This window comes from Molossus molossus, unplaced genomic scaffold, assembly GCF_014108415.1.
Source record: "Molossus molossus isolate mMolMol1 unplaced genomic scaffold, mMolMol1.p scaffold_m16_p_2, whole genome shotgun sequence".
Lineage (NCBI taxonomy): Eukaryota > Metazoa > Chordata > Mammalia > Chiroptera > Molossidae > Molossus > Molossus molossus.
In genome coordinates, this window is record NW_023425355.1 from 48,922,274 (window position 1) to 48,994,362 (window position 72,089).

The 72,089-nt window shown below is 42.5% G+C and overlaps 1 protein-coding gene across 4 annotated transcripts; it reads left to right on the forward strand.

The window, feature by feature from the left end:
• Positions 1-12,852: 12,852 nt before the first annotated feature.
• Positions 12,853-53,014, forward strand: LONRF3 (LON peptidase N-terminal domain and ring finger 3). Of its 4 annotated transcripts, XM_036270319.1 has the most exons (12): positions 12,874-13,835; positions 16,483-16,601; positions 18,938-19,060; positions 22,961-23,116; positions 25,165-25,426; positions 26,196-26,286; positions 41,895-42,009; positions 44,650-44,771; positions 46,635-46,793; positions 47,441-47,603; positions 48,840-48,989; positions 52,115-53,014. In XM_036270319.1, the coding sequence occupies exons 1-12, from the start codon at positions 13,019-13,021 to the stop codon at positions 52,268-52,270; spliced, it is 2,433 nt and encodes an 810-aa protein (XP_036126212.1). In that variant the 5' UTR covers positions 12,874-13,018; the 3' UTR covers positions 52,271-53,014. The 4 variants fall into 4 exon arrangements, with proteins under 4 accessions (XP_036126216.1, XP_036126213.1, XP_036126212.1 ...); XM_036270320.1 differs by lacking the exon at positions 22,961-23,116 and having other exon boundaries at positions 12,857-13,835; XM_036270322.1 differs by lacking the exon at positions 46,635-46,793 and having other exon boundaries at positions 52,115-52,652.
• Positions 53,015-72,089: the final 19,075 nt, after the last annotated feature.

Sequence of the window (72,089 nt, forward strand, 5' to 3'; positions counted from 1 at the left end):
GGAGTCCCGGGTTCAGATCACACTGGGGGCACATACCTCGGTTGCAGTTTTTCCCCAGCCCTGATTGGGGTCATGTGGGTGGCGACCACTCGATGTGTTTCTCTCATGTCGATGTTTCTCTCTCTCTTCCTCCCTTTTTCCCTCCCACTCTGTCTAAAGATAAATGCAAAAATGTCCTCGGGTGAGGATAAAAAAAAAAAAAAGATAAATGTAAAAACACCCTCGGGTGAGGATTAAAAAAAAAAAGAAAGAAAGAAATCCTAGGGGTACATCTCCATGACTTCAGATTTGGCAAAGGAGTCTTATTTTTTACACCAAAAGGATGAGTAATGAAAGAAAAAAATAGATAAATTGGACCTCATCAAAATTAAAAACTTCTGTGCTTTAAAGGACACTTATGAAAGTACAGACAGCCCACAGAATGGGAGAAAATATTTTTCAATCATTAATATGATAAGGGAGTTGTATCTTGGTTACATAAAGAATTCTTACAACTCGGTAATAAAAATATAAATTAGCCAATTAAAAATGGGCAAAGGATATGAAAATATATTTTGTCAGGGGAGATACACAAATGGCCAATAAGCACATAAAAAGTTTCCCAACATCATCAAGGAAATGGAAATCAAAACAACAATGAATTTCATACCCCATCATACTTACTAGGATGGCTATAATAAAAACATCAGATAACAGTATTGGTGAGGATATGGATAAATTAGAATCTTTGTACATTGCTAATGGGTATGTAGAATGATGCAGCCAATTTGGAAAACAGTCAGGTAGTTCCTGAAAAGTTTAAACATAGAGTTACCATATGACCCAGCAATTCTCTTCCAGGGCATATACCCAAGAGAAAGGAAAATATGTATTCACAAAAACTTGTACATAAAAATATTATTCATAATAATCAAAAGGTGAAAACAACTCAAATGTTCATTAATTGATTAATGTATAAACAAAATGTGCTACATTCATACAACAGAATATTATTTGGCCATAAAAGGGAATGAAGTCTTTATTGAGACATGCTACAGCATGGATGAACCTTGAAAATATTATACTAAGTGAAAGAAGCCAGTTACAAAAGGCCACATATAATATGATTCCATTTATTTGAAATGTCCATAATAGGGACATCTATAGACAGTTGCTTAGGGCTGGAGGAAATAGGGAATAGATAGGTAAAGGGTATGGGACTTCTTTTTGAGGTGATAAAAATGTTCTAAAATTGGTAATGGAAGCACATCTCTGTGAATACACTAAAAACCATTAAATTGTACTCTTTAAATGGGTGAATTGTTTGGTATGTGAATCATATTTCAGTAAAACTGTTTAAAAATAATCTGGGGCATTCACAGGGCTCATCTTGTTTGTTTTCCATCTTTCTGGGATCACTGTCTTTGTTGCCTAGTATCTAGTGTCTTGAAAACTATTGATTCATATTGTCTCTCTTTTTTGTTGTTGTTTCATGCAGGAGGGTATATAGAAATCCTATTACCACTCCATCTTAGCCAGAAGTAGCAATTTCCCTATTTTTCAAATGGGGAAACTGAGGCCAAGAACAACTAACTGGTTTGCCAAAATTTGTGGTAGTGTCAGAGTCATTTCTAAAGTTGAGACAGGATTGCTTCTAGTCTGTCCAGCTTCTGAGGTAGCTTGATAGCAGGAGGTAAATTAAAGTCATAGACAAAGTAAATGTCTGTGACTTGAGTATCCCTGAAAGGTCCAGATCAGTTCTCCAGCTTCCCCTCATTCAGTAAGTATTTATTACACACTTTTGTGTAATGTCTTTTTGGGAGACATTCCTGGGGACAGGGAACCAGGTGCTACCATCTTTGGCAACAAGGGGCTCACCATTTATTTGTGAGAAAAGGCTGAATATGAAATATCTGTATTACTTAAGCATGTTTACCTGTAATACAATGAATGACTTACTCAATTGCGCAGCCCAAAGAGTCAGGAGGGATTATAGTATGTGGGTTTTTCTCAGGAAAGGCTTCTGAGGAGGGAGAATTGAGGCTTCAAAAGATGGCAGCATCCCCTGGCTGGGTGGGGCAGTAAAGGCAGGACATTCTGTCCACAGGGTGTGTGTTAAATGCACACAGGGCCTCAGAGCGTCCTTGACTGAAAGAAAATCCTGAGTCTTGCCGGGGGTGGGGTGGGGGTGGGGGGATGCTGTCCAGGCCAGAGGACAGACCTGGGGGATTTCATGAGAGTCCTAGAGTGAGGAGATAACTGTTAAGACAGCTACTTCATGCTGCAAAATAAAATGCTCCAAGGCAGACAATTTTTATAGGAAAGTAAATATCTTCCCAGGTTATGAAAAGTTGAGTTGGCAATTTGAAGTTACAGGATAAGTATTTCGGACTCTAGCCATTCAATCATTCACTGAACTGGGAGTTGTGTTAGAGGCTGGGGATTCACAGGTTCCTAAGACTCATTACTTGCTTTAGTTCTTGGTCTAGAGAGGAAGACACTTGGGCAGTGATAACAGATTTCCTTAGGGAAAGGTACTCTTCCCCACCCCACTCCCTTGGTTAGTTGACAGAAGTGGCCAAATACTTTCTTTTTGTAGACCTGTTATCAGGGTCAGGGTGGGACAGGGTAAAGGATGCAAGTCCACAACAACTTGAAGAGGGTTTTCATTTAATATCAGTGTGGTAGGGGACATTCCCTGAAGACTAATCCCGGACTTTCCTTTACAGCCTGACCCCCAACTCAACATCTCTGGGAAGCCGCCTTTTCTGTATCTGCTCCCTCCACCTCCAATGACCCTCCTGAATTAAAGTAATTTGTGTGGACATTGTTTAGCTCCCCTACAAAAACACAGGCCTTTGAGGTGTGACATCCAGACTTGAGTTTCTCTTCTGCCTGCTTAGGCCAGACTGTCTACAAAGAGCCTTTCCATCCCACCTTTCTTTCTCTCTTTGGATCCTCTGCATGGCCTCCCATGAGGTTTCTGCTCTTGTGAACTGTTGTGATGTTTGTGGTGCTGGGATGTCTGGGATGACGAAGGATTGTACTTCCTCCCCACCACCCTCACCCCTGTGAGACCCTACCCTGCTCTCCCACCACTGGGAGTGACTGGGCTTGTTGCTGGCTGGGCACTCCAAGAGAAGCACCCACACAGGGGTGCCATCTTCCTAAAGCCCTGGGGTAAAGTGCTCAAGGTCCTCAAGCTGAGCACCTCCTGCTGTTTGTGGAAGCAAAGGGAGGGGAAGGGAGTTGTCTCTCAGGACTTGACCTTACCTCCAACATCTCAAGTGACCTAAAACCCAGCCCTTAGAAGTGGGGTGCAATGTCAGGGCTCCATCCTTCCTATTGAGCAGGATATTTAACCTTGCTGGGCCTAGTCCTGAATGAGTTGACATCAACAAAGGCCCCTTTGCACTCAAAGGCTCACCTTGATCATTTATGAAGTTTGAAGCAAGAATAATATTGCTATATCATTTTCTGCTTTTTCAGGACCTTGACATTCACAGAGATATTTCTCCATCATCTCATTGATACTCCAGGATAGCCATATTAGGTGGGTTTTTCATAAACTAAATTCACTTTCTTCCTCCTTCATTTTTCTTCAGTGAATAGCAATCCCCCCACCAAAAAAAAAAAAAAAAAGAAGTCTTAGCAACACGAGTGTCTGAGAAAAAACAAACATACACCCATGTATCTTGGTTGGCAGTTTAAGTCTGATTAACACCATACTCAGCCATTACAGAGCAGGAACATACTCCCTTAGTGAGTCAATAGCAGTTTTCATGGAAAATCCCTAACATCTATGACTATATTATGTATTCAGAATTCAGAAACGCAGTTTACCAAACAGATTATGAAGGTATACTTATTTTAAAAGACATTTATAAAGTTACTGAATTTGAGTGAGTATGCATTTATTCAATTTTCCTGGGTTTTCAGATAGTTTATAAAAAGAAAGAAATTTGTTCTATCCCACAGCTAACTAGTGGCCAAGCCTAGGACTTGTGGCCACTTTTTCTGAGTCCTAGACTCATTATTTGAGCCTCCCTGTAATAGAACAGTTTGTGTCCAGGCTACTCCTTAAACAGTAAGTAAAATAGAAGGAAAAGAGTATCTTGAATATCAAAGGTGTGATACCATAGTATATTAACAACCAACTAAAAACTCAGATCAAGTACCTCAGAAATAATTATATGCTGCAAAGCAGTCGAAGGGGAAATAGAACTTTAGTTCCTTGAAAAGGGTTTACACATAAAGATCTAGGAAGTCATTTAACAGCATATTCTGGAGGAGTGAACAGGAGATGTCAGGGTAGAAAGCCAGACTCCTGGTTTGATTCTTTCTGGCTCTGGGACCTCACACAAATCATTTAACCTTCTTCAGCCTCCATTGCTCATCTTAAATAATAGAATGATGCCAATACCCGAGTTATTCCCAAAGAGTCAACTGAGATCATCCAATCACTCCCCACATCTGCTCTGTTTTATCTTAAATGTCTTTTGAACCCTCCACTTTCCTCTAGTCTCACTCTTCTTTTTTTAGTTCATCTTTCCTCCTGGTCTCCCCCAGGCTGCGTTCTTTTCATTCCACTCTTCACATTGCATCCAAAGAGATCTTTGATAAATCCGGTCACATCATAAATCTGCTTAAAACCCTTCAATAGCTTCTTATTACTCTCAGGATAAAATCTCAACTCCTTACTTTGGTCTACAAGGCCTATCATGGTTGGGCACCTGTCTGCCTCTCTAGGCTCATCTTCACACTGCTCCAGCCGTAATAAGCTAGTAGCCATTTCCCAGTGAGCCAATCTCTTTAGCCTCCAGCCTTTGCAGTAGCTTGTTTCTCTATTTAGAACACTCAGCCCCTTCCAACACCCCCTTCCCTCTCCCTAACCCTGTAACACTGCAGACTTCTGTGTTTATATTACCCACCTGGGGAGCCCTCTCCCAGTTTGAATTGCCCCTCTGTGCCCATCTCCCTTCAGCACCCTATACTTCTGTCTTCTTAGCACTCATCACCCTGATTGAAACTGCCTTCTCCATTGTTGGTTTCTCCTACTCAGTTTTGCAGGACTGTGTCTTACTTGTGTTGAATAAATTATGAATGTTTAAATGCTTTGTAAGCTGCAACTTGCTACACAAGTGTTAAGTATTATGTAATATTACTGTGTTCCAGTTGATTATTAAATATTGTTGGTCTACTCACCCATTTGATAATTAGCATCACATTTCAATTACATATTCTGGTTCCTTCTTAAGCCCAGGACTAATAAAGACTACCATTTAGTGAGCATTTGAACTGGGCTAGGTTCTGTGGTAGGATTTTTGTTTTGTTTTGTTTTTGTTTTTTGTTAATTCTCACCCAAGAATATTTTTTATTGATTTTTAGACAAAATGGAAGGGGGAGGGGGAAATAGAGAGAAAGAGAAACATCAATGTGAGAGATTGGTTGCCCCTCGCACAATCCCAACCAGGGCTGGGGATTGAACCTGCAACACGGGTATGTGCAACCCAGGTATGTGCCCTTGGCCAGGAATTGAACCTGTGACCCTTTGGTCCACAGGCAGAAGCTCTAACCACTAAGCAAAATCAGCCAGGGCACCTATGTTAAGATTTTAGGTGTATTATCTCATTTACTCATGGCAATCTTATGAGCTAGGTCATATTATAAACATCATCCCCGTTTTTCAGATGAAAAATTTAAGGCAGCCTCAAAGACATTACATAGTTTCTCCAACATCAAATAGCCAGATGTTGAATCCTTGAGTTCAAGATCCAAACTTTGATTCTAACCATCTCCCAGTTCTGCCAAAGTCTTCAGATAAGGGTACTATTGACTGAGTGAAGAGTAACTTCACAGAATGGGAGAAAATGTTTGCAAATCATATATCTAATAAGGGATTAATATCCAGCATATATAGAGAACTCTTAAAACTCAACAACAAAAACCCAAACAACCTGATTTTTAAAATGAGCAGAGGACTTAAATACACATTTCTCCAAAAGAAGATATACAGATGGCCAATATGCACATGAAAAGTTCAGTATCACTAATCGTTAGGGAACTGCAAGTCAAAACCACCTCATACCAATTAGAATGGCAATTATAAAAAGAAAACAACAGAAAATAACTAGTCTTGGCAATGGTATGGAGAAATTGGAACCCTTATGCATTTCTAGTAGGAATGCAAAATGGTGCAGCTGCTGGGGAAAACAGTATGGCAGTTTCTAAAAAAAAAATTAAAATTACAATTACAGTATAATCCAGCAATTCCACTTTTGGTTGTATACCCAAAAGAAGTGAAAGCAGGGTCTGGAAGAGTTATTTGTACTCATATTTACAGCAGTATTATTTACAATAGCCAAAATGTGGAAGCAACCCAAGTGTCCATTAATGGGTGAATGTATAAAAAAATGTTTATACATACTGTACAATAGAATATTATTCAGCCTCTTAAAGGAAGGAAATTCTGACACATGCTACAACATGAATGAACATTGAGGACATTATACTAAGTAAAATAAGTCAGTCACAAAAAGACAAATACTGTATAGTTCCACTTATTTGAAGTACCTAGAGTTGTCAAATTCACAGAGATAGAAAGTAAAATGGTGGTTTCCAGGTGCTGGAAGGAGGGAGAATGGGAGTTGTGTTGTATGGATACAGAAATTTTGTTTTGCAAGATAAAAGAAGTTCTGGAGATGAATGGAGGTAGTGGTTGCATAATAATATGAATGCACTTAATACTACTAAACAATATACCTAAAATGATTAAAATGGTAAATTTTATGTTTTGTGTATTTGTCACAATTTATTAAATATCCAAGATGTTAACCATTTCCCAGTCCTGCAAAAGTCTTCAGATAATTTCTTCTGATGAAAGTTTGCTGCTTTCCCTCCAGAAACCCTGTCTTTTATTTCTTTTTCCTACTAAGACCAGACTGCTCTTAGCCAGGATAGTTAGAGCCTTCACATTGGTCAGTGCCCCTGATGAGGGCATGACCCAGCCTCAGACTCTAGCTCACTCTCCTTTTGAGAAGAAAATGCCTCTACTACGACCACAGCCAGCACATATTTTACTCAAAATAGTTGGCAGATGGCTGTGGATCCCTTCTGTTCCCAGGAATCACATCGGGACTAATTGTACTGTGCATTTTCCATCACTCGTAGCTAATCTCAACAGTGATGCTAGGCATCATTATAGGCTAAAGAGACAAAAAGAGTGGAAGTGACTTGGGCTGAGAACACAGCAAAGTTAGAACTCAGCTCCCAGCCACTAACCTCACCTCAGGCTCTGTCCCATACATCTGGAAGCTTCCGAGACTTGCTGCTTTTTGTACTCTGTGCAACAAACTCTCTGGCTAATCAAGGGGGTCTGACTTGTCTTGCAGAGAAATAAAGCAAACATCTCCTTTGGAATGGTATCTTCTGATCTTTCTGTTTTTGTGGTTGTCAGGAAACCAGAGTCCCCACTTCTTGCTGAATGACCTTGAGCACATCATTGAAGTCTCTGGATCAGTTTTCCCTTCAGTAAAATGTGGACAAGAATTATTGATGCCCACCCCCAGAGAAACTGTGGATGAGCTTGGGAGAAAAGGATTGAGATACACTTATCTAAGTGTATTCCAACTATTCTGCATTATTCTTTACACGGGTGAACCCCAAACTTGGCAGAACATCATTATCACATGAGTAATCTTAAAAAATACAAATTCCTGGCCTTTGACCAGCCCAGCTTACTTGGACTCCTCCTACATTCTCCTGGCCACATGTCCGCCAATGTGAAGGGAATCCCTTTGAGTTGACAAGCAGGGTAGTCTTTAACTTTCCTATTTAAATCCTTTCCAACCTAGTTTAAAAGCACCTTCTCAACGAGATGGGAAGCATTGCACTCTGTCTTCTTTGAGCTCTCCCTTGGACTCACTGTTCCTCGATTTTGGCATTTCTTATATACTGCCTGTTATTTCTACTTAACTCTTTCAATTCTTTGCCTCTTGTGTCCTTAGCTAGCTACTGGAGGATAATAACTATGCCACACCTATTGCCCCCACAAATGCCAACTCCATTCGCATATAATATGCAGTATGTTTAATGAATATTTGTTGACTTGCAAATCTTGTGATTAGGAAATCTGGCATAATTTCTTGCTCATTAGGGGAGGTGTTCTGTGTCCTTTGGAAACTTTCTAATCACATGGAAAGAGCTTTAAATAAGGAGGCAGGAGCCTCAGCTTCCAATCCTGGCTGTGTCACCAACTCCCATTTTGACCAGCAGCAAATCACTTGCCTTCTCTTGCTGTCAATTTCCTCATTTGTGAAACCAGAATTGATTTGTAAAGCTTCTTTAGCTCTGTGTTTGGGCTACTCTAGATAGCAAGAGGCAGCCTTTTTCATGTCAGTGCTATTAATGGCTACAATGACTTTTTTCCCCTGTAAGGAATGCCTAATTGATGGGTCACCCTCAGTGTATAAAATTAAAAACTCAAGAGAAAGTAAGAGCTTTGGCCAAGTTTCCATGCCTAGAATTTGCGCATGTGTTTTTGGGGGAGGTGCTCACTCCTCACTCTAGACCCCTGGCTTTGACTGGATTTTTCCATCCCAGAGCTGTTTAGCAGCCCTTATCAAACACAGGATTGTCAACCCTTAATGATATGCATGTCCACTCTCTCCTCTGTGAATGACATAGGGCAAAGGTATGACATTCCAGCTGAGTTTCCTCTTGTCCCTCTGCACACTCCCATCCAGGGCCATAATGTTCACTGCCATGTTCAGTCAATCTGTTCAAATACTATCCTCTGAGAAGGAGAAGAAAGGCACAAGACATGAATCCTTGCCCTCATGGAATTTCTAATCTGCCTGGGAAGTGGAGATAAGAATATGTGGGAAAAAAATGTGCTATCATATGTAAGGAAGGATCTGGGAGTCGAGTGATGTTTTGATACATCTCCAATACCTAGAACAGTGCCTGATACATAGAAGATGCTCAAGAAATACATAAAATATAGGTGAAAATTGCCATGGTTTTCAAACTTTTTAGTTTAAAGAAGGGAAAGCCTTACTTCAATGAGACAGGTGCATGTAAGGTTGTCCTGGTAAGAGGAGCTAGGGTTGAGCCCTGCCTGCTCAGGTCTCCTCTGGGCACCAGAGAGGTTCCTCAGAGCCCCAGTCACTTACTGTAGTCAGTTGGAAAGTAGTCAAAGATCAACTTGCTGTTTTTCCTGGTTAACCTTAGCAAAAAAATGGAGGTTTGAAGAACCTAGCCATCCAAAGGGAATATTTGCCATCTGAAAAAGTGTTGTCAATCTTTCCTCTCCCCTCCTTTTAGGGAGCTCCAATTAGTAATGACAGAGGGGAGGAATTTTTGAGTGGGAGACTTCTAAGTTGGTCTACAACTATATATCAATGTAATGTTTGTTTACTTTAAATAAATAAAGAAAGAAAACCACTGTGGAAATGTTTTCCAGTATTCAATAGAAAGCCATTTGGTTTGTCTTCTAAGCAGTTCTGATTTGAAAATACAATGTAAAACTCTCATGAAGTCTCTTCAGTGAATAGATGGTGCTGCCTTTTGCCCAGTGTACCCTGCACCACCCTGGCAGCTACTAACATTCCTGACCAAGTTCATAGTCAGTCTTGGGCACATGCAGCTGCTAGAGATGAGAGAATCTCTACCCCATGCCTGCAGGATTGAGACCCACTACCCAGCTTGGCCTTCTCCTTGCCTATCCACCCCTGACCAGCAAGGGAGGAAAACCAACCCAGGGAAAGCATACTTGTTCAGATTATCCAGGGAGGAAGGAACATCCCAGACCTGCATCTGGAAAATAATTTTGGATAATGGATATCTATTTCTTTAAACTTATCAAATGGATAAAGCTCTTGAATTAAGAGGTTTTCATCATTATCCATCTCATGGCCCTTTCATATAAATTTCTTTACCTACACCACAGATTGTCCCTCTATACAGGTGCCAGAAAGGGCAGGCAGATAATGCTGGGGGTCTTGCTATAGACTGAATGTGTTCCCCCAAAATTCATAAATTGAAAGCTAATCCTCAATCTAATGGTATTTGGAGTTGGGACTTTTGGGAGGTGATTAGGTTATGAGGGCTACCTCACAGATGATTTTTGTGTCCTTATAAAATAGACCCCAGCAAGATTCCCTTGCCCCTTTCTGCCATGTGAGGTTATATATTTAAAAAAAGACAGCCATCTAGCCTGGCTGGTGTGGCTCAGTGGTTGGACGTAAACCCATGCACCAAGAGGTCGCTGGTTCAATTCCTAGTTCAATTCTCAGTCAGGGCACATGCCCAATCGATGTTCTCTCTCATAATACTTCTAGCTCTCTCTCCCTCTCCCTTCCTCTCTCTAAAATCAATAAAGAAAAAAAAAACTAAAAAAAAGACAGTCATCTATGAACCAGGAAGCAGATTCAGACCAGACACTGAATCGGCCAGAGCCATGATCTTGAACTTCCCAGCCTCCAGAAATAAATTTAACTGAGAAATAAATTTCTGTTTTGTTTTTTTATCCTCACCGGAGGACTTTTCTTAAAATTTTCATTTATCTTCAGATAGAGCGGGAGGGAGATAGGGAGGGAGAAAGAGAGAGAAACATTGATGCGAGAGAGACACATCCACTGGTTGCCACCCACACAACCCCAACTGGGTGGGGACAAACTGCAACCGAGGTATGTGACCTTAGCAAACCAAACCCGGGTGTCTCTGGTCCGCTGGCCGATGCTTTAATAGCTGAGCCAAACTGGCCAGGACTACATTTCTGTTTCTTACAATCATCCACTCTGTGGTATTTTGTTATAGCAGCCTGAATGGACCAAGACACCTCAGTCAACTGCAGGGGAAACTGCAGGGTGAATGGATCTCACTTTAGACAGCAAGTCACCAGGAGCCCCAGCTTCTCCCCTACTGCCCAGTTTAGCCATCTCTTGCACGTCTTGGCCAGTCCCATGACTTCCTTATTTTCAAAATCTAGCTCATGCCTGACAACAGTCTATCCACCCCTGCCCTTCCAATACTGCTGCAGACTTCACCACCTGTCCAAGCCCCCACCCACAACATCTAGCCTAGTCTTTTGTACTTAAGTAGCTGAGTTCCAATCATTAAATCTTGTCTTAGAATAGAAGCCCCCCAAGGTTAGGGCTGGAGGGAACCTTGGAGATTAGGAGAAACTAAGACTTCGCAGGGGTCTTGTCCAAGGTTACAAAAAAAAAAAAAATAGGGCTGCGAGCCAAATTTTCCTATGTGTGCCTTATGCCTTCCTGGCTACATCCTGAGATTCTCTATTTCTTTTCTTGTTCTCTTTCCCCTTTGCTGCACAGTACCTGTTCTCTGTATGACCTTGGTGTTGACTCCAGGAGGGATCAAAGGCCTAAACAACAAAGAGCCCAGACAGAGGCTGTGGTCCACATCTCTGAAACAAGACTTGATTCCAACTAAGACCATACCTGACATTGGTTCTGAAGCCCAAATGATGGCTCCCAGAATTCAGGTTACTTACCCAAGGTCACTCGGCTAAGAAGTGGCCACAGCAGGAGCCAACTCTAGGTCATCAAGCCCCAGGGGCAGCGCTCTGCCCGGAGCACTGCTCCAGGCACTGCCCAGAGCCCACAGATCCGGAGGCCAACGGAGCCAGAGGCAAGCCCAGACCCCGCCTCTCTGCCCTGCTCAGCATGACGTTGGGGGAAGTACGTTATTCCTTTAGGTCGCTAAGCATTGCCTGCTTATCTGTGCGTGTGGCTCCCATCTAAAGTGTGGACATTGGTAGGAGACAGTGTAGGCGGGTCACACTGGCCTTCTGTAAGTAATCGGGGCACCCTCGACGGCCCCTAGCCATCGTGAGCCAAGTCCCTGCAGCTTGTGCACAATCCTAACTCCCGCACACAATCCCCAACTGTGATGCGAAGATGTCTGAACTCAGGGATCTGGCGGAGGGAACCTGGAGGCAGTTTGGCCGCCGCTGGAGTGCGCCAGGATTTGCAGACTTTCTCGGAAGTAGCTCTCTCAGGTCCTTCTCCGCCTGCGGTTCTCCTTTGCCCCCGAGAGTACCCACTGACCCCAGCAGGCCAAATTCTCGTGGCCGCGCCCATCCGGCAGGCGTCCCCAGTGCGGCGCCCGCCCCAGCGCAGGTTCTGGAGTTGGGATGAGGGAGAGGTGAAGCCCCAGGCAAGCGGGTTGCCTCTCCTGGCCTGAGCTGGTGAGCGCATCTTCTTGGCGTCCCCCACCGCTCAGCTCGCGCCACTGAACTTCTACACCTACGTTCCCTGTAGCTTCCAGAATTGGAGATCAATCAAATGCCTTCGGAAAACTGTATTCACTACTTTTGGAGGACTCTCTGGGGAAGGCGGGCAGGGGCCAGGACCCGGGTGGGGGGGTCTTCCTCGGGACCCTCCCAACCCGCTTCCCTTCGCAGACAGCAGTGGTCACCCCTACAAGGACATGACTTGGGCTTCCCGAAAGACTGAAGGACTGTGCTCCTCGAGGTACCGGCCTCTCCATGGGGTGGGGTGTAGGTGTGGGGAGCGGGCCACTCGAGAACGGACCTGTTTGCTGACGGGTTTGGAGGTGGGATGGGGTAGGTTTTGGAGACAGAAGAGGCTGAGAGCAAAGACTGTTTTTTTTTTTTTTTTTCCTCTCCCCCTCGTCTGAAAAGGAACCACATTGTCAGGGGGAAATAAGACGGAGTGTAAACACAAACAACGTCAAAAAGAAGCCAAGAAAGGCGAAGCCAAAAGAAGCAAGCGCAACACTGTTACAAAACTGTCTGGTTTTGTAACAATTTCCCTGCCGCCGGCCAATGAGCTGCGTGGCGGCGCGTCACGTGGTGCCGTTTTATATAACGCTTTGCTGAGACAAGACAGTTATTAGGCGGCGCGGGGCGGCCGGTATGGAGCTTGCAGAGGCGCGGCTAGGACTAGTGTGTGGCCGCGCGGCCCCGGTGGCAGCCCCAATTCCCTCCAGCCGCTGCTCCCTGCTCCGGGTCCCCGACCCCTAGACGCCTCTTCCCGCGCTTATTCCTCCCTTTATGGATTCACTGCGGACCAGACAGATGCTGAGCTTGTCCGCCGAGCTCGCCAGCAACAACTTAGAGCTGGCTGAGTCGGCGGCATCAGTGACCCGTGTAGACACGGGCCACCTGGAGGCTGTTACAGAAGGTCCCGCACCTCTATCGACGCGGGAGACGGAGCGAGAGCAGCCTACAACGGCCTCGACGCCGGAGTGCAAAGTCCTGCTCTCACAGGCCGATGCCCTGGCGTCCCGGGGGCGCCTCGGGGAAGCCCTTGAGGTGTACAGACAGCTGTCGGAGCGGCAGCAGCTGGTGGCCGAGCAACTGGAGCAGCTGGTGCGCTGCCTGGCCGAGAACGTCCCGCGAGTAGAGGTGCTGTCTCCAGTGCCCGCGGACCGGAGCAGCGCGGCGAGCTTCGTGGTGGTGGCGGAAGAAGCAGGGATGGCAAGGGCTGCCGAGGCCACCGAGGTGTGGGATGGCTTCAAGTGCCGGAAGTGCCATGGATTTCTGTCGGACCCCGTGTCCTTGTCATGCGGCCACACCTTTTGTAAACTGTGCCTGGAACGCGGGCGGGCAGCCGACCGGCGCTGTGCGTTGTGCGGAGTCAAGCTCTCCGCGTTGATGGTGGCCACCGGGTGGGCGCGCGGAACCCGGAGGGCTGGGCAACAGGCGCCACCGCCGCCGCTGCGGGTCAATGTGGTGCTCAGCTGTCTCCTTGGCAAGTTGTTCCCTGGTCCCGCACGGGCGTCGCAACTCCGGCACGAGGGCAATCGGCTGTACCGCGAGCGCCAGGTGGAGGCGGCACTACTCAAGTACAACGAGGCAGTCAGACTAGGTGAGCCCACCTTGCCTCTCAGCAATTAACCCCGCAGGAATGTGGGGCATCGACGGGGGGGGGGGGCCGGAGGAGTGCGCTGGGTACCGTGGGACCGACCCGGACTGGAGTTGGGGAGGGGTTTCTGGAGTTCAGTTTTTTACTTTTTCTCTGCCCCTACCAATTTATTTTTCTTTCTCTGTCTCTGCCTAGCTCTGTTGCTTTGTCTTTTCCTGTCTCCTGTTAGATTCTGTGTTTCTGCATCTCTGTTTCTGTTTGTGACACTTTGTTTCTGCCTCTCCTTTCCTTTGTCTTTCGTGTCTCTATCACTCCGTTTGTTGCTCGGTGTCACCGACTGTGTTTCCCTCTGTCTCCTTCCTCTGCCTCTGCACGCCTGGGATCCTTCTTACACCTGCCTGCACCTTCCTTGCCAGAAGAGGAACTTCGCACCCTTCCCACCCTCACGCCGGCTCTGGCTTTGGCTCCGGCTCTGGTGGATTCCCGCCAGCCCTAAGTGTTTGCTAGGTGCCTGTGTCTGCCGTCCCACCTGGCCTGGGCCTCTGTTGCTGCCGGGAGGTGCCCATTCCGGGGCCGTGGCTCCGGGTGGGGTGGGGTGGGTCCGGTGTGGAATTAGGTCAGGAGAGCACTGGTTGCATAAGGGCCGCGAGCGGCCAGGGCCAGGCGGCCCCTCCTTCGCGCGGGCGCGCTGGCAGGCGGGCAAGATTGTGTAACGGCTGAGGTAACCGAAGTGGGCCACGCTCGTCTCGGAAACCATCCCGCGAGCGGGGGAGGGGGGTGGAAGCGCTCTCGCCCCGCTGCCCTGTGACTCATTGTCACCGTTTCCTATCACAGGATCCGAGGCTTAAATAGATGCTCCCCCCCCCCCAAGCATGCTGCCTGCGCCTTGGTCTGGAGATTGCTCAGGGATCCTGGGGGCTGGGGGCTAGCTGCGAAGGGGACACGCCTCTGTCCCGCTTTCTCATGCTGCCTGAAGACGGATGGATGGGCTTTGTGGGTTCAAGGACAACATGGGCAGTCTCATGCTGTGGTCTTACTAGGGCATCAGAGTTACCGCAGGGAGAGGCTCTCCCAATCCCTCCTCCCCATATCTGGACCTAGGAAGTGGCCGCTGAACCGCTGGCCCATATTGCCCAGTTCAGAGCCATTGCCAGGAGCTCGGCTGGTGGGGCAGAGTGTCTGGTGAAGTGTGCCAGGGGAGGAAGGAGGCAGCAAGGCTGGGAAGACAGGACTCTGAGCCCAACTCTGATGGGTGGAGAAAGGGGTGAGCTGGAGTCTCCAGGTGTTGAACCTCCACCAGAACAGGCAACAGGTATTGGGGGAAGGGGAGGAACTAGGGCTGACTGGGCAAGAGTGACACCTGAGGGAGATGAGGACTCCCTCTTCACATGCACACACTGTGCTCACACAAACACACTGTGAGCTGCCACTGTGATGGCATGTGTTGCCAAAAAGAAGAAATAGAGAAGGCTGTAAACTCTTTGCTAATGTCTTAAGAGCAAGTAATGGGCACCCAAGTAAACCTTCAGCATACCCCTGGGAAAAACAGCAACACTAAATCCTGTTCCCTCAACAGAAGTTTGTGAGCTGGATCCCTGGGGACAAGTGGAGGCCACTTAAGTCCAGATCTCCATAGGAGATTCCATTCCTTTCAGCCATCCTGGGAGGGGCAGTTTTCCCTGGTTTTTTTCTTGCATGGTCCGAGCAGTCAGGGTGAAAATGTCAAGACCTTCTAAATGGAAAGGGGCCTCCCCAGTAAAGTGTATCTTTGTGCTGGAAGACAGCCAGGCTCTCTTCCTCATTAGTCTAATGTTGTGCCCCCCTTCAGAAAAAAAGAAACCTGTCCCTCACCCCAGATTCAAAATCTGGCCAGTTAATGAGTCTGACCACCTAGCTGTGTGACTTTCAGCAGATGTCTTCCCCTTTCTGGGCTTGATTTTATTCATCTGAAGAATGGGTTGGTTGAGTCAGATGACTTCTAAAGGTCTGTCCAGCCCTGGCATCTAGTGATTCAGAGTGTTGATGAGAGCCAACCTCATTTTATTCTCAGAACCCTTGTCCAGGTTCATTCACATTTTGCTATCTGTAATGAGAGGATGGAGCTTTGCAAATAAATGCATTTCCATTTTCTTAGAGAAACTTTATATATGCTGGGTTTCTACATAGAAATGTTGCTGTTGCCACCAGAAAACTTGTCTTCCTGGTGGCCAGGATGGGGGTTACATCTGGCCAGCTCCCCTCTCCCCAATTCCTGGCCTGTTTCTTTGTAGGTGATACCTCACTCAGAAGCCAGGCTTTCAGTTGCTAGCCCCACATAGCTACAAAGCAGGGTACCAGGGTTTTTTCCATGCCAAAGTCTCTGATGCACCACTGACACCACAGACTCTCTAAGGAATTGCTCAAGAGAGGGGCAAATATTAATTGTTTACAGCTGGGGCATCTCAGATCCAGAGTGGCTGGGATAGGGGTGGGTTGTGCATGTGGTCGGCCAGGCAATATTAGGGCTAGAAATTGAGCTTGACCCTTTGGGTCCCCAGGAGAAAAGTCCTAGAAAACTTGGCATCTGCTCAAGACCCATCTTTATACAGGACTTATCATGTTTCTGCTGGAGGCCATTAATGAGGGCTTTTTTTTCCCCTCATTTTGGCAGCTCCGAATGACCACTTGCTTTATAGCAACCGGTCTCAAATTTATTTCACCTTGGAGTCTCATGAGGACGCACTGCAAGATGCAGAAATAGCATGTAAGCTCCGCCCAATGGGTTTTAAGGTGAGTGTGGGATGGGAGGTATGGGAAGGGGTTATGCTGTAGAAGGAATTGGTAGGAAGGGTTGCTGTCCTTGGAGGTATGGGCACTAGAGCTCAAGCAGAACTAGGAGAAGGCTTTGCAAAGGAGTTGGGGGGTCCCTTGACAAAGGGTGACTTAGAGGTCTTCAAGGGAACTGGATTCTTCCCCAATTTGATCTTCCATTGATGCAGCCCTGGCTCTGTGACTCCAGAACATGGACTTGGGAGCCTGACTGCCTGAGTTTATGTCCCAGCTCTTCTGTTTTTATAATCTGTCTGACCTTGGGAAAATTACTTAACCTCCCTGAGTACTCTCATCTATAAAATGGGGATATTCAAAGCACCTACTTAACAGGGTTTGTTGTGGGGATTACATCAGCTAAAACATGTAAGATGCTTAGAACAGTGTCTGGCACATAGCACTGTACAAGTGTTTGCTGTCATCATCATCATCACTTTCAATGGACAGTAGAAGGAGGAAGGTAAGAGAAGTATTGCGGGCTAGTTGTGCCATTTTGAATCTTTAATATAGTCAGTTAGCCTGCCAGTATTCACAAACATCTAGGTCACGTGGAGGGGTGGGGAGAAAGACAGGCTAGGCATCTCTTAGGATGCCAGGATGCAAAGTGTCACTTCTTGCATCTCTAGCATCAGGACTAGCCCTCAGCCACATGTCAATATTTGGTTTAGAAGATTAGATTTGAGCCTGGGCTCTACTACTTACCAGCTAAGTGACCATAGGGATGTCACTTCACTCTCTGGACTCCAAGTATCCATGTTTGCAAAATGAAGCTCTTTCTATCTGTCCTGATCACCTCGCGGGGGTGCAGTGAGGGTCATAGGTAAGGATGACCTAAGGGCCATTCTGTGAGATATAACACTTGCTGGGTCTTGGTGTAGTGCTCTCTTGGTGTAGTGCCCCAGGAAGCCCTTCTTGGACACCCAACTTATCCAAGTCCAGGTCCATGATCCCTTTATAAATTTCATGGGGCCAGATGTGTTCGGAATCCAGAATGTTTCCAATTTCAGAAGGACCTTATAAGAAGTAACACCCGCAGTCAATTTTGGACAGTGTCCCATAATCAAACGCTAATATTTCTGCAGTGTATTATGTACATGAAAATTCACATTAAATGGGATAAAGAATATAATAAATATACTTTATATCATTTTAGGTCAGGTTTTTCTACCTCATGACTTTTGATGTCAGGCTTATGAAAATATTGGATTATCAGACTTTTTTTTTTTTTTTTTTTTTAAATCTGGGAACTTCAGATAAAGCCTCGTGGACCTGCATAATGGGCCATTGATGTCAAAGTGAATCTTATGTTATTTAATGAGAAGATTTTTATGAGTGATGATGGATTAGTATGTTCTCTTTCCCAAGGAAAACATTTACAGTTTACTAAAAGTCACCAGCATCTTAAACCAAAGGAGTTCCAGCAGGAGCATTTTGGGCCTTATAGTAGTGCAGGTCCTGGAGCTACCCCAGCTGTAGGAGGACTTCTCTTGTAACTTTTTCTGCTCCCATCCTTAACTGTAAGTCTAAGAGTAGGGGCCTTGATAGTGCCCCTACTGAGTGAGCAGTGGACCTTTGTGGATGAAATGGGAAAAGTGACTTCCCTGGTGAAGGGAGAGTTGATGAAAGTATTAAATAGGAGTTTCAGTTCCCCTTAAGTAAGTGGGGAGGCTTATCTCTCTGCCCCTGGTTAGCCCTCTGAAGGGCAGTCTGCTTTGTGGTGAAGAACTTTCTGGGGGTTCTAGACCACAGTTCTAGTTCCAGCTTTGCTGCTGACGTCTTGGAGAGGTCACATCTCTTCTCTTGGGCTTCTGAAAAATGATCAGTAAGTGTAGGTGGTCACTCAAGCCAGTAATGTGGAATAGGCCTCTGCTTGACAAACTAGTTAGTAGGATGGCATATCTGGGCAGGTCCTAAAAGCTGGTTAGAATGTGTTCAAATGGGCTTCCTTGCTACTTTGTGATCCCTCCAATAAAATGGTAGGGTAGTAGGGAGGGGGAGGTAGTACAGCTCAGTGGTTAAGAATTTGGACTTTGGTATCATTCAGTCCCAGACTCAAACTCTGATTCCAGAATTTATCAGTGGTGTTACTTTGGGCAAGTCACTTTTCTGGGTCTTAGTTTTGTTTTCTTTAAAATGGGCTTCAGAACATTTGCCTACATTATAGATCTGTATATAAGATAATCCTTTGAAATGCTTCAGGAAATAGTGAATACTCATAAAGTCTTTAGCTAATGTTAAGAAGAGCAGTGTCAGAAAGGTGAATAAGAGTGGAATTGAATGCTAACATTTTCTTTCAGGCACACTTCAGAAAAGCACAAGCCTTAGCCACCCTAGGCAAAGTGGAGGAAGCACTAAGGGAGTTTCTATACTGTGTGTCCCTGGATGGAAAGAACAAAAGAGCAAAATCTGAAGCCCAAAGGGTGAGTTAAGATGATATCAGGTCCAACTACCCAATGGGCTCCCAATTTACTGTCTTCTCCAGGGAGGGGAGTGAGGGAACTGCCTTCTAGAGCATTTGGGGTCTTGAGTGGGTGGCTTCCTGGGTTAAGGGAACAGGAGGGAGACACAGGTTCCAATTGATTGCCCCCAAATCACCGTCCTCTTGCTGTGTACAATCATCAGATTGAGCAGTTGCTGCATTTCTGTAGGAGTCTGTGAGGAATGTTCTGGCTTCTTTAACTTAGGGTCTGGGCTGTCAATGGGACAAAAAACAAGAGAATATAAATGTAAACAAGTTAACATGGGGACGGAGGCTCATTGAGGAGATTCTGGCTGCTGACAAGAGGTTAGGGGTGTGGGGCTTCCTGCAGTTGTAGAACTTTACTTTGACTGACTCACAGCTTCACCAGCTACACCGGGAAGCCAGCTCCTCATAAAGGATGCTGGTCCCCATCTCACTTGGCATATGCACAACTCCAACCTTCAGGTCCTTTTCTAGAAATAAAACACATATACTGTCTCACAAATATAAGTCAGAGACCATTCCAATATAATCCAAACAGTCATTTCAACTCTTGAGTCCCAAGAGAATGTGGTTATTTTTAAAAGCTGCATGAAGTACTGAGAGTATTAGCGAAGGCTCAAGCATCCTCACTTTCTGGACTTTGTTGCTTACTCTTCTGCAGTGTGCTCTCAGCGTGTCTGGCTAATTGGCCTGAAGTTGGATGGTGACAATGGTGTCCTCGGCTTGCTTTGTGCCCTGCGCCCAATTCACCACCACAGCCCAAGTGCTTCTGTTCCAGTGTGGTTTGGTAGAGCAGTAGATGAAGAAAGGGAGGAAAAGACAGGATTGGTTTCTTAAGGCTACAGAAATGCATGTTTAGCAAAATCAATGAACTAGGGAAAGCAGAACTCTGGAGGTTCTGCCTCTGACAGATTTATTTTCTGGGGAGTTGCTTTGACCTGGTTTGGGAATGTAGACAAGTTGTTCTTGAGAGAAGCACTGGTAGATTCTCCAAGCTGTGGACCCTTCCCCAAATCTCAAGTGTAGATAATGATAATAATAATAATAATAATGATAATAGCAGCTAAAATTTATTGAGTACTTTCTATGCATGCTAGGCACTATGCTAGGGCTCTCTGTGGAAGATGTAGTTTAATTCCCCCCATATCTCTATAAGGGTAGGTACTGCTATTTATCTCCATGTTACAGATGACATGGATGAGGATGCTGAGGCTTGGTAACTTTCTGAGATCATGCAGCTAGTGATTGGTAGAAGAGCAATCAAACCCAACTCTACCTGCTTTCAGAGTCTGCCTACCGGCCTCTTCACCATCCTGCTGTCCTGGAAGGATGTGTCAGGAGTCTCAGCACTCACTGCTGGGGCTGGATGGAGAGCAGCAGTGTTCTGTGGTGGATGGACAAAAGCTGTTAGAAGAACCTTGACTTTGGGGACAGAATGTGCAAAGGCCAATAAAGGCAGGTGTCAGGTCCAAGGATGAGTAGTTTCTTAAAGAGTTATTATTATTATTGATTGATTGATTTGAGAGAGAGAGAGAGAGAGAGAGAGAGAGAGAGAGAGACGTCAATTTGATGTTCCATTTATGTATGCATTCATTGGTTGTTTCTTGTATGTGCCCTGACTAGGGCTCAAACTCACAACCTTGGCATAGCAGGACGACACTCTATCCAACTGAACTACCTGACCAAGACCATGAGTTGTTTCTTTACTCCTGTTTTCCCATTTCGCAGGTGGCCTGAGAGGCTCTGGTAACATCAGTTGGGTTGACCTGTCTTTACAGCTTTTATAGCAGCTGCCTAACTGAATGGAGCAAGAAGGTACTGTGCTAAACTCTGGAGACTCAAAGAGGCATAAGCCATAGTGTCAGTCCTCAAGGACCTTACAACATTGCATGTGTAACACAGTGCAATATAAATGCCAGACAATATGAGCCTATGCCCTTAATGAGTGATCCAGAGTTTTGAAGCTGGGGCAAGAATTTAGGGGCAAATTTCCACTGAGTGTGACAAGGGCATGGCAGCCCTTTAAGAACACTGAGGGCCCTCAGCAGTGTTTACTTACTGTATTGTTCCATTTTCAGATTTGACAGATGGTCCAGGTTTACTTGACATTAATTAGTTACCTTAGATACTCACAGACCTCAGATTGTCCCCCCCCCCCTTCTTGACCCATTGGGCCTTTTTAAAGCTGACACTGAAGTGGGTTTGACTTACATTTATGTGGAATAATTATTCTCACTGAAAGTTGACCCCACCTTTTGTTTTCTGAAGCCATTGGGAAGGCCTAGAATGAGATCTTGCGTAGCAAAGGGAAGAGATAAAGTGTTGCTGTTGTTTCTGCCTTGTTTCCTTCTATTTCTCCTTTCTGCCTCTGCTCCCTCCTACACTACTATGTCTTTTTATCCTCTTACCCTAGGATGCTCTGTGGCTGCCACTGAAGAGCATCATGCTGTTTATGGGAGAATGTGAGGGAAATTGCTTCAGAAATGGGTTGTTCCTGCTGGGCCACTCAGGAGGGCTTCTGAGGGACAACTGTGGCTTCTGTTGAGGAGAGACCTCTGAAAAATGGCATTTATGGCCCTGGGCACTATTTTCCACCTCACTCTTTTACCAACTTAGACCTGAGAAGTGGGTTTTCCAGAAATGGAAGGAAACAGGGATCTGTCTTAGGACTTTGGACCTGAACTTAAGGCCTCTCCATGAGCCCTGGGATGGATAAGTGTGTTAATTCAATTCCATCCAGTATGATAAGTATCTAGTGGACATCTGTAATGTACTCTCCAGAAGCTGGTCATCTGGTTAGAGGGAAAGACTTACATCTGAAATACCATTTGAGGATAACACAAGACTGTGTAGTGTAAGGTGTTATATTGGGGTGCAGTGGAGAACACAAAAGGCAGGTGACATTAGGGAGGCTGGAGTAGTAGGGGAGGCAGGACTGGAGCTGAGCCCTGAAAGCCGAGCAGAGTTTGGCTATGTGGCAGTTGCCGGCATCTGAAGGAACAGCATGAAGGAATGGCAGTGGGGCCAGCAAGGGAACAAATCAAACTGGAAAGAGTTTGGTCAAAGTTTCTGTCAGACTCTCTTCATCAATTATTACCCTGCCTATGTACCTTGGCTGAGCAAAGGGGTGGAACATTCTTTAGTGGGTCTCCAAACATTGCAGGGACCTCTTGGTATAAACACTTAAATATGTTTTAGAAGCCAAGTGGCCTGTCCTGTGTTACATGTTACATACACTATATACTCATGTGTATTCACAATCCCTGCTGGCACAGGGCAAATTGAGGCAAGAATGTGGGCAGAAGGGATTAAAAATGCAGGGATGATTGTTGGAGAAAGAGAGAGCAAAATGGGCAGGCAGAAGAAAGAAATATCAGAACTTAGAAGACAACTGTAGACTTCTACCCGCTGGGGTATTACGGACATGACTCCAGGTCCCCCAGTTGATGTTTGTCTTCTGCCTTCCCCTCTTTGTCTCTTTCCTCCAACATAGGTTTTTAAATCCTACTGCAGATATTTCTTTGGAATGAAAGCACTGGAGTGATAGTTCTTAAGTTTGACTAGTGTGACAGAGGCATCTGTGATGCCTTTTCAAAATGCAGATTCCTAGTCCACACTTCAGACCTGAGGAACCAGGCATCGGAACTCAGAACCTGGACTTTTAATAAGCTTCAAGTGATACTGATGCACGTTGAAGTGAGGCCCTCTGCCCTGGTCTGCCCTGATCTGTCTGGCCCAAGGCTTCCTCCCTGGAGTTTTGCCCTGCAAGCTTTGCCCCTGCCCCTTCCTACCCCTCCCCCTTCACCTGAGCACCTGTAGAAACTTAAGTAGTGAAGTCTTCTGTTTTATGTCACAGCTTCTCCTTAGTTTCTTTTCACCATCAGTCCCGGGAGATTCTCAGGAACATTCTCCCGATATCCTGAAGCTGTTGGCACCTCACCCTAGATTAAAGGAACACGTAGAGTCAATGGCTACTGAAGGCACCAGCCATAATCTACCAAAGTTGTCACAGGTAAAACTCAACTCACCCAGCTCGTTTGTGACGCTTCGTTTGGCTGTTTGGTGGGCAAACCTGGGGAGTAAGCCCTACCTCTCCTACTTCAGTTCCTGAGAAAGAAGAAATGAAGTTGCTAGTGGTTATGTTCTTTGTTAGAAGGTTATTTCTTAAAGATAAAAACTGGATTTCAGGCATGGTCCTAGGATTTATGATTTGTTCTATTCATTTTTTACTTTTTGGTCAAATCTACCTGAGAGACAGATTTGACAGAACTACGAAGGAATTGGCCCACTTCCACTGGAGTCATTCAGTAAGGTGGCTTTATCAGCCCAGGGTTGGAGCCTGGGAAAAGGGCCTGACAGCTCCTCCTTTCCTGCTTTTTGTTAGTTCAAGCTGCTGGCCTTTGAGCACCACTTGAGTTCCTTATATAAAGGCAGCTCCATTTGATCCCCAAGCGGAGGTAATTTCCTATTCCTGCACCATGTCTTACACATTAGTAGAATTCTGGTATATCTGAGGCTGAGAAGAGGGAAGCAATCCTGGGAGGAAGGCAGGTGTTTGTACATTTCTTTGAAAACAAGGGAACAGAACCACAGAGAAATGGGCTTCAGCCTCTGGCTTTCTCAGCACAGGGCAAGTAGGCAGTAGCTGGGGTTCAGAAGTCCAGACCTGAAGGTAGAGTTTATTGCTGACTACCTCGGCCCCTTGGGACTGCAGTTCCCACTCCATTTGTGCCCTGTGCTCTTCCCTGTATGTAAGCCCTGGCATCTCCATGGCTTCTTGGATTCTTTGGCAGGTCAAAACCTTACATTTTCCCAGTTTCTCTCCCTGCTCAGAAGGAATAAAATTCAGGTGTGTCCAATTCGAAAAGGATTGGGGGTAGGCAGGACTCGAAGAGTATCTCCTGAAATCAGAGAACCCCTAGTGTATTCCAATAATTGTTTGAGATCATGATTACCGAAGTGCCTGGAGTGATTTCTAATTGCAGCTCATTCTGAAATAAAGAAAAAAAGCACCCCTGGCTTTAGAGTGAGAGGCAGCTAGGGAACAGGGATAGGGTTTCCAACCAAACTTTTCTTTGCCAGAGCAGTGTACTCCTGTGTAAACAATGCCTGGGATTCATGGACAGTTGAGGACATGGCATTGTTATGGTGCTGAAAAATCTCTGAACTCCCTATGTAGGAAACTGAGAAAACCCACATTCTTTCCCTCGTCACCCCATTATTTTCTCCCAAATGTATGGATCTCATTTTTCATCTGTCTACCAACTTTTTTGTAATGTTTGGAGGGGAAACAAGTACATGGGCATTTTGATCTGTAGACTATGGGTTTAGAATAGAGAGGGGTTCTCCAGGTAAATCTGCATAAACACCTTGTTGTTGCATTTATTTTAGACCAATTTTCAAATGTCCCTCTCCTGGACAAACATTCTTTACAAGGCCAGAGACATTATTGTTTTACCAAATGGTTTTGTCTCTTTTTCAGACTTCCCCCTGCCCCCAAAATGTAGTAAAGGGAATAGTTTGGCCCTAGTTCATTTGAGCAGCATAACATATAGCTCTGTGGCATGAGGTGACAGCAGGCCTATGGACACACCTGTGCCAAAGTCTTACTAAAAGTCCTTTTGGAGCTGGGCTGTGGGCTTTCTCTGGCCTAGAATAGCAGTGAGGTGAGAGAAAGCACTGAGTGACAGGATCTACCCTCTCTGCATGCCTTGGTTTCCCTAATGTAGTAACTGGGGAATGATCTGAATAGGAGAGGACACTGGCGATACATCTTACATTTCTCCCCTTTACCGCTGCCTGAGGAACCTCTCCCCTACATGCCTTTTTGTCTTTGCCTAGGGAAGTCCCCCCACTCCACCCAAGCTGGGCATGCCTTTGTATCCAATGCAGTGTGGACAGAAGTGGGAAATATGCTTTATGACTGCTTGCCCCAGTTAAGCCATGTGTCCACTAAATGATAAAGGCTGTGCAGTTCTCTCTCTGTCCCCTGTGGTAGGAATATCAGAAGACAGTATCGGTCCCAAGTAGATTCTGATGTTTGGCTCTTTCTTCCTCCAGGAGAATCTGGAGCCCCCACATTGTTCTAGTCAGGAGGAAGCGGCAACCAGTGGGGACTACAACACCCTGATGAACCCAGTGAAAGTAGAGAGTGATGGGCAAGAAGGCAATATGAAAGACCAGGAAGGAAGAGAGGAGGAGAGGTACACTGCCTCTCCAGAAGCTGCCTCTATCAAGACTGGCAAATGCCAGGAAAAGAAAAGAAAACATTATCAGGTTGAATCTCAACACCCAGAGGTGTCCAATAAAGCCTCTAAGCCAGGTACTGACTCTACCCCAGGGGGAAAGGGGCTTAGAGGAGATGCCTGGGCTCCCCAATATCTGAAGGTTACTTGTTCTCAATATGAGGGCTCATCAGGCTCTGGGTGTGTGGCCCAGCTCTGGCACTTAGTTATGGCACCTCAGGAGTTGCTGTAAAGTTTCTGTGAGAGTGTGCACAGATCACAGAGTACTGCCAATGAGCCAGAATAACTATAATGGAAAGCCAAGGCATAAGGTCATGCAGTTTCAAGTAATGATATCCAATGCCCTTGATGGTGTCACTTCCTGCCAGGCCAACCTTTCCCTGCCTCCATCCCTATTCCAGGAATGGCGGACCAGAGCCATGTAATCAGGCCACACTCTGCTCATTCCCAGTTATGTTTCTTTAGGTAGGCATCTGAGAAGCAGCAGTTGCAGCTCGATAGCTTTTCAAGAGAGGTGGGCAGTGCCAAGATTCAGTATCAGCTTTGAAGGCCTGGCTCAGTCCATGGAGTTGCAGTTGCTGCATGAGGTGCCTGTTGCATTTGAATGAAGTCCCCAGGGCTCCTGGACACACCCTGACTTTCGCTTCTCTTGATATGGGGCTCGTAGACACCTCCGGGGTCTACTTCAGGGTGTCCCATTTGCAGTGGGTCAGGTGGCCACTAAAGCAACTCTCTGGAAGGGGATGAGAGTGGCAAACTGAAAAAGTAATTGGGTTCTTTTGCCTCACAAGTTTTGTCTGTGAAACCAAGGTTTATCCAGCTCTGACTTAACTGTTTTCTACACAGATCCTTCTGCTGATCTGGGGGCCAAGCCTGCTCTCCGTGTACCCCTAGCATCTTTTGATGCATCTGACCTTGAATGCTCCCTATGTATGAGGTATGTGATGTGTGCTGTCACTTAGTGCCTGAAGGGTTTTTCTCTCTGGTTTGTGGATCTTTCTGCTAGTGACCTACTGCTCCATTGGTCAGCCTATAAAACATGGTTCTAGCAAAATGAAAATTATGTAGATTGTCACATAAGCTAGCTTGTGTCCCCTGTTTACACATTGCATTCCCTGTACTCCTGACTTGGAAGTACATATCTAGTAGATATCTAGGTTTGAGACCCTGAAACTAATGTCAACTACTGGATCAAGATCTCAAAACTCAAGGGCGAATGTCAGTATCACAGGTCTATTCTTTGGCAACAAAGTAAAGACCTGCCAGAGTTTGTTTTATGCTAAAAAGAGGATTAGCAGTGGGCCTACACTACTTGGCCAAGCATCTTTCCTTCACTTCCTAGTGCCTTATCATCTCTACTTTCTCAGATCTCTGGAGATGCAAATTATCCACATGCTTCCTCCCCAGCTCCCTGCAAATAAAAAGGAAGCTGCTACAATCGTATGAAAAAAAAATTACTTTCATTTGTATTATTTCACAGTGGTGACTTTGTAACTAAGAGGAGGAGCTCCAAAGCCATATGGCCTGGGTTTAAACCCTGGCTCTGCCACTTACTAGCTCTTTGACCTAAGCAAGTGACTTTCTCTGCCACTGTTTTCTCATCAGTAAAATAGAGAACAATAGTCCCTATCCAAAGGCGTGGTTATGATTAATGGAGAAAATCTACTTAAAACACTTAGAATAGTGCCTGACATATAATAAGTACCTAATAAATGTTAGTTATTTTTTCTCCTAGACAAGAGGTTCTTCATTTTAGGTCCATGAAGAGGTTACATGTATACATTGAAATAGATCTACAAGTTCCCTGACATTGTATGTAAAAGTGTGTGTGTGTGTGTGTGTGTGTGTGTGTGTGTGTTTTCAGAACAAGGTCCACAGCTTTCAGTAGACTCTCATGTGTCTTTTAATTATTTACTTATTTATTTATTTTTATTAATTAATTAATTTTTGTTACAGATGTTTCTCCTTTTCCCCCACTGATTCCCCCCTCCCACACCCTCCCCGCCCTGTCCCCAGCTTTGTTGTCCATGTCCATTGTTCATGCATACATGCATATAAGTTCTGTGGTTTATCTCTCCCCCACCACCCCCTCTTCTGAGGATTGTCAGTCTGTACCCCACTTCCACATATCTGGGACTACCCCATTCCTCAGACTGTTATGTTCATTATATTCCACAAATAAGTGAGATCATATGATAATTGTCGTTCTTTGTTTGGCTTGTTTCGCTTAGGATAATACTTTCCAGGTCCCTTGATGTCCTCTCAAACAATAAGAGATCTTTCTTTCTTACAGTTGCATAGTATTATATTGTGTATATGTACCACAGCTTTTTGATCCATTCATTTACTGATGGACATTTGGGCTATTTCCAGATCTTAGCTTTTGTAAATGATGCTGCTATAAACATGGGGGTACATATATTCTTTCTGACTGGTGTTTCAGGCTTCTTAGGGTATATTCCTAGAAGTGGGATCCCTGGGTAAAATGGAAGTTCAATTTTTAATTTTTTGAGGTAACACCATATTGTTTCCCATAGTGGCTGCACCAGTCTGCATTCCCAACAGCAGTGTACTACAGTCCCCTTTTCTCCACACCCTCGCCAACACGTTTGATGATTTGTTGATGGTGGCCATTCTGATAGGTGTGAGGTGATACTTCATTGTTGTTTTAATTTCCATCTCTCTGATGATTAGTGATGTTGTGCATTTCTTCATATGTCTCATAGCCATTTGTATGTCCTGTTTGAAGAGGTATCTATTTAGTTACTCTGCCTATTTTTTAATTGGGTTCTTTGTCTTCCTTTTGTGGAGTTGTATGAGCACTCTATATATATATTGGAAATTAACTCCTTATCTGATATATCATTGGCAATTGTGCTCTCCCATACAGTGGGTTGCCTTTCCATTTTGGTGGTTGTTTCTTTTGCTGTGCAGAAGCTTTTGAGTTTGATGTAGTCCCATGTGTTCATTTTCTCCTTTGTTTCTGTTGCCTTAGGTGATGTATCAGTGAAAATTCTGCTGCATACAATGTCTGAAATTTTGTTGCCTGCATTTACTTCTAAAATTTTTATGGATTCATGAGTCACATTTAAATCTTTTATCCATTTTGAGTTTATTCTTGTGTATGGTATAAGTTAAATGTCTAGTTTCATTTTTTGTATGTAGCTGTCCAACTTTCCCAACACCATTTTAAAAGAGGCTGTCTTTACTCCACTGTATGCTCTAGCCTACTTTGCCAAATATTGAGCATATTGCCTTGGATCCATTTCTGGGTTCTCTGTTCTGTTCTACTGGTCTATCTGCCTGTTCTTATGCCAGTACCAGGCTCTTTTGATTACAGTGGCTTTGGAGTATAACCTGAAATCTGGTAGTGTGATCCCTCCAACTTTGTTCTATTTCAAGATTGCTGTGGATATTCGAGGTCTTTTTTGGATCCATATGAACTTTTTTTTTTATCCTCACCCGGGGACACCTCTTTGATATTTTGTTCAGGTAGAGTGAGAGGGAGGGAAAGAGAGAGACACATCGACCTGAAAGGGACACATCAAGTGGTTGCCATCCACATGACTCTGACAGGGGCCGGGTACAAACTGCAACCACGGTACATGCCCTTACTGGGAACCAAACCCAGGTGTCTTCAGATAGCAGGCCAATGCTCTATCCATAGAGCCAAACCGGCCAGGGCCATATGAACATTTGAAGTGTTTGCTCTAGTTCTGTGAGGTATGTCGTTGTTATTTTGATGGGGATTGCATTGAATCTATAGATTGCTTTGGGTAGTATGGACATTTTAATGATGTTAATTCTTCCAATCTATGAACAAGATATGTGCTTCCACCTTTTTATATCTTCCTCTACTTCTTTTTTTAATGTCTTGTAGTTTTCTGCCAATAGGTCCTTTATTTTTTTGGTTAAGTTTATTCCTAGGTATCTTAACTTTTTTGCTGTGATGGTAAATGGGATTGTTTTTTTAATTTCTCTTTCTGTGAGTTCATTGGTGTATAAGAATACCGTCAATTTCTTGACATTAATTTTGTATCCTGCTATTTTGCCAAATTCATTTATTAAGCCTAGTAAACTTTTGATGGAGTCTTTGGGGTTTTCTACATATAGTATCATGTCATCTGCAAATAATGACAGTTTTACTTCCTCCTTTCCAATTTGGATCCCTTTTATTTTTTCTTCCTCTCTGATTACTGTGGCTAAGACTTCCAGTACTATGTTAAATAAGAGTGGTGAAAGTGGGCATCCTTGTTTTGTTCTTGTTCTTAAGGAAAATGCTCTTAGTTTTTGCCCATTGAGTATGATGTTAGCTGTAGGTCTTTCATATATGGCCTTTATTATGTCAAGATATGATTCCTCTATTCCTACATCCTGAGTGTTTTTTATCAGAAATGGGTGCTGGATTTTGTTGAATGCTTTTTCAGCATCTATTGATATAATCATGTGGTTTTTATTCTTCATTTTGTTGATGTGGTGTATCACATTTATTGATTTGCAAATATTGTACCAGCCTTGCATCCCAGGGATGAATTTCACTTGGTCATGGTGAATAATTTTTTTGATGAATTGCTGGCTCCGATTTGCTAGTATTTTGTTCAGGATTTTGGCATCTATGTTCATTAGGGATATTGGCCTGTAGTTTTCCTTCTTTGTAGTGTCTTGTTCTGGTTTTGGAATTAGAATTATGCTGGCCTCATAAAACGAGTTTGGAAGTCTTCCTTCCTCTTGAATTTTTTGAAATAGTTTGAGGAGAATGGGTATTAGTTCTTCTTTGAATGTATGGTAAAGTCACCCCCCCCCATGCCCTCCAGGCCTTGGCTTTTGTTAACTGGGAGAGCCTTGATTACATCTTCAATTTCTGTTGTTGTTATTGGTGTATTCAAGTTTTCTATCTCTTCCTGGTTCAGTTTTGGGAGACTATGTGTTTCTAGACATTTGTCTATTTTGCTTAGATTGTCAAATTTGTTGCATTTAATTGTTCATATATGTTAACAATTCATTGTATTTCTGTGGTATCAGTTATTATTTCTCCTCTTTTATTTCTAATTTTGTGTATTTGGGTTCTCTCTCTTTGTTTCTTGATGAGTCTAGTTTAGAGTCCATCAAGCTTGTTTATCTTTTAGAAACACCAGCACTTTGATTCACTGTTCCTTTGAATTTTTTTTTTTTTTTTTTTTGTCTCCATGTCATTTATTTGTTCTGATCTTTACTATTTTCTTTCTTCTACTTGCTCAGGGGTTTTCTTTTTGTTTCCTTTGTAGTTCTTTAAGTAGTGAGGTTAGATAGTCTCTTAGAAATTTTTCTTGTTTCCTGAGGTATGCCTGTAGTGCTATGAACTTTCCTCTTAGAACTACTTTTGCTGCATCCCATAGATTTTGTGTTGTTGTGTATTCATTTTCATTGGTTTCCAGGAATTTTTTAATTTCTTCCTTGATCTCTGTGGTAACCCATTCATTGTTCAATAACATGCCATTTCGTCTCCATGTTTTCAAATGTCTTTGCATGTTGTTGTTGAAATTGATTTCTAGTTTTATGCCATTGTGATCTTGAGAAAATGCCTGATATGATTTCAATCTTATTGAACTTGTAGCGACTTAGTTTATACCCTAATATGTGGTCTATCTTTGAGAATGTCCCATGTGCACTTGATGAGAATGTGAATTCTTTTTTTTTTTTATCCTCACCCGAGGACATTTTTCGATATTTTTTTCAGATAGAGTGAGAGGGAGAGAGAGAGAGAAACATCGACATGAAAGCAACACATCGAGTGGTTGCCACCCACACGACCCAACCAGGACTGGGAACAAAGTGCAACCAAGGTACGTGCCCTTAGCGGGAACTGAACCCGGGTCTCTCCGGACCGCAGGCTGACACTCTAACTGCTGAGCCAAACCGGCCAGGGCGAGAATGTGAATTCTTTAATTTTGGGGTATAATAATCTGTAGATATCTATTAAATCCATTTGAGCTAGTGGTTCATTTAGAGTCTGTGTTTCCTCATTAATTTTTTGTCTAGAAGATCTATCCAGTGATATCAGCGGAGTGTAGAAGTCCCCTGCTATGATTGTATTGCTGTTGATTTCTCCTTTGAAGTCCTCCAAAAGATTTTTAATATATATTGGTGCTCCTATATTGGTTGCATATGTTTACCAAGGCTATATCTTTCTGTTGGATAGATCCTTTCAATATTATGTAGTGGCCTTCTTTGTGTCTAGTTATGGCCTTCGTTTTGAAATCTACTTTATCAGATGTGAGTATTGCTACCCCAACTTTTTTTTGCTTTCTGTTTGCTTGAAAGATTTTTTTCCATCCCTTCACTTTCATTTTATGTGAGTCTTTTGTTATGAAGTGGGTCTCTTGTAAATAACATATATGTGAGTCAAACTTTCATATCCAGTCAAGAACTCTGTGTCTTTTTATTGGAGCATTCAAACCACTCACATTTAAGGTGATAATTGATATGTACTTATTTATTGCCATTTTTGTTTAGTGTGGTTATATTTTTCTTCCCATTTCTTCTACTAATTACAGAAGTCCTTTTAGCATATCTTGCAGTGGTGATTTGGTGCTAATGTATTCCCTTACCCTTTTTTTGTCTGGCAAGCTCTTTATTTGACCTTCTATTTTGAATGATAGCCTTGCTGGATAGAGTAGTCTTGGATTCAGATCCTTGTTTTTCATGACCTTGATTACTTCATACCACTCTCTTCTGGCCTGTACTGTTTTTTGTGAGAAGTCAGCTGAGAGCCTTCTGGGGTTTCCTTTGCAGGTAACATGTTGCTTATCTCTTGCTGCCTTTAGGATTCTCTCTTTGTTTTTAATTTTTTGGCATTTTAATTACTATGTGTCTTGGTGTGGGCCATTTTGGGTTCTTCTTATTTGGGACGCTCTGTGCTTCTTGAACTTGAATGCCTTCTTCTTTCACCAAGTTAGGAAAGTTTTCTGTCACTATTTCTTCAAATATATTCTCTAACCCTTGCTCATTTTCTTCCTCTTCTGGGACTCCTATGATGTGAATGTTATGTTTCCAGTTGTCTCACAGTTCTATTAAGCTATCTTCCTGTTTTTTAATTGTTTTTTCCTTTTGGTTTTCTGATTGGTTGATTTTTTTCTACCCTGTCCTCTAATTTACTGATTCAGTCCTAAGCTTTCTCTACTCTGCTGGTTAGCCCTTCCAATATGTTCTTAATTCCTGCTATGTCATTCTTCATTTCCACTTGGTTGGTTTTCAATGTTTCTATATCTTTATTCATGGTGCTGATGTCCTTACTCATGCTGTTGAGCTTCCTCAAGATCATGGCTCTGAACTTTTCCTCTGATAATTTGCTTAACTGCATTTCATTGATCTCATCTTTGATAGAGTTCTCTTGTTCTTTTACTAGGGATTTGTTTCTTTGTTTCACCATTTTGGCTCTCTCAGTGGGTTTTGGATACTGCCAAATTTTCCCTGTGGGTGTTGGTGTTCTGCTGTTTGTGGCTCCCTCTACTGGGTTTGGATGGACCTGGGTGGGCCCATGTTAAACACCACTGTCAAGGCTTACTTTCCTCAGTAGATTTGCAAGCCCAGGAAAGGTTCAGTTATCCTCTCGCTTTTTCCTGGAGGCTAATATTCTCAGCTACTCAGTGCCATGGAACGTAGCCATGGTGTTCTGCATAAGAGGATTTCCATAGGGTGGAATAGATGCTCATTATTAATGAGCTTCAATTTGCATTTCTTTGTCTCACCTGGGAGAGGCTGACTCTTGGGGTGGGGGACTGCTGCTTTTCCCCAGCGCTCTGGGAAAGAGCACACCGGCCACAGTCCTTTGTGGCTGCAACTCAGCAGAAACTCTGAGTGCCCTCTACATCCCAGGTGTCCCCACAGAGTTCAAGCCCAGTCTGCCCTCCGTCTGCCATAGCCCCCAGGTGAGAGACTGTGGGTATTTTAGTGCTCTGTCCTTGTTCTCTGTGCTGTGGAGCAGGCTTTTTCTTTATTCCCAAGGGTCTTGCTGACAGCTAAGACTGCTGCTGTCTGTGAGCTCCCAGCCCGCCACCCTCTCACGCCTCTGTAGATCCTACCAGTGTCCCTGGTTATATGGTCCTGTCCTGATGCTTTACTGTTGCTGTTTTTGAGGATTTGTCTTTATTTTAGTTGTAATTTCCGGTTGGTCCTGGGAAATCGTCTGTGTGGCTTCCATTCACTTCGCCTTCGTTTTCACATGCTCTATGCCTATCTTGTGCACAGCTAGGTAGCACAGGCCTCTCTGTTGCCCCCTCACCCTGCAGGTCCTGCGGGTAGCTGGATTGCACAGAGCCTTTGGGGACCCGGCTCTATGCCTATCTTATGTGCTGAGGGGTCACACAGGCCTCTCTGGTGCTTTAGCACCCCACAGCTCCCGTGGGTAAGTAGATTGCACAATCCCTGCTGGGTTGCACAGGCCTCTCTGGTGCCCCCGCACCCTGCAGGTCCCATGGGCAGGCAGCTGGATTGCAGCAGTCCCTCTATACCTCTAGCTTCCCACCACTCCTGTGCGCTACTGGTTTGCACGGGCCTCTCTGGTACCCCAGCACCCCGCAGGTCCCACTGGTGGGCAGCTGGATTGCACCAGTCGCTCTTGGGCTGTGGCTTCCCACCGCTCTTGTGAGCTGATGGACCTCACAGGGCTCTGTGGAGCCCCAGGTCCCGCAGCTGGTGGCTGGGGAGTGTTGCTGCCCAGTGGGGCTGAACTCCTGCTCAGCTTTTGCTGTAGTTTTTAGGGATGGGTCTCAGCTACTGGTCTGTGTTTCTGTTGCCTGGGGATGGATGTCTGCTCCCCAGCCTCTGTTGCTGGGGGTATATCTCCACTCTGATCAGGCTGCTACTGTGGGGGATGGTGCTGAGCTCCCAGCTGTCTGTGGCTTCTGCGACCAGCACCTTGGGAGCTCCACTACTGTGCACTGGTCTGTGTTGACACAGAGTGTCCACTGGTCCGATGGTGCCAGGTGTGCTGGTGGGCTCAGGCTGCTGGGCCTTAGCCACTACCACTGCCTCCTCTCAGGGAAGCCCCGTGATCTTCCAAAATGGTGGGACCTCCCTGCTGCGCATGGTGAAGTGCCTTGAAGAGCTGCTTACCGACGTAGCTGGCATTCCCGTCCACAGCACAGGAACCTTCTGCTCTGCATCTCTGCAGTGCTTGGGTTTGGTCATCCACCTTCACATCCATTCACACTCTCTCACATACTAGCTCACTCTCTCACATACTCACCCTCTCTCTGGTCCTGCCCACCGCCATCTTCCCATTTTAACTATTCTCAAATGTGTCTTTTCACCAAAAGATCATTAACGAAGGCTGAGATATTTACACAAAAGTTGTTTAGGTGGTTGAGCCAAGAGGAGATATGTCAAGAAAATCTTTTGGTCCATCACACAGTGGGATCCAGCCAGCAGAGGCTCCTCAGATGTTGTCTTGCCCTTTACAAGCACATATGCCTTCTATATCAATCCCATGCATTTGTATCTGGGATGACTTTTCTTGTCATTTGAATAAAAATGAGTAAGGCAGCCACTACCTGAATGTATACCTTTCTTTCTCTTAAAAATATTAGAATGGGCAGATTTGTTCATAAGGTCAGCAGACCTGATAAGGAATGGTTGAAGAGATTTTGGAATGTAGAAGCACTCAAGGAAAGCCTTCATATACTGTCAAGAGTTTGTTTCCTTTTCCACCTCTATCTCCTCCACAACAAAGTGGCAGGTGGGTCATGCCAGAGCCAAAAGGATAGAGAAATTCTGCTTCCCAGCAGAGAAGTGGGCCTCCATAGGTAATACCAAGGTGGCTCTAAGCCTGTGATAAGAGCTAAGGTCTTTCAGATGTCAGACTTGGAGAGATCTGATTCACCTTGCTCAGAAAGCCCAGCTCCTTAGTGTACTTACCACTCCTCCTGATGCCAGGGGATGCAAAATCAAACACAGACTCATCCTGTTTGTGTTTCCCCTGAGGACTAAGAATCCTGAGGTTGAAGTTCTTTTGTTCCCTTTCCTCTCCTTTCTCCCTTTCATCTTGTTTGTCCCTGATCTCAACAGGGGGGTTCAGAGAAGGGTTAGAAATCTGGTCCAAGAAATAAACACAAAAAGGATAAGACCCCTTTTAGTTTGTTTGCTCTGACTTTAAAAGCCAATATTTCCTTTATCCTGCCCCTTTGTTCTAAGTGAGACTTGAAAACAAAAAGCCATCTTTGCCTGGAGTAGCTGTTGCATAGGCTGGGAAGTTATAGGGGGACTCTTGCTGCTTTATGGAAAAAACAAAAACAAAAACAAAAAAACTGCCAAGTCCAGAGAACATTTCTGATCTCAAGGCTCTTTAAACTAGCCCTTGGTCAGAAGCATGTGGTTCCCCTTCCAACAAGATTTGTCTTTAAGTAGAAATCAGATGTTCATAGGGGCTATCAATATACAGGCTTTAGCTTGAATTATTGTGGTCTTGAAAAGTTTCTCTTTTCACTTCTTAGTGTTTTTCTTTTTATTGTTGTTAGGATTATTATTAGGTTCTATTATGACCCTCATGTGTCTTTTGCAGAGAGGGTCTAAGGGTACAGATATTTTTAAACAATCTCCCGAGTCATAAACTGGACATTTGTATCTCCTATGCAAGTTTCTGGAATGAACTCCACTGCTGTGGTGCTGCATTGGTAAAAGACAAGTTAGAGTGTGAATTTATATATTTGATCCTAGGGAGAAAATATGGAGCAGCTTATAAATTCCACGGGAAACAGTGGAAATAGTGAATGGAGCAGTAATTGGCAGCTGCGTTTATGAGGAATTTTCCAGTCTCCAAGTCTCCCTTGCTGGACTGGGAGAGCTCTGCTGAGGGAGATATCTTCCTAATTCCAAGACCTCAGAACTCTGCCCCTCAAACTTTAGTAACTGAAAATCTTCCTTTGAGATTTACCTGATATGGATACCCTAGCCATTGGGGTCACATCTGGGGCTGCTGTGCAGAAGCACTTTTGTGGTGACAAGAATATTTTGAGACATGTAGCAAGAATGTTTGGTATTTGAACCAGTTACCTAGTGACCTCTGTCATTTGAAACAAAAAGCTTTATATTGAACCTAGATTTAGCCACTCAGCTACCTGGATGTTAGGGATTCAGTTCATTCAATACTATTCTAGTCTACTCTAGTTTGTTCTCTCTCCCTCGCTCTATCTACCCCCTCTTTCAAGGGTCCCTCTTTGCTCTCATTTGTTAGTGGCAAAGAAACACAATACAAGGATGTAACTGGTGGGAAAAGATAGCTATTTTCAGATAAGCCAAGCATTTAATCCAGGCTGACATCTAACTGAAAACATTATTATTACTGTTGTTTAATCCCTCACGTAACCATGTAAAATGCTTTCTTATGAAAAAATCTGGCCCTACTCTGATTTACAAATGTCTGTCCAAAGTGTTTTCTGAAATCATTATCAAAAGTGGTAAACAGCTCTGGCCGGTGTGGCTCAGTTGGTTGGAGTGTAGTCCCGTGCACCGAAAAGTCTTGGGTTAGATTCCCAGTAAGGACACATACCCGGGTTGCAGGTTTGGTCCCCAGTCAGGACACATGCAGGAGGCAACTGATTGATGTTTTGCTCTCACATCAATGTTTCTCTCTCTCCATTTCCCTTCCTGTCTCTCTAAAATCAATAAAAGCATGTACTCAGGTAAGGATTTTAAAAAAGTGGTAAATAAAAGGGAGAGGAATTCAAGTATATCTCTATATCTAGCTTGCTCTATCTATCTATCTATCTATCTATCTATCTATCTATCTATCATCAAGACTTCTCTCTCTCCCCTTCTACCTCCCACCCCCATGAGGGGAGAAGAGAGGGAGGGAGACACAGAGGAAGGGAGAAAATTGTGTGTTTGTGTGTGTGTGTGTGTGACTGTGTGCTTTCTACACGTACATGGATGATTTCTGTTCTAGATACAGATGTGTACACAGCTACGGTCGTGTCATATAGTGGAGAAGGAATATGGACTTGGGAATCAGATATTACTTCACATACAAGCCCCAACTAGCTGTGTGACCTTGGGCAAGTTATTTAACCTGTCTGGGTCTTAATTTTCTCTGTAGTAGAATGGAGCTAATCATAATTACCACCTATTAATATCTAAACTTAATTTATGTGAAAAATAGTATTACACACACTAGAATAGCAAGAGAAATATGTTCCATCTGTTCCTAATCACTTTACTTAGTCAGTATTTGTAGTAGAGTCACCCTGAATATAGAAGTGAATTGAGTATTGAAAGATGATATATTCTAAGCATTTGAACCTTGAATTATTTCAAAGCAATAATTATGCATCATCTGTGGCATCATTTTTGTTTGTGACCACTCAGATCAGGGGCATTTTAATCACAGCTCTTACAAAGAGTTGCTTCATCCTTTTGTGTCTGTTTTACTCATCTGCTCATTAGATGTCAGTATTTATTGCAATTATTTGACCAACTACATCATTGTTATTTTATGTGGATTACATTGTTAAATGAACTAAAAGCCCAATTTTGAAATTCTCGGGAAAAGTAGTTTTGCAGATACAGAGCCTTCAGCTTCATGGGACTGATATTACTGAGAAAGTGAATTATTCGGGTTTGGCTGTTCTAGTAGTTAGATTACAGCGTGGTTCCCTACTCAGCCTGCAAACCACACTTTTGAAAAACATTTTAATTGTGAAATATACACAATGGAAAAGTACATAAAATATATGTATTCTCTTACCAAAATACTGTAACGAGGATACTCATGCAACCATTCTCAGTTCAAGAAATAAAAGTGTCAGAACCCCAAAAGCTGCCCATATGCCACTTCCAAATCACAATTCCCTCATCCTTCTCCTGAAACCACTGTTTTGACTGTTATCTCTTCTTTTTTTAAAAATAGTTTTACCACCCTGGCCGGTTTGGCTCAGCGGTTGGAGCGTCAGCCTGCGGACCAGAGAGTCCCGGGCACATAAAAAGTTTTACCACCATGTGTGCATCCCTAAACAGTGTAATTTAATTTTGCCTATTTTTCAAAAATCTTTATATAAATGGCATTATCCAGAATGTATCCTTTTGTTCTGGCTTCTTTCCCTCAGTATTAAGATTTATTCATGTTATTGCAGGTAGGTGAAATTTGTTCCTTTTTATTAGTGTACATAAAGTGTCCCTTGTATGAATCTATCAAAATTTATTAGTTCCATTATAGATGGATATTTGGGTAGTTTCTTGTTTGGAGCTATTATGAAGAACATTGCTATGATGGGTTTTTACGTATACTGTGCATGTAAGTCATAACTCATTTTCTATTGGGTTATTTCTCTTTTTCTTACTGACTTGTAGCAATTCTATATATGTTCTAGATACAAGCTCTTTGTTAGTCTTGTGTGCTGTAAGCACCCTCTCCTACTCTGTGGCTTGTCTTTTTGCTTTCTTAATGGCATCTTTTGATGAACTTACAAATTTTTAATTTTAATAAAGTAAAAATCACCAATCTTTTCATTTATAGTTAGTGGGGTTTTTGTGTCTTGTTTAAAAAAATATTTTTACCCTTGAGGTCACAGATATTCTGTTTATCTTCTAAAAGCTTTACTGTTGTCTCTCACACTTATTTTTACAGCCCACATGGAACTGATTTTTGTGTATGGTATGAGAGGTGCTTTAACTTCATTTCCCCTGTAGATCACCAGCTATCCCAAACAGCAATTATCGAGAATGCTATTTATGTACTGAAAATCCCCCTTCTGTTTTGAAATGCCACATTTGTCATCGATCAAGAATCTGTGTCTGGGGCTTGCTGGGCTTTCTGTCCTGTTCCACAGATCTGTGTCTTTGTGCTAGTCCTATACTGCTTTAATCACTGCACCTTTATAAGTTCTGATGTCTGGTAGAGCAAGTCCTCCCACATTTTTGCTCTTCAGAAGTGTCTCAGCTCTTCTTGGCCCTTTGCCTTGCCATATAAAGTATAGACATCAACTTGTCAAGTTCCACAAAAACAAATGAATGAGTGAAATAACCTGTTGGGATTTGTATTGGTGCTTATTTAGGTCTTCTTTACTTTCTTTCAATGACGTGTTTATAGTATATCCCAGTAGAAGTCTCAGATATACAACTCTTGTTAGATTTATTCTCGCGTACTTAATTTAAAAAAAATGTAATCCTCTATTTTTCCATTTATCTGAAGATAGAGTGGGAGAGAGAGACAGACAGACAGACAGACAGACAGACAGACATCGATGTGAGAGAGACACATCAACTGGTCGCCTCCCACTAGACCCAGACCAGGGTGGGGACTGAACCACAACCGAGGTATGTGCCCTTGACCAGAATCAAACCCCGCAACTCTGGTCCGCCAGTCGATGCTCTAACCACTGAGCAACGGGCCAGGGCATGGGTACTTGATTTTTAAAAGCAATTGTAAATGTCATCTTTAAAAAATTTAGTTTCTCATGTTTGTTGCTGATATACAGAACACAGTTGTGTATGTGTATCTATCTAGCATCCTTGCTAATTCTTTCAGTTCTAATAATCATTATGTAAATTGTTTTAGATTTTTCTATGTTCACCATTTGTAATGACATATTTAGTTTCTTTCTTCCCAATCCTCAAACTTTATTTATTTTTCTTCTTGCCTTAGTTAACTGCTTAAGACCTCCATCATAAAGAGCTTTTCTTTTTGAAAATTAATTTTACTTTTTGGCCAGTTTAATAACTAAAATGTATTATTTCTGTTAAGTTAGCTACTTTTAAAACAGGCTTCTGACGTTCAAAGAGTAGAAAAATGTGAATGTATGAAAAGTCTCCTACTTCAGACCTTCATTATCTTGTTAAAAAATATCAAATCTCTGCCCCTTCCTTTGCCCTGCTGAATAACAAACTTTATCTCATGGGGCTTTGCCATGTCTGTATTTTTAAAGCTCCACAAGTGACAGTGACAATTAGGTTTGGAGACTAATTCAGAAGATTTGCCTTTGCACAGATTAGTAGGGTTGTGTAATACAGTGATTCTCAACCCTGGTTGCAAATTAAAACCACCCAAGGAGCTTTAAAAATACCTGATGCCTGGCCCTTACCCTGAACCAAGGGATATGAATCACTACAGGTGTGGTGCCAGGCATCTGTAATTTTTTAAGGTCCCCCAGGTAATTCAGAGTGTGGGGAGGAGCAGGAGGGGGAGTTTACAAAGGGGCATGAGGAGATATTTGGGGGTTATGGGTATGTTCGCAGTCTTGATTGTGAAAATTATTTCATAGGTATGTTCAGATGTTACACTTATCAATTGTACACTTTAAGTATGTGCAGTTTATTGCATATCAATTATACATCAATAAAGCTGTTCAAAGAAAGAGCTCCCCAGGTGATTGTCATGCACAGCAATGATGGAGAATCATTCTAACAGAAAAGCACACCACTGAAGTGGAAATTGGATAGCTTTTCATCTGCCAATAGTTGGCTTGTACACATAGATAAGCTACTGAATCCCCTCTAGATCTCAGTTTTACTCTAGTTGGTGGGTTTAAATTTTCCTCAAGTGCTTTTCAGTTCTGATACTACTTTGATTCTTCTGCTCAGTCTGGCAGTGCTGGCCCGGCTGCTGATGCTCTTCCCAGCCCCAGCCACAGGTGAGGGCTGTGCAGCTGGCTGCCTCTTCCTCTCAACTAACACTCTTGTGAGGTCAAAATAATCTGGTCAGGGTCTTTCCCTACTTTCTATCCTCTTGGTGAGTGGGAGCACCACTTGTGAACCATCATTTTCAAACCATTGGTTCTGCTGCAGGTGAGCCTTTCTTTAAGAAAAGTAAATCCATGAATCTCTCAATGTACAGAATAGCTTTTAAAAAGACCCCCAGATTGCTTTGAAAATATCCAGCTCCTGCAAAACAATTAAAATAGCATTTAATTGAAGTGTATGTGTGCTTACATATATATGTATAATGTACATATGTATGTAAGTATGTATGTATTAGTAAGCACATTAACAATATTACTCTACCAGCCCTAGGAAATGATTCATCCATGTAAAAAGGCAGTTATATGTTTGTTACAGGTGTGATTTCAAAATCCTTCAGGGAATAAACATTGCTTAGGTAAAAAATAGAATCAAGGTTAGCAAAGAAGCCAAGTCTTTTTTCCATTGTAATGTGATATAAAGTACTTAAATGGGTAAACATATGAATGTGTGTGTGTGTTTATCTATGTGTTTACATATACTCAGGTGAATAGGTTGGCTAAATATTTTAGAATTATAATCTATTCAGACACTCTGGGTATTTATCTCTAGACAGTGAAAAAATCTGGATGCCCCAGAAGAGATTGACTAGAACTAATGTTACAAAATGATCTAGCTATGTCCTAAACTTTATTAAATGCATTATTTTACAATTCAGTTCAGAAATAAAAGCAAATGCCTTTCTGAAGTGCAACAACAGCACGAATTAAAAAAAAAAAAAAACTCTCCCCAACACACAGAATTTTTCAGATAATACTATAAAAGTTTAACATTCAGTAGCTCTGTCTTTAATTTTTGTTCTTATTGCAATTTTCTTCCATTTTGATTCCTAAATTTCAGATTATTCTATGAGCCAGTCACAACACCTTGTGGACACACATTTTGCTTAAAATGCCTTGAAAGGTGCCTAGATCACAATGCGAAGTGTCCCCTGTGCAAAGATGGTCTTTCACAGGTAAAACATTATTTCTTTTTTGGTTGGGTTAGCTTATTTGGAATTGGGTACTTAAGAGAATGTCCTATTGAATCCCAAACCACTGCACTGTGCTAGGGCAAAATACCCCCTCAGACCATCCATCTCTTTCTCCTGGCTTTTTTTCTTATTGTTGAAAGTATTACAGATGTCTCCCTTTTTTCCACATTGACTTCCTCCTTCCTGCTTCCATCTGCCTCCTGCCTTCCCCAGCCTAGTGTCCATGTTGATTGGTTGTGCATATACGCATATATGTTCTTTGGTTTATCTCTTCCCACTCCTCCCATCCCCCTTCCCTCTGAAGTTTGTCAGTCTGTTCCCTACATCCATGATTCTGGGTCTCTTTTGGTCGACAGCTTGTTTTGTTCATTATGTTCCATAGCTACCTCTCCTCTCTCCACAGAGTCCTTCAGAAAAACGAGGCAACATCTAGCTTTTTATGAACTGTTGGTAATGAAATAAATTTGTGTTGGAAACAAAAGTATTAAATTGATGATAAACATGGATCCTGGTTCTAATCCCATCATGGCACCTGATTCGCTGTGATGTTGGGTGAATCTTGTGTCCTCTTTGGGCTTGGATTAGACAAGCTCTGATGTCCCCTTATCATCAATGTTTATTTTGTGGTTTGAAGAGATCACTCCCAAGGCTGCAGACAGACCTTCAATGTGGTCCTTGTTCCATCCCTCAGAAGCCACTCTATTTATTAGCAGATCCATGGCTACTTGAAAAGCTCTGGGGCTTCCAGGCCCTCTGAAATGAATCACACAAATTGCCACCTTGGTTTTTCAAGTGGATCTGATGGAATTTTCTTAGCACAAAACACCCAGGAGTCCATCTTGTTTTCCCTCCCTCAGGGACTTATATGCCACATTTTACAATCATCCCTGAGGACAGGTTGGAAACACAAGATGATCTTGAGGTGCATGTAGGTCCAGAGAAGTCACATGTTGAGCTTTCCCAGCACCTTGAGGAGTGAAATAATCTTGGATAACCCTGAGGGTGTGTATTGGGTTGGGGAAAGGGTCAGTGTCTAGGTAAAGGGGTGGGATTTGCTGGCCTGATTATAGATGAGAAGCCCATGGTCCTTATACTTAAAATAATACATTTGTGTTATGGTAACATTGCAACATTCAGATAAACAGAAAAAACAAAAGTCTACCATTATGCTCATCACCTGGAGAAAAACACCATGAACAGTTTAGTATGTGCCTTTCCTGGGTTTTTGTTTGAGCGTCAGCAGAGGAGTCATTTTCTTGGATTGGCTACCTCCTGAGTCACTGATTTTCCCCAAGACTGGGAGTGGGTAAAGCAGTTGGTTCTTCTGCAGCCACGCAATGGCAGTGGCTGATAAGGCATCATGGAGGCAGATGCTGTGGGGTCCCAGACTTAGGGGCTAGAAGATACTTTCATCTGTCTCTTTGTTTACACACAGGGTCACATTTACACCATTTCCCAGAGAGATTAATATCTTATTCCAATGATATTCACTGTAGAATAGACAGTCATAGCCCATACTGGGAAAGAAAAAAAATTGCCTGAAGCTTGCAATTTTATACTCAGGAGCTCTCCACTTCTGCGCCCATGTGGGTAGCTTCCATAGTAAGCAATTCTCTATAGATGCTTTATTGCCTGGTCCACACAATTCGATGCTCCTACTTACAGATGCCTGGATATGCATGGGGTAGGGGTGTTTGGGAGGAGAGTAATAGTGCAGTTGAACCTGAGTTCAGTTCTAAAATCATGGTTTATAACATAATGTCAGTGATAACTAAATGATATATTTTAAAAAACAAACAAAATCACCAGTATTTAGCTGTTTTTTTTGTTTGTTTGTTTGTTTGTTTGTTTTTAAGATAGAGAAGAAAAAAATATTTAGGCTTGAAATATCCAGAAATCAAGCTTTGGGATGGGATGGGGGTGGGGCCTGGCAGGAAAGGATTAATGATTGAAAATTGCTTTTTAGTTTCCTGAACCTTTTGACCACGAACATTCAGAATGTCTCAGTTAGAGACCGTTTCTGTGAGCTTGTAAACACAATCATCAGTAAAGGGAAAGGGAAAGGGAAAGATTCTTCCCCTTTTTTGACAACAACATGATCTCAATTTTAGTGTTTTAGAAAAACAGTGAAATTTTAAAAACATAAATGAAGGTCTTTTCCCCTTGTTAGAATATTTTTCTAATTATAACAATAATCAATTGCATGTGTTTTTGAATTTTGACTGAATTTATTGGGGTGACATTGGTTAATAAAATTATGTAGGTTTCGATATACAATTCTATAATATATCATCTGTATATTGTAGTGTGTGTTCACCACCCCATGTCAAGTCTTCTTTCATCACCGTTTATCCCCTGTTCTACCTCCACCCACAATCACCTTTCTCTCTGATAATCACCATACTGTTGTCTGTTTTGTTTTGGTTTTGGTTTTGGTTTTTAAAGAAAACAAAACACTCTATCACCCAGAGAATACATACATTATGATAGTATCAGCTGCTCATGCGTGGGGCCAAATTACTCCAATGTGTGGGTCATTTGATTATTCTACCGATTGCATCAGAAGTGCTTTGTGTTTTTATGATGACCACATAATATCTAATTGCCTCGTTTCTCATATAGTGCTTGGCATCAAGAAAATACAGCAAAAATGTCATAATGGAAGAGCTAATAGCTAAATTCCTTCCAGAAGAACTCAAGGAACGAAGGAGGCTTTATGAAGAGGAAATGGAAGAACTTTCTAAGTATGTATATACATGTTTCTATTTTCAGTTTCACTCATACCAGCTCATAGAGCTGAATGTTCACATTTCTTCCTAACTCCTCATTCAGTGATATCATGTCGGTAACTTGAAATTGGCCATGATGAGAGTATTTACACCACGGAAATTGACAAATGCTATAAACTAGGGATTTTTCCCCTCAGAAAGGCAGTTGTTCAACATTTACCAGCACACTGCTGAAGAAGCATGAGCCAAACCACTGACCAAATCAGATCTTGGCACCAGCAATGGTATCACTGACAGGAGTAAGATGGAGTAGCTTAAGTGTCCAGAAGACTTTTAAAATACATAAGGAGGTGCTCTGGGGTTAAGAATTTTGGTGTCAGCTGGACTTGGGCTTGTGATCCAGTTCTGCCACAAAGTGAATGTACTTCGTGACCCTAGGTAAGTCACTTCACCTCTCTTGGCCTTAGTTTCCTCATCTGAAGTTTGGGGATAATAGTTCTTACCTCCTGGACTTGTTATGAAGATCAAATGAGCTGGTGGCTAATAAGCACTTAATAGATGGTAATAGTAAGAATGCTGCTTTCTCTGCCATGCACAGGTGTTGTGAGAGGTGAAAGGTAGGGATGGGGATGCAAGTGGGGCTCCAAGCTCTCTGCCTGGTGGAAGAACAGCTCACTTAGTGGACAGAACGGGAGGCAGTCACTAATTTCTGCCTCTCGTACTGCTGCATTTCCATCTCAACCCCAGTGGAATCCTTGCAGCATTCTGGGGGCAAGGTTCCCAATGGCAAAAGCTGTTCAGGTTTTATGCCTATCCTGTAGAGAATCATTTCTAAACTGCCACCAGCTTGTCTGAATGTCCCTCGCACTTTGAACAACATGTTTTCCTGGGAAGCTAAAAATGAAATCCTTTTTACCTCATTGACTTATATTAGATCTACTCAGGGCATCTTTATCTTTATTTCTGATTCTTAAGTTGGTCTTGAATCTCTCTGAGCCCTTCTTAAATATTATTTAATGTCTTGGTAACATTAAATATTGGAATATAGCAGAGGGATTTCTATTTAAAGGCATCCTAACCTTAATCCTTTTGAAATTTGGGCAAATGGTCTTATATCTATTGGCAGGTTCCGCTGTTCCTGTATTGGATTTACTAGACAAGTATGAGAACAGGGATCCAGGAGGAGCTGGCCCAGTTGGTGGTACCCACTCAAGCTGTGTGTCTGAATCTTTGAGGGTACTTGTTGAAAGGCAGACTCCTGGGTTCCTGATTCCATAGCTAGTTCACCAGGGTCTCTGAGGTGCTGCATCCTGGATGTCTGAATTTAAGGGCCCCCAGTGATTCTGATGCACAGGTATATTTGAGCGTCACTAGGGTAAATTACTCTCACCTCTCCATTGCTCCCTCCTCCTCCCAGCTGGACCAGCTATGCAGATCTTCTAGGGGCTCTGCAAATTTGAGGTGCTCATGGTGACTCTGCAGAGAATTTCCTGCCACTCCACTGGAGATCTGGGTCCACTTATACCGCCAGTACCCTTCCCCATACTGCCAGCAAGGCACCTGAAGAGATTGAGTGGAGAGCATGAAAGAAAGAAAAGAAAAATGAAGTATAACTGGCACCTACCATGATAATGTACTAGAGAACTTTAGCCAAATTAGATTGTGTAGAATGTCAGTTTGCATCTCTGAGACCTTAGGCTAGCCCAATCATGGGACTCACTCCACAGCAACAATTGCATTTTAGTATTTTTAATTAGCCATCAAAACTTGATGTCTCCTTGCCTTCCTGTGGGGGGACTGCATGATAACACATTTGACCAACCTTTCTGTGTTGTGCTCCATTGCATTGAGAACCATGTCATTTACTCTTCCTGACAGCTTAAATAAGAATGTGCCTATTTTCGTGTGTACTATGGCCTATCCCACCGTTCCTTGTCCCCTGCACATATTTGAGCCTTGTTACCGTCTGATGATTCGTAGATGCATTGAGACAGGCACAAGACAGTTTGGCATGTGCCTTGGAGATCCAGTCAAAGGGTAAGTGAGGAGCTTTTGAAGTCAAGGAAGGTGGGTGGAGAAGGTTTTTGTTTTACCTTAGGGCTCTCCCAGGAGATTGGGAGGTACAGCTCATGAGATTTAGCCAGGTCATGACCAGAAGCATTTGTAAGGATCAGGGTCCCTCTAGACCTTAGTTTAGCATGCAAGAGGCCACCTATTTAAAGGATCCTCATAATTATTCTTTTGTTAAATGGATGGTATATACTATAAAACTTTTTTTGAGTGTAGGCTCTGGAGTCAAAATGCCTGAGTTCATATTCCGGCTTCATCCTTGGAACAAGTTTGACTTTGGGCAAGTTATTTATAAAATGGGTACAGTAAGAATGCCTACATCATTGGGTTCGTTGGGAGGATTGGTGAGTTCATAATGCACACAAAGCACTGAGCACAGTATCTAGCACATAGTATGTGCTCAATAAATTGTAGCAGTTATACTAATACATTGAGTTTTGTTTTGTTTTTTCACACAGGTACTGCCTGTTCTATAGCTGTAGCTGTAGATCTTGGGACAGGTGAATAGGCAGAAGGCCCTCGAGGCACGGACGGGTGTTATAGAAATGGCTTGTCAAGGCCAGGGAAACATCTCATGAAGATTTCAATTTCTTGACTTTATGTCCAATAAACAGGTTTGCAGAATATGGCTGCATCCTAGAGATCAGAAATGTTCAGTTCTTTGCCGATGGCCGCTCAGTGGTTGACAGCATAGGCAAGAGGCGCTTCAGGGTCCTCCATCAGGGCCAGCGGGATGGTTACAACACAGCTGATATTGAATACATTGAAGACCAAAAGGTAAGGGTGGTTAGTGCCAATAATCCCAAAGCAAGGTTATTCCTGTGGCTTGGCAGATGGAGATGGTTGAAAAAAGATTTCTCAGCACCATTGGGGGCATTGGGATTTCTCATCAAATTCGTGCAGAAACACTGAATGCTGCCTGATTGTTATTTGGGTTGTAGAATGGCAGTGAGAGCACACCCTGTCCTGCTTAGTTGCTGAATTATATTCATGAATAATAAATGCCAAGCCAGACCAACCCTCGGGCCCATTTAGCTGGGAGTTAGATCTCTGCCAGGGGTACCAAGGGATAGATCTGGAGCAGGGTTTACATGCGTATTGTTTTTATCAATTTATTTATATTTTAAAACTTTTTCTTTTGCGATAATTGGAGATTCACACATGCATTTGTATTTTTAAATGGGCAACCTGGCTAAAAGCCCTTGCCAGTAATGTATTACCCCATAATGCAGAAAGATGGCATGTCTGGTTAATCTTTGTTTTCTGGACTAATGGGCAGAAGAGGAGGTAAATAATCCCTTGTTCACTTATATTTATGTTCACTACATAGAACACTATTAATAAGTATTTGATCAGCAAAAAATGTGTTCAACTTGGAAGATAGAGTTATAAAACGAGATACAGCCTAGCTGGTGTAGCTCAGTGGATTGAGCATCATCCCATGGACTGAGAGGTCCTGGTTCGATTCCCAGTCAGGGCACATGCCCGGGTTGCAGGCTCTGTCCCCAGTAGGGGGCATGCAGGAAGCAGCTGATCAATGTTTCTCTCTCATAGTAATGTTTCTATCTCTCTCTCTCCCTTCCTTTTTCTCTGACAAATCAATAAAACCGCATTTAACAAATAAAATGAGACACAGACACATTCATGTCTCTCTTCCTAGTGAGCAATGACAAAGCAGATGTAAAAAATGAAAAGGAGAGATGTAGAAACCAGCATAACCTAGTTTAAGAGCATGCCTCCACTCCGGGTAGTTTGCATTTCTTGTTTTCTATATGTGTTGCTGTTTCAGCCAATTTACCCAGCTCAATCTCCTTCTTCCACCCTCAGCAGTGTTTACCCATAGCCCATCATCTGGCTGAGGAGCCTTTCACATACTACACAAGAGAAAGCTGGGTGGGTGAGCTTTCCCATAGGGGGACAGGATGGATGCTCAAAGAGAATCAGGTACCAACAGTGGCTCTGAGAGTGATGGAGAAGGTACAAAATGTTTCACCTCCACTTTGATACTTTCAGGTTCAAGGAGAAGATTGTGCTGAGCTCATGGGATTACATAACTGTGTCTATGAACAAGCGTCATCATGGTTTCATTCACTCAAATCATCTCTGAAGAATAGGATACTCAATCACTTTGGTCCAATGCCAGAGAAAGATGTGGATCCCCAGGTATATAAAGTTTGTCTTTGTAATCGGTTGCCCCAGCAGATAAGAGATCGTAGGGTTTGTGATTAGATGGATGTGTGGTCATCTAGTAAATCAAATGCAGAGAGCAAGATGGATCTAATCTGGTATTGTGTTGCTGGGCAGTGGACGTTAGGAGTAAGACCAAAAGGATCCCGGGTCAGAATTGGAGGAGCTAAAGTACAGTAGTGGGAACTTGGATCCAAGACAGATTTTGAGAGATGTCAGGTGAGAGATGGAAATGCAGACACCATCAATCGGAAAACCTTGAGTATGAGTCTAGAGTCACACCATGGTAGTATGTTAGGGTGACAATATTCCCACAAAAGCCAGGCTTAAGAGAAGGGTATCCTGGGAGCTGATACCAAAGGCTGCTACTTCCAGGAAGTTGCATAACTGTCTCTCCCATTGCTTCGGGAGCTGTGAAATAGGGTCAGCTACCTTAAAGGATTTCAACTGCAAAACCACAGAAATGTTTTTTTTTAATATGTTATTTTTTATTGGTATTTTTTTAAGAGAGAAAAAGAAACATCAATGTGGGAGAGAAACATCTATCAGCTGCCTCCTGCATGCCCCCTACTAAGGATCGAGCCCGCAACCTGGGCATGTGCCCTGACCAGGAATTGAACCTGGGCCTCTAGGTCCATGAGACGACACTCAATCTACTGAGCCACACTGGCCAGGCAAACCACGGAAAGTTTTCATGTCTGGGTCCCTCCATGCTTAGTCCTGCTGGTCTAGACCCTTGTCATTTTCCTCATCAGGGGTGAGCAGGACCTGAGAAAACTAATTCAATAGTTACATTTACTGTTGGCTGAGTTATACTAGAAAGCAGTTCACTGGATTCTACTGGGTCAATCTATTTCCTAGGGGGAAAGATCCCTTCAAGAGATAAAGCTGCAGATCAGAACCTCTCAAGGAAAGTAGAGATAGTTAGATTTCATCAAGCTTTGCTTGCCTGGTATAAATCAGAAAACACTTTCTTTCTAGGACAAGACTGGAGATATCCTAGCCAAAAATCTCCCCACAATTACCTTTCCTACATTCTGAGCTGGCTCTCCTACATCATCACCTCCAGAACTTTCTGGATTTTTTACTTACACTCATTCCTGACTCTGTCACAATAGTAAAATAGAGTATGTATGTTCTGACTTCCCTGCCAAAAGACTAGTCCTGCTTACCTCTCTAGCTGTGTGACCCTGGGTAAGTCTCTTCTCTTCTCTTCACTTTTCTCCCATCTCTGAATTGAGACAGGTAGATGAAGAGATCTCTAAAGTCTCCTCTTCCTCTTGCATTTTGAGACTTTAAAACACCAGTCTGTTCCTACGCACTGAAATGTTTTGCTCTCTCCAGACCACAATGGTGGCTCCCTTCCCTCTGCAAAAGCATCATGAATGTTGAAGGGAGAAAGGCCAGTTAGTTCTTCCCAATAACACAGCTCCTGGCTCTGGGCCACTATGACTCAGGACTACAGCAGAGCTCTGAGCAAGCTCATGATCAAGCTCAGTGTTCCCCTTCACCTTCTGGAAAGCATCTCCCCCAGTCAGGCAGAAGATAGTGATCAACAATGATAATAGCATCTTCCACAAGAAAAAATACAGATTCCACAGAGTGATTCATAAGGGCTCAGTGACAGAAAGCCAGAACATGGGGTTTTGTTTCCTTTCCTTTATTATTAGAACTGTTATCATGTTGCTTTGGCAGCAGCAACACTAGCAAACAAACAAAAAGCCAACATTCATCCAGTTTGATTCAGTCAATGCTGTAGCCCCAGTGGTCCCATTAATAAGAATGTTCTGAGCTTTGGGAGAAGACTTCTTAGAAACAGCCACAGATATTAACATCTGCTTAAATATCTTCATTAATTATCCTAGGAAAGAAAGTTCAGAATAATTCAATGTAATATTCAAAACTGGTAATAGGAGGGAGAGCATTTGACAGACTGCAGCAAGGGACAAAAATGAATCCAAGTGAACTTGGAGGCACAGAGAAGCCAAGAGGGCAGTGTGGTTTGGGGCAGATTTATGTGAACCAATTTGGAGGCGAATAATCCCATGTGTAAGTGATTTGACCAGAATGTGGTTCTCTAAAGTCCTGAAACTAACCTTCAGAAAATTGGGGGCAGAAAGCTCATTTCTGGATTACTAGGAAATAAGTCACCAATGTTTAAAATGTGTGCCTGGGCAGCTGTTGACAAACAGCATTGTGGTGTAGGGTTTGTGTGGGATGAGAAAGCTTTTTAGCGAAAGGAACTTGGAGACTGAATACATTTCTTAAGTGAATGTGTTTTCTAATTGGAATTTTTGCAAAGTGGGATTGCTGGGCTTTGGGGCTGTGAATAATAGGCTTGGTTTCAGGGGAGAAACTAGCAGGGGCTCTATATAGTGATATAGCATATGTGGACTATAGTGCTTTCAGCCAGAAACAGGGAAATGAAGGGAGTTAAGAGACATGCAAAGCCTAAGGGGTCATGGGAATTGAAGGCCCGCAAGTAGTATGCATCCCTCCGAAGGACCTTAAATAGAATCTTAGAAGTGGAAGAGACTGCGTAGTAGATATTCCAGCTCATAAAATCACCCTGGCTAGGAAGTATAGTGAATCTGTTACTATATTGATTTGCTTCCTTTAATGACTACCAAAAATAACTAGCTTAAACAAGGTAGCAGGCATGTATGTCCTAGAGGACTAATATGTTACGTGAGATTGTTCAGAGATCCAGGTTTTTTCCTCACAAAGCTCTACCATCCTTTGAATATTGATCTCCTGATCACTATATCCATGTTTTAGGTAAGGGAAAGGAAGAGAAAGAGGAAGATGAAGAACATGTGCCCCTTTCCCAGGTCATGACCCAGAAGTCACACATATCACTTCCCTTTATATCTTTGTGTCATGGCCTCACCTAGCTGCAAGGGAAGCTGAGAAATGTCTCATTTTTCTGGGTGGCTATACACCCAGCTAAGATGCGGGGAAATAGATACAGGGGCAATGATCAGTCTCTGCCACAAACAGAAGCAGTTTTACCTGGGATATTTACCTTGCTACTTTGGAACCTCCACACTGATATCACCTCTATGGGAATAGGATGAACCCATTTTGTTTCTCTGTTGCAGATTAACCCAAATGGGCCAGCCTGGTGCTGGTGGACATTAGCAGTTCTTCCATTGGAAAGCCGAGCTCAGCTCCCATTCCTAGCAATGAGGTCCTTAAAGGATAGACTGAACGGTATTCGGCGTGTCCTGGCCTTTATATCTCGAAACCAAAACTAGTGAGAATGGATTGATGAAGAGGAACTTTCACTCTCTCCATCGCCTAGGGGAGTCATCTTGTAAATATATCTAATTGCAATAACATCTTAACAGTAGGAAGTGTCAAACAGAGGCATTACCCTGCTGTTGATTACAGAGAGAAACTGGGTAGAAAGACAAAAGAATGTGACCTGTTAAAAACTTTCTATGTTAAACTACTTCTTGACATGCTGCACAAGTACAAGCACAGCAGAGGTGTTCAAGAGCCCAGAAAGAAATTGCTTTTGACATAAAATTTTCTGAAAGTTTAAAGTGATTTTGCTTTAATTCTTTTTCTTTCATCGGTGAATGACTGTGTGATTGAAATGTGAAGCAAAGATACTAATAATGTTGCTGCATTGTTTCACTGACTTGAGATTCTATTCCAAATACTTCAGATTTTTATAAAGCATTGTGTAAAATAATATTTATACTCCTTTCTGTTTTAATAATTTATTTTTTGCAATGCTGTGTCCTTTTATCTACATGTATGTTTGTAACTATTTATGTGTACATTACTGAATTCAGTTGCTTTATTTATTGATGTAGTTAACCATGTAACCAGAGGGAAGTAACAGTAGTAGAAATGTGCCATTTTTGCTTTAATAATTTTTTACTACGTTTGATCCCAGTTGAACTATTTTTGTATCTATCCAATTGGATGCTTAAAGGAAGTTCAGAATCATGCTAAGATCATGTATTTTCACAGATTCCCCCCCCCTTTTTCAGTTTGAATTCAATAATATAAAATATTTAAGGGATTTGGCATAGATTGTGGAATAAGCCAAGATAAAGTAAAATAATCCATTTTCTATGTGTTATACATAGCAAAGCTGAAGGAATTATTTTTCTGGAATGAAGCAATGAATCAGAGGAATGCCCTTTATTACAGGCATTTTTCTCAGCAACCTAATTCTAAACGTTTGCAATTTTTCCCCAGTTCAGTTAGGAATGGGATTTTTAGGCAACATAATATTTAACCCTTCAGAGGCAATGGTTTTCAGTTTGGCACATCACAGCTAGGCCCAACTATCCTTAATACCCCACTTCTTCTCAGTGTTCTGAGGATCACAGCCTGGCCAGCATGTGTGGAAACACTTGATGAAGGACTATGCATTATGAAAAGTGTCAAGAAGCTGGTAGAAAAGGTAGCATGATTTTTAAAAAAACAGTTCAAACTATCATTTGGGATTTCAAATCTTTTTAAAGGAACCAGAAAGTTAATCTATCATTTTATCTAATCACCTCCTTTCCTCCTAATTACAGTGAGCCAAAAATTTCAACATAGGGAAAGAATGCTGGGTAAGGAGGTAAGAGTGAGCCCTGGTTTAGCTTGCTTAGAGTTAGTGTGATTCTTTTAGTGCCAGGCAAACCTAAAAAATAGTGTGAGTATGTGAGTGTTATAATGACAGAGTGAAAAGATGAGGGCAGGGAAGAAGTGAATCATGTCATTTGTACCTTTATGCAAGTGACCCCCACCTCCCATGATTCTGGACAGTAGCAGGGCATTATTTACTTGAGGCCTCTCCACTCTCTTAAGGTGAGAGGTTAATGCCTTGAGTAATCACTCTGACTTCTTCCATCACCACCTGTGGCCAGAAACAGAAAAGGCAGAATGAGATGATCTGTACTTTCTTAATGGACTCTATGTTGTCAGAGCATCATGTTATCAGGTTTGATGTTTGGAGCCAGGCTGGGCAGTAAAGAATGGAAGGATAGGCGTGGTTACTGCCCAAGCAAACTGGACAAGACGAGGAGCATTAAATTACAGTTTCCCCATCTGACTTGGTGTACAATCATGTGGTCATAACACAGTCCTAGTATAATAGTTTTCTATTAACGACCCCAGAAAGGGCCATAAGCATCTCCACTTGCTAGATGTATTACTTTTGTGATTTAACTTTCTTCTGAGCCCCAGTTTCCCGATCTGGCAAATAGTAATGTTAAATACCGCATATAGGATTGTTATAAACATTGAATGAGATAATATATGTAAACCACTTAGCCTAATGCCTAGCATATAGGAGATAGTCAACAAATAATATCTGTGATTAGATTATTTGTTATAAAATTTTATCAGGGGCCTATATTTGTATAAAATGCTGCCTTTACAAACAATATCTATTTTTCACTCCTTTAAACTCAGTTGGGGGAATCCACACCACTGGGTTTCTTCGGGCCATAATTTGATGCTTTACAAATAATTCCTTTTGGAGTCAAGTCTGTTTGGGAAAGTGAAAAGACTGGAAAACAAATGAGGGTCAGAGATATGTGTCAGCAAATTTTTCTTATTTAAGTAGGGCTAAAAAGTAGTATTGTTTGGAGGTCAAGAATTACTGATAAAATGGAAGCCTTGAATTCTAGCTCTGTTAGAATAACCAACTCATCACTCCCTGTTCTCCAAAATGTATTGAAAATCTTGGCCATGCCAGGGTGAGGGAATTTTATAATCTATGACTTCTGTGTTTAGTTCATGGTATTTCTTTATGCTGCCCCAACACAAATGTATTGTGAACCTACTATGTACCAGGTGCTGCGCCAGGTGATTTCATATATACAATGAGCCTGTTAAATCATTTTATTTCTCACATTCGCCCTGTGAAATCACTTATCATCCCTATATTATTGAATGAAAAAGCTGAGACTCTGCAATGTTAAATACTTTGCCTAAGTAACACAGTCATCCAGTAAGTAGCCAAGCTTGTTTTTTATTTTTAACATTTTAAATAGAGTTTGTGTTATACATAATTTTATTAAACAGGCATGCCAATAAACTCAAAAGCACCCCAGAAACTCACAGTGGGAAGTTTAAGTAAAATTAAAATTAAATTTTAATTAAAACTAAATTACCCAACACATCTCTACTTAATCTAGGTAGAAAGGGAAGTTTGATTTTTTAAAAATAAAATTCCACATCATAGAATGCTTTATGTTAATACTTAACTCCAGCAAATGTCGATCTTGGCAAGGCAGAATTGCACTTTGCTCTCAGTAGCCTAGATACACCTTTGGGTGGTTTTACAGCAAGTTTTTGTTTCGGCAGTGGTGGGAGGCAGCATGCAAGGCTCAGCCTTGGCTTTCTTTGGGATGTTCTTGAATGGGGTAAGCAGACATGATTATTTCACCTCATATGAATTGATTTTGCAGCAAAGCTTAGGAATGAAGAGTGTACAGATAAAGACATAAAGTTAAATCTAGGCCAGAAGAACAAGGCTTCCTGGTTGACAGTGCCATTTATTTGGTTAGTTTTCCTGTCTATTGGGACCCAGTCTTTTTCTAGTGGATTATTTTCTGTGTGTGTGTTTGTGTACGTGCGTGTGTATATATATATAGTACCAAGCAGACATTATGCTTTTCTGCTTTGTACTGTACTACTGCTGCTAGCTAACAATCAGCAAAATGTAGAAAACAGAAAATAATAAAACTAATTTTCTGTAGACAACTTGGAGAAAAGTGTGCTTGCCCCGTCATAGGGGGGGCAGGAAACTAACTATTTCAACAATTTTCCTTTTCTAAAGTCTGACTGCTTCTAGACCCATGGGGCTAGTCGAATCACGGTGCCTGTGGCACTTCTAGCTCTGCCTGTGAAGCTTGCCTAGGCTCAGCTAATCCCCTGTGACTGGCCATTGGAGCAGTGGAGCTCCTGAGGCTGGTTCACAGCACCTAGAGGTCTCTTACTGTGAACAGATTGCATACTGTTGATGGACTGGAATCCAATGGGGACTGTGTTCCCCCATGCTGACTCCATTTCCAAGATGGAGCTTTATTCAGGGACTCATTCCTTGAGTTTCCAACTTGACCGTGCATCCATTTTTGTTTACCAAGGCAGAATCATAGCAGAGGTGTGTAATAAAGATGCAAATGGAAAGCAGCCAAAATAAGCCCATTCTTGAGTTTGTGGATTGAGGTTCTGATTTATCATCAAAGACAGTTCTGAAAAGCAGCCGGCTGCATGGGCTACAATTTGTGGCCCTGGGTGCAGAGAGGAAGAAGGAAAAGGAGCCATGTAAAATGTGGGCATTCAATTCCTCCTAGAATGATAGCTCCCACTGTTCAACTATTTAATCATCTGGGTTATGCACACCCAGAGGTGAAATGAAGACATTTTTACTACCAAATGGGTATTTGCAAATGCACTAAGTTAACCTTGAGAGAGAAGTGCCTGTAATCTCTATTCCTGGTGTAATTTCAAAGGTTTGCTTCATGACTTTGTAGCCTTTAAAAAATTTGTCACAGCAAATGTGATAAACAGAAGTTTACAAAGCAACACTGTAGCTTATACATCATTTTTAAAGTTTTTTAAAAATGCATCTCTTGTCAAAGCAACAACAAAATAAAAGGAGAGCAAATAAACAACAAAATAAAAGGAGAGCAAAATAGGTCAATGTGGTATCATAGACTTATCTTAGATAAACTAGTCCCATCATTTTATGCAGTTTTTGGTAAAGCCAGGAATAAAATACCAAGCAAGCCATTTAAACAGTGCTAAATCTGTCTGTTTGCTATTCCAGTTGTTGGTTGAGCAGCCATTTTATTCTCATACTGTAATGAACTGAAAGGGGAAATAAGATAATGCTTTTTTCCCCACCATATCGCAATTCAGCTACCTCTATATGCTTAATTTCTCTTTAGGATTTTCTTTCCTGCAAATCTGTACAAAGAAATATTTCAGCTCATCTATGTTATAATAACAATGTGATATAGATGATCTCCATGAAAACTGTCTGTTCATTAAAAAAAAAAAAAATGTTTTCTATTGTCTCACTTTGTATCTAACCCACCTCCACCTATACTTTAGGGCAAAAATTACCCAAATACTTTCATTTTGTTGGAAGCCAAATAGAAAGGAAAGCTATTGGAACATCTCTTTTGTTCATGTTCCTATTGGTTGTAATACCTTTGCCCAGATCTTTCAAGGAAATAGACCTGCACTCAGATAGCAAGCTCTTATGCATGTGACAGTGAGGAAGGTGTGAAGTGATTAATGTGACATGTGTTCTGAAAACCTGGCCATAAATTGTTTTAAAAAATGTATCAGAAAAGCTTGTGTTTAAAGAATTATTTTGAAACACATCACCAATAATCTACCCCCAATAAATCCATTCATATATTGGGTTTGTTTAAAGCAGAGCACACTACCTACTTTGTTTTCTTTGGCATTATAAAGTGTTCATGAAAGCAAATTTACATGTTTTTATTTCAATTAAACAGATTCTCAACAATAGGCTAAAGCTAAGGCCTAAAGTGTGAGCCTTTTGACAGGAAAATGGGTAACATTGACTGGGACAGTGAACAATATTGACCAAGCGGACTCTAGCAAGCAAGCTTTAGCAACAACTCATCATAATTACAGGACCCATTTTATTCTTGTGCCACTGATGACTTCATACAAATTCTATTTTTCCACTGAAGAGAAAAATGACATGGCAGTGGGACAATTACAAAAATGAAATGATGGAAAATTTCACTAGGCCTAGCCCTTGTTCTTTGTAACAGGATCTTTTGGCTAATTGAGAAAAATCAGAACTCCTGCCCAACGAGACCCCAGAGGGAACGCTTGGCTCTGTTGGATGTTGCCCTTCTGTGCCCAGTCTGCCACACTCCAGCTCTCATGAGATAGAGTACACTCTGGTCAAAGGCACAGTCTTCCCTCCAAGGCAGTCCATCTGCTCAGAATGCTGGCAAAATTCTGTCTGGAGAACTAGACTAGATCATCTAAAAACAAGGTCTTGTTTGAAGTTCTCCCATAGGCCTTGAGCAAAGCCAAAGTCAACACTTTCTGTTTCCTCTCCTCTGGGATCCGCCCTGGCAAATTTTAATCCTCCAGGGCCAAAGAAGCCTTCTAGAAGGAACTCCCAGTCTCACAATGAGAAAGGAGCAAGAGAAGGGAAGGGAAAATGCTTTTGGCACACAGGCTTCCAGATATTTAAACTTTGCCTTTCACTCGTATGTTTTATTTCTTCACTCCCAGGAGGGGCTGGGGTGGGATGGGAAGGAGCTGGTGGCAATACTCCCCAGTATTGGCATCTTCCAGGTAATGCAAACACTTCCAGCCCAAGATATCCCCTGGTCAAGGCAGAAAGTACAGGAGCCCTGATTCTAGGTCTCTGAGCCTATATCCCCTACCCTTTCCAGTTTTCTGTTACTCTTTTTCCCATTTCAAGCTATGCCCATGTTGACTGGCCCTCCTTGTTTACTGTCCACTTATACACATGGATTACTAAATGTCATTGTTGCATTAGAAAGCCCTGAAACCCTTTTCTCTACTTGCTGAAGTGCTTCCTTCTAAACCTGCCTGCAGAACACTGCCTACCTTCCAGTAAGTCAATAGCAACAATTTTTGGATGCCACAAGTGCAACAAAATTAAGTCTCGAAATGGCCCACTTAACCTAAGTTCAGTTTTGCTCTAAAAATCTTGCTTCTCTTGGATTGTAGAGGTGCATTATGGGAATATTCAACACGGTCATGGGAACAGGGGAGATCATTGCCCCTCTGGTCCATCAAGATGCCCATTTGCCACTCCTAGCATACAACTGCATTATAAGGACCACATGCTCCTCCTACAAGCCCAAATGAGCACTTTCATCAGAGGACCAGTAGTTAGGGTTGTGGGAACATTATGTCCACAAATGGAGTTAAGCTCTTCCATTTGGGCAGTCTACAGCAGCAGTTCTCAACCTGTGGGTCGCAACCCCTTTGGGGGTCGAACGACCCTTTCACAGGGGTTGCCTAAGACCATCGGAAAACACATTTCTGATGGCGATTCATAACAGTAGCAAAATTACAGTTATGCAGTATCAACGAAAATAATTTTATGGTTGAGGGTCACCACAACATGAGGAACTGTATTAAAGGGTCGCCGCATTAGGAAGGTTGAAAACCACTGATCTACAGGGATGAGTTCCAGCTGGAGGGAAGGAAGGAGGCAGAGAATTGTAGAAATTAACAATCATGACTCTCTCCACCTTTCCCCTCTCCTTCCCCCTCTCCTTGCCCCTCCCCTTGTCCCTCCCTTTCCACCTCCCCTTCCCCCTCTCCTTCCCCCTCTCCTTCCCCCTCTCCTTCCCCCTCCCCTTCCCCACTTCCCTTCCCCCTCCACCTTCCCCCTCTCCTTCCCCTTCCCCTTTCCCTCCACCTTCCCCCTCTCCTTCCCCTTCCCCTTTCCCTCCACCTTCCCCCTCTCCTTCCCCCTCCCTTTCCCCCTCTCCTTCCCCCTCCCCTTCCCCACTTCCCTTCCCCCTACACCTTCCCCCTACACCTTCCCCCTCTCCTTCCCCCTCCCTTTCCCCCTCCCCTTCCCCACTTCCCTTCCCCCTCCACCTTCCCCCTTCACCTTCCCCCTCCACCTTCCCCCTCTCCTTCCCCCTCCCTTTCCCCCTCCCCTTCCCCACTTCCCTTCCCCCTCCACCTTCCCCCTCCACCTTCCCCCTCCACCTTCCCCCTCCCTTTCCCCCTCTCCTTCCCCCTCCCCTTCCCCACTTCCCTTCCCCCTCCACCTTCCCCCTCCACCTTCCCCCTCTCCTTCCCCCTCCCCTTTCTCTGTCTCCTTCCCCTTCTCCTTTTCCTCCATCTTTCCCCCTCTCCTTCCTTCCCCTTAAATAAAAATTTGAAAAATTAAAAAATAAATAAATAGGCCAATGGAAAAAAAAAAAAAAAAGCCCTGGCCAGTTTGGCTCAGCGGTTAGAGCTTCGGCCTGCGGTCCACAGAGACCCGGGTTCGGTTCCCGCTAAGGGCACGTACCTCGATTGCAGTTTGTCCCCGGCCCTGGTTGGTTGTGCGGGTGGCAGCCACTCGATGTGAAAGGGACACATCGATGTTTCTCTCTTTCTCTTCCTGTCTCTCTCTCTTCCTCTATCTCTCTCCCACTCTATCTGAACAAAAAATGGAAAAATGTCTTTGGATGAGGATAAAAAAAAAAAAAAAAAAAAAACAATCATGACAACCGAAATGGCACCCTTTTCACCTCCTGGGCAGAATTTCATGCATCCTATTCCCCTACTTACTGAATTTGATCTCCCATCCTGATTGGGAATGCCACTTATGCTCACACCAAGACTGCAGTCATATCTTCAAGAGATATGTCATGTTCTTATACTCCTAGGCAGCCAAAGGCCCAGCTAATGTTCATTGAGAGTTCACTCTGTGCCAGGCTCTTTTCTAGGGGTTTTTTGTTTGTTTCGTCTTTGATTTTTAATGTTTAGTTTCCCATTAGCTCCTCACTATTAATCTATGAAGTAGATCTCAATTCCCACGTTGTAGGTAAGTAAACTGCAGTGCAGGGTGGTTTTTACTTGCCCATGATCATGCAGATTAAAGCATGGACAATCTGATTCCAGAGACCTTATTTTTTTTCTTTTTAAACATTTTTTTTCTTTGTATTGAATTTATTGGGGTGACACTGGTTAACAAATTATACAAGTTTCAGGTGCACAATCTACAACACATCATCTGTATCCTGTATTGTGTGTCAAGTCTCCTTCCATCACCATTTATCCCCCCAATACCCTCCTCTACCTCCCCCTCCAGTCTCCCTTGCCCCGGCAACCCCCACACTTTTGTCTGTGTCCATGAGTTTTTTTCTCTTTTTTGCTCAATCCCTCTACCTCCTACCCAGCCCCCCAGCCCTACCCTGACAGCTATCAGCCTGCTCTCTATCTATAAGTCTGTTTCTATTCTGCTTGTTAGTTCATCATATTCCACATATAAGTGAAATTATATGTACTTGTCATTCTCTTACTGGTTTATTTCACTTAGAATAATGCTCTCCAGGTCCATCCATGCAGTCACAAAAGGTAAGAGATCCTTCTTCTTCTTCTTCTTTTTTTTTTTACAGCTGCATAGTCTTCTATTGTATAAATATATCTCAGCTTTTTTATCCACTCATCTACTAATGGACACTTGGGCTGCTTCCAAATCTTGGCTATTGTAAATAACACTGCAGTGAACATAGGGGTACATATATTTTCTTTAAAATTAATGTTTTGCATTTCTTCAGATAAATTCCCAAAAGTGGAATTTCTGGGTCATACGGCAGTCCTTTTTTTAATTTTGGGGGGAATATCCATACTGTTTCCCACAGTGGCCACATCAGTCTGCATTCCCAAAAATAGTGCACAAGGGTTCCCTTTTCAACACATCCTCACCAACATTTGTTGTTTGTGGATTTATTGATGATAGCCATTCTGACAGGTGTGAAATATCTCATTGTGGTTTAATTTGCATTTCTCTGATGATTAGAGACGTTGAGTATCTTTTCATGTGTCTGTTGGACATCTGTGTATCCTCTTTGAAGAAATGTCTATTTAGGTTCTTCACCCACTTTTTAATTGGTTTGGTGTGTGTGTGTGTGTGTGTGTTGAGTTGTATATGTTCTTTATAAATTTTTCATATTAACCCCTTATCAGATGTATCATTGGTGAATATGTCCTCCCATTCAGTGGGTTGTCTTTTCATTCTGTTGATGGTTTTCTTTGCTGTGAAAGTTTTTTTTAGTTTTATGTAGTCCCATTTGTTTATTTTTTCATTTGTTTGCCTTGCCCGAGGCAATGTATCAGAAAAAATATTGCTATGAGAAATGTCTGAGATTTTACTGCCTATGTTCTCTTCTAGGATATTTATGGTTTGGAATCTAACATTTAAGTCTTTAGTCCATTTAGAGTTTATTCTTTTGTGTGGTGTAAGAAGGTTATCTAGTATAATATTTTTGGACATATCTGTCCAATGTAACCAACACCATTTATTGAATAGATTATCTTTACCCTAGTATATGTATTTTGCCCCCTTTGTCAAATATTAATTGACCAGAAAGGTGTGGATTTATTTCTGGCAGAGCCCACACTCATAATGGCTGTTCTGAGTTGCCCATCCTGCAGCATCACAGACCCAGGAGAAAAACTCAGGTGATAGTGAGAAACTTATAGTAATGATGACAGCAAATGAGCAGCAAGAGCAGCTCCCATTTACTGAAATTAAACCCTGGGATGGGCACTGTGCTAAATATTATCTTGTTTAGTACTGAGGGAGGTGCTATTATTACCCAGCTTTTACAGAAGAGAATGCTGTGGGCCAGAAAAGCAAAGCAAGGAAGGCCATGCAGCTAGGAAACAGGGAGGCGGGGCTAGTCATCCAGGCTGTCTGATCCTACAGTCATTATTATTACTCTGAAAGTTAGACTGCCTCTCATGAAGCCCGCCACTCTCCCCACTTCTTGGGCCTTGCATCCTGTATTCTAGCATAATCTTTCTCATTCTAGTCCCCCAACATCTTGCCCATCTTTGTTCTTTGGAGCTGTTCTCCATGAGGGCATCTCTCCCTAAAGACTACAAACTCAGGGGCTTCATGATTGTCAACACAACTTTCCCAGCTCACTCTTCCCCTGACCCACCTCTGTGGCTGCTTTAAATATTTTTAAAAAATGGAGTATATATTTTAAGATTCAAAGGGTAAAATATATTAGAATATTCAAATGTTTCAACCCTGTAGTTCTAGAGTTGTACATCTCAGAGCTAGAAGAAACCTTAAGAAATCATTGAGCCCAACTTCCTGCTTTTGGCTGGTATTGTTCTTTATTTTTCAGATAAGAGAACTGTAGTTGTACAACTATATTTCAGGTTATTGCATAAAGTAGCCACCAACATAGAGCCTAATGTTTGATGCACACTCTACACACTAGGGGAAGCTCATGGCTTCCCCTCCTCACTCCATGAATGCTCTGATGGGAGCATCTTAGAAACTGGGGTCTACTTGGGAAGAACAATTTTTGTAAAGTGGCAACAGCCTATTTGAAAAAGCCCTCTTCAGGATTACTTTTTCTGACTCCCCTCACCCCACCCCTTTCCTATTAAAATGCTTTTCTGTTCAAGAATGTTTTCTCTCACACAGCCTGCTGTCTTGGAGAAATTTCACCACCTCCACAGAAGTTTGGGCTCAATGGGTCTGAGGTAGGCTGCTTTAGCCTGGGCAAGATGAGTCCTTGAGAATAATATCTGCCAGCTCAGAAGTCCCTCCATTCCCAACAGTTCAGGTAATCATGGAAGTAGTTAAGATTTACATCCTAACAAGGAAGAAAATTAGATTTTGGGATCCTGAGCCAGCACAGATAGCCCTGCAACCCACAGTGTTTCCCACTACATTAATTCATTTATATATCTAGCAAATATTAGTCAGTAAAATGTCATGGTTGAGAACACAGACTCTAGAGTCAGATTATTTAAATTAGAATCTTGCCCCCACCACTTACTACTTGGGTGACCTTAAAAAAATTACTTTAGGTCTCTATGTCTTAGTCTCCACTGGTGTAAAATTATGGTAATAAGAATATCTACCCTAAAAAAAAAAAAAAAAAAAAAAAAAAAAAGAATATCTACCCTATTAGATTGTTGGAAGGATTATATGAGCTGAGGCTTATCAAACTTTGGCTTATAGTGAGCACTCAATAAGTGCTAGCTTCTTACACACTAGTCACCAGATAGATCCCAGGCTTCTCTTCATCAAATGTGGCCCTCTCCAGCAGGCTGTCAAAATATTAGCCCATAGGAAAAATAAACTGAGATCCACTGAATATATATATTCAGCCTTCTTTTTCAAAGGACAGATCGTCAAAAAATTCCTACATCCCACATACTTTTAGAAGATGGCAGCAGGCAGGACCTGAGGGAGGGTAAGTGTGTGAGAGAGTGAGGTAGTGTGTGAGAGTGAGTGAACTTGATGGTGGACAACCAAACCTGAGCAGTTCAGAGACACAGAGCAGAAAGTTCTTGTGCTGTGGACCTGAGCAGCCGGCTACCAAGGTAAGTGGACCTTCAGGACTCTTCTCCCTGCACTGTGGGGAGGTCCCACCATTTTGGAAGATCCTGGGTCTTCCCTTGGAGGAGGCAGTGGGAGCGGACAGGACCCAAAACCTGAACCCACCAGCGCACCTGGCACCATCGGACCAGTGGACACTCTGTGTCAACACAGACCAGAGCACAGTAGTGGAGCTCCCAAGGTGCTGGTCACAGAAGCCTCAGACATCCTGGAGCCTAGCAGCATCCCCCATAGTAGCAGCCTAATCAGAGTAGAGATATACCCCAAGCAACAGAGGCTGGGAGCAGACATCCATCCCCAGGCAACAGAAGTACAGACCAGCAGCTGAGACCCATCCCCCAAAACTACAGCAAAACCTGAGCAGGAGTTGAGCCCCACAGGGAAGCAGCACTCCACAGCTGCCAGCGGCAAGACCTGGGGCTCCACAGAGGCCTGTGTGGTCCAGTAGCCACAAGAGCAGTGGGAAGCCAGAGACCAAGAGAGATGTGCAATCCAGCTGCCCGCCCACAGGAACTGCAGGGTGCGGGGGCACCAGAGAGGCCTGTGCGACCTAGCAGGGACTGTGCAATCTAGTTACTCATGGGACCTACAGGATGCTGTAGCACCAGAGAGACCTGTGCGACCCAGCAGAAACTGTGCCATCCAAATACCCACAGGAACTGCAGGGTGCTGAAGAATCAGAGTGGACTGTGGAACCCAGCAGGGACTGTGCGATCTAGTTACCCATGGGGCCTGTGGGGTGCTGAAGCACCAGAGAGGCCTGTGTGACCCAGCAGCCCATGACATAAACATAGAGCCAGGTATCCAAGGGGACTGTGCGATCCAGTTACCCGTGGGACCTGCAGGGTGCAGGGGCACCAGAAATGCATGAGCAACCCAGCTTTACACAAGAAAGGCATAGAGGATGTGAAAATGGAGGCGGAGTGAATAAAGCTATACAGATGGTATCCCAGGACCAAATGGGAATTACAATGAAAAGAAAGACAAATCCTCAGAAAATAAGCAACAGAAAAGCAGCAGGACAGGACCAGGGACACTGAGCACCATGGCTACATTCAAAGGCACTGAGAAACTAAGAATACTAGCCACAGGAAAAAGCTAGAGGATAAATTAACCTTTGGTGGGTTCCCCAATTTACCCAGGAAAGTAAGACTTGACACTGGTGTTTAACATGGGCCCAACCAGGCTTATCCAAACCCAATAGAGGGAGCCAAAACCAGCAGAACACCAACACCAACAGGGAAAATTTGGCAGGCTCCAAAACCAACTGAGATAGCAAAAATGGAGAAACAAAGAAACAAATTCCAAATGAAAATACAAGAGAACTCTACTGAAGATGAGATCAATGAAATGCAGTTAAGCAAATTATCAGAAGTAGAGTTCAGAACCATGATCTTGAGGAAGCTCAACAGCATAAGCAAGGACATCAGCACCATAAGTAAAGATATAAAAACATTGAAAACCAACAAAGTGGAAATGAAGAATGACATAACAGCTATTAAAAACACATTGGAAGGACTAACCAGCAGAGTAGAGGAAGTTGAGGACCAGATCAGTGAATTAAAAGACAGGGTAGAAAAAAATAACCAAACAGAAAACCAAAAGGAAAAAGCAATTAAAAAACAGGAAGATAGCTTAAGAGAATTGTGGGACAACTGAAACGTAATGACATTTGCATCATAGGAGTCCCTGAAGAAAAAGAAATGGGCAAGGGTGAGAGAATATATTTGAAGAAACAGTGACAAACAACTTTCCTAACTTGGTAAAGGAAGAAGGCATTCAAGTTCAAGAAGTGCACACAGCGTCCCAAATAAGAAGAACCCAAACAGGTCCACCCCAAGACACATAGTAATTAAAATGCCAAAAATTAAAGACAAAGAGAGAATCCTAAAGGCAGCAAAAGATATGCAACAGGTTACCTACAAAAGAAACCCCACAAGGCTCTCAGCTGACTTCTCAACAAAAACACTACAGGCCAAAAGGGAGTGCCATGAAGTAATCAAGGTAATGAAAAACAAGGATCTGAATCCAAGACTACCCTATCCAGCAAGGCTTTAATTCAAAATAGAAGGTCAAATAAAGAGCTTTCCAGACAAAAAAAGAAAAAAGGCTAAGGGAATGTATTAACCAAACCAGCACTGCAAGATATGCTAAAAGGACTGCTATAATTAGTAGAAGAAATAGAAAGAAAAATATAACCACACTAAAGAAAAATGGCAATAAATAAGTATATATCAATTATCACCTTATGTGAATGTTTTGAATGCTCCGATAAAAAGGCACAGCGTAGCTGACTGGATAAGAAAGCATGACTGACATATATGTTGTTTACAAGAGACTCACCTCACAACAAAAGACTCACATAGATTAAAAGTGAAGGGATGAAAAAAACCCGTTCAAGCAAACAGAAGGCAACAAAAATGGCAGGGTAGCAATACTCATATCTGATGAAATAGATTTCAAAATGAAGGCCATAACTAGAGACAAAGAAGGCCACTACATAATATTGAAAGGATCTATCCAACAGGAAGATATAAGCTTGGTAAACATATATGCACCCAATATAGGAGCAACAACAAATGTTAAAAATCTTCTGGAGGACTTCAAAGGAGAAATCAACAGCAATACAATCATAGCAGGAATCTTCAATAACCCACTGACATTACTGGATAGATATTCTAGACAAAAAAATTAACAAGGAAACACAGATTCTAAATGAAGCACTAGATCAAATGGATTTAATAGATATCTACAGAGAATTACACCCCAAAACTTCAGAATTCACATTCTTCTCAACTGCACATGAGACATTCTCAAAGATAGACCACATGTTAGGGCACAAACTAAGACTGAAGTAAAAGAAGACTGAAATCATATCAAGCATCTTCTCATATCACAATGGCATGAAACTAGAAATCAATTGCAACAAGAATATGCAAAGACATTTCAACACATCAAGGCTAAATAGCATCTTATTGAACAATGAGTGGGTCACCAAGAAGATCAAGAAATAAATTAAAAACTTACTGGAAACCAATGAAAATGAACACACAACAACACAAAATCTATGGGACGCAGTGAAAGCAGTTCTGAAAGGGAAGTTCATAGCACTACAAGACTACCTCAAGAAACAAGAAAAATCTCTAATAGAATATCTAACCTCACAACGTAAAGAACTAGAAAGCAAACAAGAAGAAAACCACAGAACAAGTAGAAGGAAGGGAATAGTAAACATCAGAGCTAAAATAAATGACATGGAGACCAAAAATACAATTCAAAGGATCAATGAAACAATATAAACAAGATCGATGAAAAGATAAACAAGATCAATGGACTCTTAGCTAGACTCACCAAGAAACAAAAAGAGAGAACCCAAATACACAAAATCAGAAATGAAAGAGGAGAAATAATAACACACACTGCCGAAATACAAAGGATCATTAACAAATATTATGAACAATTATATGGCACAAAATTTGACAATTTAAGCAAAATGGACAACTTTCTAGAAACACATAGTCTCCCCAAATTGGCCCAGGAAGTGATAGAAAATTTGAACAGACCAATAACAACAAAAGAAATTGAAGATGTAATCAAGACCCTCCCAGCAAACAAAATCACAGGCCCGGAACATTCAAAGAAGAACTAACAGCCATTCTCTCCAAACTCTTTCAAAATATTCAAGAAGAAGGATGACTTCTAAACTCGGTTTATGTCGCCAGCATAATTCTCATTCCAAAACCAGAATAAGACACTTCAAAGAAAGGAAACTACTGGCCAATATCCTTGATGAACATAGACGCCAAAATCCTGAACAGAACACTTGCAAATTGAATCCAGCAATACATCAAAAAATTGTTGGAAAAAAAAAAAATGGCGGCGGAGTGAATGGAAGCTACATAGATCATCTCCCAGGACCAAACTGGATTTGCAACAAAAATAAAGACAAATCGTCAAGAAGGGGCAACTGAAAGACACCTTGAAGGACCACATAACCAGGGAAACAGACTCAATCCTGGTAGGCTTGCGAGGACACGAGAGGGGGGTCCGCAGAAGCCTGAGCTGGGACCAGCAGACTCAGCTGGGACCAGGAGACACAGCTGGAAGCTGCTGGCGCCTCGGCTGCGACACCGGCTGAGTCTTGCGAACTTGGCTGCATGCTAATCCCTTGGCTGGTACCGCACGGAATGGCTGGGACAGGGGACTTGGTGGGAAGCTGCTGCCACCTCGGCTGCGACCTCAGCTGAGTCCTGGGAACTCGGCTGCCTACTAAGCCCTCGGCTGGTTCTGCACAAACTCAGCTGGGACAAGGGGACTCTGCTGGAAGCTGCTGTGACCGAGGCTGAGTCCTGTGGCTGGTGCCACAGCTGCGGCCGCCCTTGGCTGGAAGCAGCACCCTCGAGTTAAAAGTCCTAGGCGGCTCCACGAAGCGAGTCTAGACAGAGGCTAAATTGGCAGCAGACACTCACCTTGGGCTCCAGCAGAGGGAAGGCAGACTGGACTGGAACTGTGTGGGACACTCGGGTTTTGGAGGGTGCTCAGAGCTTTTGCTGAATGTAGCCATGCAAGACTTTGGTCATCTTATTCCTTCTCAGGGCCCTGGGGAAAGGCGGTGGCCCCTCCCTCAGAGATTCAATTCCACCTAGTGGCCATTGAAATGCTAATTGAGGCCCATTAACAACCAGCAGCTGCCCCACCCTCAGGAAATCCTCTTACACTGAGCACCTGAGGGAGTTTTTCAGGCAACTCAGAAACCAAGGTTCTTCAGGTGACCTCAACTAATAGCCTCCAGGCAAAAAAAGCTAGAGGATAACTACCATTCCCTGGGCTAGCAACACTAACTAGAAAAGCTAAGATTTGACAGTGGTGTTTAAAGTGGGTCCGCCCTGCCTCATCCAAACCCAGGAGAGGAAGCCACAAAAAGCAGAACACCAACACCCACAGTGAAAATTGGGAAGACTCCAAAGCCCACTGTGATAGCCAAAATGGTGAAAAACAGAAACAAAAGCCAAATGAAAGAACAAGAGACCTCTAGCAAAGATGAGATAAATGAGATGAGTTAAGCAAGTTAACAGAACTAGAATTAAGAGCCATGATCTTGAGGAAGCTCAACAGCATGTGTAAGCATATGAGCACCATGAGTAAAGACATAGAAATGTTGAAAATCAACCAGATGGAACTTAAAAACCACCAGGAAGAAATGTAGAATGACATATCAGAAATGAAAAAACATTGGAAGGTATAAAAAGCAGAGTAGGGGAAGCTGAGGACCAGATCAGTGAATTAGAAGACAGGGTAGAAAAAATTAACCAATCAGAAAACCAAAAAGAAAAAATGATTAAAAAACAGGAAGACAGCTTAAGAGAACTGTGGGACAACAGGAAACATAATAATATTTGCATCATAGGATTCCCTGAAGAAAAAGAAAATAAGCAACGGTTAGAGAATATATTAAAAAAAATACTGACAGAAAACTTCCCTAATTTGGTGAAGGAAGAAGGCATTCAAGTTCAAGAATCACAGAGAGAACCAAGTAAGAAGAACCCAAACAGGCCCACACCAAGACACATAGTAATCAAACTGCCAAAAATTAAAGACAAAGAGAGAATCCTAAAAGCAGCAAGAGATAAGAAACAGGTGACCTACAAAGGAAACCCCATAAGGCTCTCAGTGACTTCTCACAAGAAACACTACAGGCCAGAAGGGAATGGCATGAAATAATCAAGGTCATGAAAAACAAGGATCTGAATCAAAGATTACTCTACCCAGCAAGGCTATCATTCAAAATAGAAGGTCAAATAAAGAGCTTCCCAGACAAAAAAAAAAAAAAAAAGGCTGAGGGAATACATTAGCACCAAACTAGCACTGCAAGAAATTTTAAAAGGACTGCTGTAATTAGCAGGAGAAATGGGAAGAAAAATAGAACCCCACTAAACAAAAATGGCAATAAATAAGTACATATCAATAATCACCTTAAATGTAAATGGACTGAATGCTCCCATAAAAAGACACAGAGTAGCTGATTGGATAAGAAAGCATGACTAATCTATATGTTGTTTACAAGAGACCCACCTCACAACAAAAGACTCACATAGATTAAAAGTGAAGGGATGGAAAAAAATCTTCCAAGCAAACAGAAAGAAAAAAAAAAAAATCTGGGGTAGCAATACTCATATCAAATAAAATGGATTGCAAAAGAAAGGCCATAACTAGAGACAAAGAAGACCACTACATTATATTGAAAGGTTCTCTCCAACAGGAAGATATAATCTTCATAAACATATATGCACCCAATATAGGAGCACCAAAATATATTAAAAATCTTCTGGAGGACTTCAAAGGAGAAATTGATAGCAATGAATCATAGCAGAGGAATTAAATATCCAGCTGACATCACTGGATAGATCCTCTAGACAAAAAATTAGCAAGGAAACAGAGACTCTAAATGAAGCACTAGACCAAATGGATTTAATAGATGTCTACAGAGAATTACACCCCAAAACTACAGAATTCACATTCTTCTCAAGTGCACATGGGACATTTTCAAAGATAGACCACATGTAAGGACACAAACTAAGTCTCTACAAGTTCAAGAAGACTGAAATCATATCAAGCATCTTCTCAGATCACAATGGCATGAAACTAGAAATCAGTTGCAAGAAGAACATACAAAGACATTTGAACATATGGAAGCTAAATAGCATGTTATTAAACAATTAATGGGTCTCCAAGGAGATCAAGAAAGAAATGAAAAACTTCCTGGAAACCAATGAAAATGAAGACACAACAACACAAAATCTATGGGATGCAGGGTACGCAGTTCTGAGAGGGAAGTTCATAGCACTAAAGGCCTACCTCAAAAAACAAGAAAAATATATAATAGACTATCTAACCTCACAACTTAAAGAACTAGAGACAAACAAAAAGAAAACCCCAGAGCAAGTAGAGGGAAGGAAAGAGTAAAAATCAGAGCAGAAATAAATGACATAGAATCCAAAAAAAAAAAAAAAAAAAAAAAACAATTCAAAGGATCAATGAAACAGCTGGTTTTTCGAAAAGATAATCAAGATTGATGGACCCTTTGATAGACTCACCAAGAAACAAAGAGAGAGAACCCAAATACACAAAATCAGAAATGAAAGAGGAGAGGTAAAAAATGAAACCTCAGAAATACAAAAGATCATTAACAGCTACTATGAACAATTATATGGCAACAAATTCGACAATCTAAGAGAAATGGACAAATTTCTAGAAACACATAGTCTCCCAAAAATGGACCAGGAAGAGATAGAAAACTTGAACAGACCAATATCAACAGAAGAAATGTAATCAAGACTCTCCCAGCAAACAAAAGCCCAGGACCAGTCGGCTTCACAGGGGAGTTTTACCGAACATTCAAAGAAGAATTAACACCCATTCTCCTCAAACTATTTCAAAAAATTCAAGAAGAAGGAAGACTTCCAAACTCGTTTTATGAAGCCAGTATAATTCTAATCCCAAAACCAGAAAAAGACACTACAAAGAAAGAAAACTACAGGCCAATTTCCCTGATGAACATAGACGCCAAAATCCTGAACAAAATACTAGCAAATAGGATTCAGCAATACACACAAAAAATTATCCACCATGACCAAGTGGGATTCATCCCAGGCATGCAAGGCTGATACAATATTCGCAAATCAATAAATGTGATACACCACATAAATAAAATGAAGAATAAAAACCACATGATCATATCAACAGATGCCGAAAAAGCCTTAAACAAAATCCAGAATCCATTTCTGATAAAAAAAAAAAAAAGCTCAGCAGTGTGGGAATAGAGGGATCATATCTGGACATAATAAAGGCTATATATGAAAGACCTACAGCCAACATCATACTCAATGGGCAAAAACTAAAAGCATTTCCCTAAAGAACAGGAACAAGGCAAGGATGCCCACTTTTGCCACTCTTATTTAACATAGTACTGGAAGTCTTAGCCACAGCAATCAGAC

Excerpts from the sequence above, each read along its gene's own strand:
- LONRF3 (XM_036270319.1), top strand. The coding sequence starts at position 13,019 with ATGGATTCACTGCGGACCAGACAGATGCTGAGCTTGTCCGCCGAGCTC. Across the intron at positions 13,836-16,482 it reads CAACGAGGCAGTCAGACTAG|CTCCGAATGACCACTTGCTT; the intron begins GTGAGCCCACCT and ends TCATTTTGGCAG. Across the intron at positions 46,794-47,440 it reads CTTGGAGATCCAGTCAAAGG|GTTTGCAGAATATGGCTGCA; the intron begins GTAAGTGAGGAG and ends TCCAATAAACAG.